The sequence below is a fragment of the Zeugodacus cucurbitae genome, chromosome 5 (assembly GCF_028554725.1).
Source record: "Zeugodacus cucurbitae isolate PBARC_wt_2022May chromosome 5, idZeuCucr1.2, whole genome shotgun sequence".
NCBI classification, from domain to species: domain Eukaryota; kingdom Metazoa; phylum Arthropoda; class Insecta; order Diptera; family Tephritidae; genus Zeugodacus; species Zeugodacus cucurbitae.
The window spans coordinates 17,819,885-17,870,905 of record NC_071670.1 but is presented as its reverse complement, the minus strand read 5'-3'; the positions used below and the strand labels follow the sequence as shown (position 1 = coordinate 17,870,905).

The following is a 51,021-nucleotide window of genomic DNA, read 5'->3' as shown; positions in this document are numbered from 1 at the left end:
ATAAGCCAAATGTTATGTAAAAAGTTTTGTTAAATTTGATGGAGTACTTCCTGAGATAGGGTTTTCAGCCCAAAGGGGCGGCATAACGCCTATTTTTCATTTTTTATAAGAAAGGGTGGGTGTGGTTATTATCTGATTACTCCCCTTTTCATGGTATACAATCATATACCATAGACATTACATAATCTTTGATGAGGTACGAAAGGTTAAATGTTCTAAGCAAGCACACGTAAAGCACACTTATGTACATATACTTTTTACATACACACATCAAATACTTTGGATAGTTCCAATTACAGAATCTGCTTATGCCCAAACTGGTAAATACACGTAGTAATGGCAACACTGTCTTTTCGATTTTTCTAAATTCCTTTCTCAGTACACCAACCGGCCGGTTATCGCATCTAAACTGCTTGCTTGGTAACGCCAAAACGAAAATAACCAACAATGCTGGAGTCACATGCTGCTTGGCATACTAATTAGGGCAAGCTACATAAATGGAACAAAAACGCAATGTCTGATACATAAGCTTGTGTGGCATGTATATATGTATGTATAGGCAACACTATTACATTTTATGCGCATATAACAAGCGTAATTGCGGCGCATAAGGACACCGACGTTGAAAATCGCTCAAATTGCCCGGCGGCTGTTGCAGCATGCCAGCATTCAAGGTCAACACGCATGAATATTTAACGATAAATAAAAGAAATTAAAAAAAAAAAAATATTTCGAAATAAAAAATTAAAAAAGAAATGCAAAAATCACCTTGTTGTATACTTGTGTTTGTGTAGTATGCTGTAGTCAACTCTATATACATATAAGCCAAGATTAAATAATATTTATTTAAGAAAAAATGAAATCATTATATGAATGAATATAATGAAGTGTCAAATAAATTATGAAATACGTAGATAACCTTTGCCACCTCACCAAATTATCAACTTGCAGCTAACCAATTTTTGGTGAATTGAAAATTGCAAGTGAACGCATTGTTGGTGGTTTTAAATAGAATCCGTTTTTATAGAAAAAACTGTACTTATCTGCAGTTATTTATTGAAATTACGAAAGGACTAGAATCAAATTGGAATAATAAATACTAATATGGTTAATTAATGTTTAGTTTGCGGAGCGTTGCCAGATGTTTTAATGAAATGTATCAAATAAAACATTTATTAAAAATTTTTTATCAAACTACATTTCTTAAGAAGGTATTTTCTTCAGAAGAAAAATATAAATTGAGAACGATTGCCATCTGTTCAAAATTCTTTATGTAATGAAATTAATTAATATTATAATATGGGTATCAAAACAGTTTTGAGAAACCATCTCATTTCTCTCTTCTATTTACTAAATTTGTCTCCAGAATCGAAATATTTCGATTCGAAGTTCGAAACTTACAGGATATAGTTACTAAAAAATCCAAAATACGTATATAATCTACATTTTCCTCTTAATTTCATGGTGCTTATATAACAGATTTTTTAACTGGTCCAGTATTTTTCGATATATAAAATTTTAATTTTTTTTTGAAGATCGAACTTATACCCTTCATAGAAACAAGCTTATAAGCATTTCAAAAAGTGCTTTTTGCTTTTACTTTATGCTTTTGTGTCAAATATTTATCCTTAACCCATAAAACATTTTTCCCTATCAGCATATATTTCGCCTTCAACCAAGATATACATAAATACTCGTATATGGCCTTCAAAGCAGTTCAGTACTTTATATGAATATCGACTTTTTGTTCTATCAATGCCTTGATACATGTACTACTATCTTTTTATTTCCAACAACAAATAGTTGAACCATGAGAGCGCATAAGATTGACGCCGCTTCCGTTGGATGTGCATAAATATTTTTTTATGCTTATCGCTTGCTGCGACCTCGATACCGGTCATACACCCAATTTCTCTTTCGCACAGATTTGCACTTATCTATGGCATAAGTATATATGCATGTACAAATGTGTTTGTATATGAGAGCATATTCAACTGTATCTAAGTCAATGTCAATTTTTATTTAATTTTTAGAGATTTTTTGTTTTCGAAACAATAGAAACAGGCGTTTTTGTTGTATTTTCAAACGAAAATATACTCATTAAAAATTTGCGTATTTTATGTTGTTGTCTTTTATTTGTTTAAAAATTGGGATACAAAACAACATAGAATTTAGTTGTATATGCTCATATGTGTGATTATATGTATAGTGATAATGTTGACTGGTACATTTTCTATTTGTGAGTGAAAAGTAGAAGTTCTTAGCAAACAAAGATTGTTGAGAGAAAATTTAATAAAAATGTAATAAATAAAAATTAGAAAATAAATTAAATAAAATTGAAAAGCGAGATTTTTCTGATTTTTTTATAATTTTTTATATTTTTTTCTTAGTTTATTGTATGGAGTTAGTGACGAAAAACCTGTAAGTTATATAAATTAAAATCATTTATGTTAAAGTGCATGTGCAATTATTTATTTATGTTCTAAATATATCATATTTCTATGCGAAAATCTCGTGCGTTTGACTTCTGTCAGAAGTAAACATTGCCATTAATCATGAGTGTTTTGTTTTTGAGTTCCCAAATATATGTAAGTAAACAGTTCAGTTCAAAAATAAATATATGCTCGGATGCAGCCATAGACATTTTGAACCCATTTTATTTTCTTTGTTTTCTCTCATTAAGTTCAATGATCAGAATTCTTATGAATTTAAAGAAAATGTGGAAAAAATATGCTGCCACTTTGTCTCTCTACAAATCAGAAAAAATAGGTATGTTATGAAAATTTTACTGATTTTAACATTAGAAATAAGTTGGAAAATAGAATTTGAAATAATAAAAATAATACATATATTTAATATTTTTAATTAATTTTTTCTTTTTTTATAATATGATCGAGGAAAATTTTGATTTATTAATAGTAAAACTGATTTGAAAAACTGGAGAGTAAAAAATTCTTTACCACATTTGAAATTATTATTGTTATATTTTCGTTAATAATTGTGAAAATAATAAAGAAAGAAAATATAAAAAATTATCAAAAAATATTTTTTCAAATTTTTTTTCCAAATTTTTGATTTGCAAATGAAAGTGTTCTGAAAAAAAAAAACAATCAACTAATAAATTTAAATGGTTATAATATTCCCACATATTATATATTTTTAGTATTTTTAAAGTCATTAAAAACGTGTTCAATAAGTTTATTAGAAATAGTTTTTTTTCTTAAATTATTTTTGATATTTACAATATTCAAAACCATTAAAATACTGCCAAATATTAATTTTTAATCTTTTATGAAAATACTTTAATTTATATAAAAATCTCAGAAGAAATCACTTAATAATCGAAACATTACTAGAATATTTCTGAACATTTTAGAATTTTTTTAAATAATTTCGAATTTCTTGTATTTTAGTTAATTCAAAAATGTATTATTTATAAAAAATATAAATTATAAATAATATAAATCACAAACATTTTTGTATCAAAAAACAATTTTAATTTTTTACTATTTTTTTATGGATAGAACTACCCAATTTAGTGACATCCTAATGTGCATACGCCGTTGCCAGCTTGCCTACCCTGCTCCACTTCGCTCGTAGCCAATTCTTCTTATCGTTTATACGTAAAAGCTGGCCGTCGAGGCAACGAACCGTTGTTTGGCGTCGTCTTCGTAAGCAAATGCTCGGCAAGTATCAAAGTGCGAAAAAGTGGTGTGATTATTGTTATTTATATTGTTGCTATTGTAATAAATACTTTTGTTGGGGCAATACGAGTTGTTGTAGTCATATTCTGTACGTACATATTTTTATATGCATTTATTCAATACATATATGTATTTATTTGCGTTTGTATGTTTGCGTTTGTATGTATGTATTTAAAAATTACTCTCGCGAACTGTTCCTAATTTTTTCCGTTGTATATGTCTAAACTTTTTCTCTTTGTGTAATCTTTAATAAAATAAATTTATGACAAGCTTTGAGCGCCTAATGAAATGAAATAAAAATGTATATTCTTTTGTATTTTATTCATAACCTATTGTTTATAAAAGTCGTTTTAACCGGCACGAACTCACAGTTTTACTTGATTTCCGGTTTTTGTTTGTGCTGTTTCGACGTTTAGTTAAGACACATACCTCCAGTAAGCTGAGTGACGCCAATTTTGAATCTATTACTACTTGTTGATTTCGTAATAGATGTTGTTTTTAACTTTCGACTGTGGGAACATGCTTCGTATTTGCATACGGAAATAAATGTATGAAGGCGATGCTAGAAAAAACTCTTGCAATTTTCAATAAGATGTCCATCGTTTAGTAGCACTTCAGGTCCATCTATTCCATTCTGGTCTTTCTGTATTTCATACTTTATATTTCTGTCTACAGTTGTTTTAAAACGTTTTTTTTAAGCTGGAAAAATATTTCCGACTCGGTAGGTTAAATCAAACTCAATCTGATATTTTCCAGTTCATGGTGGAACCAGAATTTCCTGACCGTGAATTCAAATTGATCCTCTTGCCTAATTCTTCTGACATTCTTAATATTAGTTGGTTACAAAATCGTTAATAACTACGCCTACTTCTCATGGCAATTTATTTTTCAGTCAAATGGTTAATTTTTCAACAGATATGTCGTGTGATGAGATAAGTCTTTAGAAAACGCAGTACACATTTAACCTTAGTTTTAAACAATTTTTGAACAGAAATAAAAAAGGCCTGTAAAGTCTAACGGTGTGATATTACATGATCTTGGTGGCCAATCGACAGTGTCAAAACGTGAAATTATCTACTCACTGCAGTGTTCTCTCAATAAATCCATTGATTGATGCGATGTGTGGGAAGTGGTGCCGTCTTGTTGAAACCAAATGTCGCCGAGATCATTAGTTTTAAGTTCAGGCATCAAATAGTCGGTTATGATGGCGCGATAACCGTGGCCATGGACGGTTACGTTCTCACCGGCATCAAGAAATATGGAACGATGATTCTACCGACCCACAATTTGAATATTCTGTAATCCCAAGAAAATCTAGTTTCGAATATTTCGCAGCAATCCTATATATAAACCCATTTGTAACTGTTCACATTGCAGGGTCTCTTCGAAGATAATGAAATAATGCCATGAGCTATTAGTAGTACTTGCTTTCTATTTTACGATAAGCCTGCCATGGGTTCCAGGACACAGCGATATTCCAGGTAACAAATAAGTCATAGAGTTGGCTGAGTCTCGGTGGAAACAATCCCTGACTTACTCAACAAGCAGACAAATTCCAGGTCGATTAGTGAAATTTAAAAGAACTCTGGTATGAATGCTAACAGGGCACTGTGGACTTTATAATGACGATGATGTCTCAGAAAATGCACATATAAAACACAGAAGTCTTGGGCATCAGTTCGGTATTTAATATTCTATTTATTGTCTTTCAAATTGACTTTTCTATAAGCTGGAAGCGAGTACATTTCCGAACATATAGTGGCTGACATCGATCGGTTTTCAGATACATTTTCCATTTACATACTTCGTATGATTTTCTCTTAACGCTCTCTCTAGTCAATAACTAATATGTAGTTCACTTGAACTAACCAACATCGGTTGTATCACTAAATCAAATATACTACTACTATGAAATTAGGTAGTAAATTTAAAGGCGATTTCTTATGTATCTGTCTTTGCGTCCTTTGAATAATATTATCTATATACTCATGTATATTTATTAGATTTTCTGAAATTTTCGAATGTCATTTATATCTGTATGAAATGACATTTGTGTTGTTGAAAGCGTTTTTTATACTCTCGCAACAAAGTTGCTACGAGAGTATTATAGTTTTGTCCACATATTGTCCGTTAGTCTGTTCGTCCGTCCGTGCAAGCTGTAACTTGAGTAAAAATTGAGATATCTTAATGAAACTTGGAACACGTATTTCTTGGCACCATAAGAAGGTTAAGTTCGAAAATGGGCGTAATCGGACCACTACCACGCCCACAAAATGGCGAAAACCGAAAACACATAAAGTGTCATAACTAAGCCATAAATAAAGCTCTTGAAATAAAATTTAGTATGAAGGATCTCACTATGAAGGGGCATATTTGGATGTAACTTTTTTGGGGAAGTGGGCGTGTCCCCGCCCCCAAATCGGTTATTTGTATATATCTCGCAAACCAATTAAGATATATAAACCAATCTTTCTGCAGTCGGTTCTCTTACGTACGTCACCATACATCATGAAAATAGTTGAAATCGGATAATAACCACGCCCACCTCCCATACAAAGGTTATTTTGAAAATTACTAAAAGTGGGTTATCTCACTAATGGAAAACGTCAGAAACACTAAATTTCACATAAGAAATGGCAGATGGAAGCTGCACTGAGATTTTTTTTACAAAATTGAAAATGGGCGTGGCGTCGCCCACTTATGGGTCAAAAACCATATCTCAGGAACTACTCGACCGATTTCAATGAAACTTGGTTTGTAATAGTTTCCTTATATCCCAATGATATGTTGTGAAAATAGGCCAAATCGCTTCACAACCACGTCTACTTCTTATATACCAGAACTTTGAAGACGATCTGAATCGTTTACTTTACAATATATAAAGTAAGCACTAGTGAAGATATCGGTGCAGAACTTTGCACAAATACTATGTTAATAGTGTGGCAGCCCCATTCTAAAAATCGCCGAAACCGCACCATAGGTTTTTAAGGCCCCATATATTGAACACGAGGACCTCGGTGCTTCTAACCTAATATTATGGTTTCCAACTTTCAATGGACTTTATACAATATATATGACGAATATGTGGGTCAAATTGTGTATTATATAATATAAATAAAGTTAAATAAATAAATTGCGATAGTATAAAATGTTCGGTTACACCCGAACTTAGCCCTTCCTTACTTGTTGAAATTATAATGATGGATTTAACTTTTCAAATATTTAATCCACATAATTTTATTTTATAAAATATGAATGACAGTTCCAAAATGGCTATCCACCGCAAATATGTTCGGAAGATTTACATCGACTTGAGTTCGTAAAAATCGCATAATTTCGAGTATCCGATAGTTTTATCATACTATAATATACCTTATTGGTAAGTTTTTTAGTTATTTTGTTAAGACAACTTTTGTCTGATGGAGATCTTGTTTGTTGCCACTTCCGGCGTATTCGGTAAAGTCTTACCAATAAGATAAAGTCATTTAAAAATTTAACTCTTAGCTATTATCTGAAAGGTTTATCAAATGATGATAGGAATGATTATTCACTCTGGAAGTGTACAAAAAACTTATCGCGACCAGTGATGCAGAATAATCCAATCTGAAAAACCAAAAACCAAAAAACCAAAAACGATATAGAGAAAGCAAACGTTTTTTCAGAATACCTTGAAAGTGTTTTTAAACCAGATAATACAACCAATGCAGATGAAATGGAACCTTATAATTATATCAACCACACAGAAATCCCTCTCGTAACTGACGATGATGTGTCTTCGGAAATAAAAAAATTGAAGCCAAAAAAATCACCTGGGTTTGACCTTAATACCAGTGAATTGTTAAAACAGCTACCACAAAATACTATAAGTAAAATTACTGATATAATGAACGCAACTTTTAATCTACAATACGTTTCTATTTACTGGAAAACCGCAGAGGTGATTATGTTCAACAAACCTGGAAAGCCAACACATGATGTAACTTCTCTACTACCAATGCTTTCAAAGCTTATGGAAAAATTATTTGCTATTCCTCTTAACAAAATAATCGAAGAGAGGAAGCTGATACCGGAGCATCAGTTCGGATTTCGGAAAAATCACTCCACTATCGACCAAGTGCATAGAATAACTCGAGTTATTGAAAATGCTTTTGAAGAAAGAGAAGTTTGTTCGCCCGTCTTTCTCGACGTTTCCAAAGCTTTTGATAAAGTTTGCCATGGCGGACTCCTAAACAAAATTAAGGTGCTTTTGCCAACAGAATATTACAATATTTTAAAATCATACATTTCGGACCGCTTTTTTCGAATTAAACATGGAGATATGTACTCTGACTTAAAGGAAATAAAAGCCGGTGTTCCTCGGGGTAGCGTGTTAGGTTCCATTCTCTACTTACTTTTTACGTGTGATCTACCTAACGATGACAATTGTACTACAGCAACATTTGCCGATGACACTGCTGCTTTGTCTGTCGGTAAAACACAGACTGAATCAATTATCAAACTACAACAACACTTAAACAAAATATATGAATGGAGAAATGGCGAATAAAATTAAACGAAACTAACAGCCCTATTCTGTGCACTTTACAAATTCAACAAATTTCTAATTTGTAAAAAATTGAAATTTATCAAGCATTTCGTATTCTGTGTCTAAAATAAAAAGCTCTTTACTTTATAAGTTGTTAAGAAGTAAAATGCTCTTGACAAATAAAATATCTCGCTGTGGATAGTTGTGAAAGTGAATTTGTTGCAATGGAGATATTTTACTTTTGTCGTTAGTTTTATACAAAGAGGAAAAATATAAACATGTGGATGGCTCGCGTTATTGAGCCGTTTTTATAATGTATTAAGAAGTTTATTTTTCCGTTTTTTGTATAAAAAAATGAGGATAATGAGGGTAACATTGACGAAATTGTTTTCTATATATTGCATGCTATTACAGCTTAGCAAATTTTTGCCAAAAAAGAACAAAGTTTAGATTTCGTAGTCCCCAAGGAACTTTTCTGAAGCTAAACATAACAACCAACTAAATCAAAATTGCATTCCAAACAGTTTTAAATATATTATAAAGGACATATGTATATGTATTATATTATGAAATATTCTACGGCTTTGCGGGGGAGCAAAAAACTATGGAGGATCTGGGTTGGAAAAGTGAATATATAGGCTCTGCCATTTGATTATCAATTAACTTTATTTAAGCGCGGTACTCCCTCTTTGGTTAGGTATAACCCTGTCATCTATATAGGGTAAATGGAGTTGTGAAACCAAACCAAATACTTTGCATCAGGTCTGAATGGCTTCAGTCGATATCTCGACATCAGAATCGGATAGGTAGGCTGATAACTCTTTGGTCAATCATAAACCAAACTAATCAACGAAGCCACACTGAAGAAGGCTCGGTTAAAACAAACACTCATCCAAATAACGGCGTTTTGCATGAAAAATAGTTCCAGCTTCGGAGCATGGAATATTTGCGCACCCTAAGAAAAGTATAGACCAAAAGCAATGAATTTATTGTGAAATTGAAGTTAAATTATTAACTATTTTGCAACAAATATTGAAATATATTTGAAAACTTACGTTAAAAAAATAATTCAAATCAATTTTTCAATTCAATTCGAATATAATTGGACAGAATCAGCTGTTTCTGTTTACATTATTTTGTTTCCCACTCATGTGGGGAAAAGCTATGCGTACTGAAGCTTTTTATTTTATCAAAATTGTCACAGAATACCAAGAAAGTTCTTACTTGATAAAAATCTGAAAAAATTGTAAACTTTTTTGTTATTTTGTCAAGTGCACAGAATAGGGCTGTAAATCAGTACATGTGGATTTCACCTACAATAATATCAGATATATGCCACTGTACATAAACGGTGTACAAATACCATATCACAACACTGCGAAACACCTTGGTATGACACTAGTTACTAAACTTAGATGGAGAGCACATGTTAAAAAGAAACAAGTAAGGAAGGGCTAAGTTCGGGTGTAACCGAACATTTTATACTCTCGCAATTTATTGATGTAATTTTATAAAGACAACACAATTCGACCCATATATTCGGCATAAAGTTCAATAGAATAACGAAAATCATCATAAATAGTATATGGGGACTAAGGTAATTCCTAAACCGATTTCACTCGTTTTCACCACCAAGATACAACGTATCGAAGACTATACGCTCACTTAATTTAATATTACTTATAATTAGGTATATGGGATCTGGGGGAAGTTATGACCCAATTTTTACCATTTCAGGTACAGAGAGAAACTGGTATAAGAAAAAAATTCAGAGGGAATGAATTACATTAAAATATCTGAGGGATTTACCTATATTTTCGGTGAAAAATTAACCTTAGGCACTGAGTTCTTCATGTTTGATATCAGGGGCCTTGAAAAGTCATGGTTCGATTTTGACAATTTTTCCACAAGTGATGTCACAGCTCAAATACAGTATTTGTGTAAAGTTTTATTCCGCTAGCTTCATTGGTTCCTTATGAATACATTATAAAGTGAACGAATCAGATGGAATTCAAAATTGGGTTATATGGGAAGTAGACGTAGTTGTGAACCGATTTCGCCCATATTCCACCCGTGTCATCAGGAAAGTGTTATGTACCGAATTTCATTGAAATCGGTCGAATAGTTCTTGAGATATGGTTTTTGACCCATAAGTGGGCGACGCCACGCCCATTTTCCATTTTGTAAAAAAATCTCAGTGCAGCTTTCTTCTGCCTTTTCTTATGTAAAATTTGGTGTTTCTGACGTTTTTCGTTAGGGAGTTAACCCACTTTTAGTAATTTTCAACCTAACCTTTGTATGGGAGGTGGGCGTGGTTATTATCCGATTCCAACTATTTTCATGATGTATGGTGACATACGTAAGAGAACCGACTGCAGAAAGATTGGTTTATATATCTTAATTGGTTTGCGAGTTATATACAAAAAACCTATTTGGGGGCGGGGTCACGCCCAATTTTTCCAAAAAAATTACATCCAAATGTGCCCCTCCCTAATGGGATCCTATGTTCCAAATTTCATTTTCATAACTTTATTTATGGCTTAGTTATGACACTGTATAGGTTTTCGGTTTCCTCCATTTTGTGGGCGTGGCAGTGGACCGATTTTGCCCATTTTCGAAAGCAACCTCCTCAGGGTGCCAAGGAACATGTGTTCCAAGTTTCATTAAGATATCTTAATTTTTACTCAAGTTATCGCTTGCACGGACAGACGGACAGACGGACGGACAGACATCCGGATTTCAAATCTACTCGTCACCCTGATCATTTATGTATATATAACCCCATATCTAACTCTTATATTTCTTGGTGACACAAATAACCGTTATGTGAACAAAACTATGATACTCTGTGCAACAGGTTGCGAGAGTATAAAAAGAAGAAATAGAAATAAAATTCAGAAATAAGTATTGGCTATTGGGCAGAAACTCTGTTCTATCCACATTTAACAAAGTTCTTATTTACAAGCAAATACTCAAACCAGTTTGGACTTATGGTATCCAACTTTGGGGCTGCTCAAGTCCCAGCACTGTCGCACAAATTCAGCGATTTCAAAACAAAATTCTAATATGCGCCGTCAATGCACTATGCTATATATTCGCAGCAAAGATCTTGAACGCTTAGTTGCCGCATCAATCCACAAATTTGCAAAATCTCACATGGAAAGACTTACTCACCATGTGAACACCGAAGCCTCTGCTCTTGTCGCTCAAAGCGAATGGAAAGAAAGACTTAAACGCAAAAAGCCGCACCACCTTATGCAGTAGCCAGACACTCCGCAATATACACGCAGAGTATACTTAATCTATTTGTATGATACAATAATCAAAACAAATTGTTCGTTAGTTTGTATTATATTAACTAGTTACAATGGTAAAATAAATAAAAAAAAATACGATAATATACTCAGAAGTTAGTATCGCTTGATGTGGGTCTACCGTTATTCAGAAAACATTTTGAAATATTTCACATTTGTTAACAGTCAAGATTTGAAGCCAAGTCCAACGCAATCGCCAACATACCAAGATCCATTATTCAATAATACATTAAAGTGTGAATTTCCGTACGTAAACGCAGCATATATAACACTATAGCTCAAGAAAGATATGTATAAATTAAACAGATATACACTCGCATGCATACTCAAAAAACACACAATTTGTTTGTGAATTACTTAAGAAAAAAGCAAATTTGTTGACCTAGGCTATTTGCTTCATCACCAGTGTTGACTTTAACGCCTGTTCTTCGAATTTACAACAGTAATTAGTCGCTTTTTTCCACCTTCAACATCGAGCGAGCGTCGTTTTATTTATTCTGCCAGACTGTGGCGTAGTCTCATCTGTACACAGGTACCTACACTTACACCTGTTGGTCTCCTTGCCTTTGGATGGACGTGTGCGCGCGCTTGCACACAATATATTGCCAAGATCGCCATCATCATCATCAGCGGCAGCAGCAGCACATTGCCAACACCAGCACTGACGAATTGGCCAATCCCACAGCACCTCCAGCGGAGTTGAGCTGCAGCATTTCACAGTGAACTTGAGCGCATGCGCTCTTACCAGCTTATACATATACAATGTGGCTGTGTGTGTGCGCTCATACATTGCCTTCTCGGCTTCAGCGCCGTTTTTTGCTCTTGCTTTTACTTTAGCTGCGGTTGGGGTTGCGGCTTTATCGCTTTGATCTTAGCGCTTTCAGAGTTAATTGCACGACTGCCGCATTTAATGTTTCGCGCGTTCACTACGAGTATAATGCGAGTATTGCCATTGGCATTGTGCTTGTCAATGTCGCTTTTGATTCTCACATTTTCCGCTCAATGCACAAATCCATGTATATTTAAGAGGGGATTTTGTAAACATATGTACATATATATATACTCGTAAGTATACAACGTTTTCAGCACATGTATCTTATACCGACAATAAGTTCTGGGTTCGATACCCATAACAAATGTTTCTTCGCAGACAGTTCTCCCAAAAACTGATTAGTTGAATAAAATTCATTAAAATTTAAGGAACACGATAATAATAATAACTGAACAGATATAATTAATCAGATTACCCTCCGATCTTAGCTATTCTATGAGCGTAACTTTTAGCTCTCTAGAAAAAATAAGTCTGCTGTTAATCTTTGAATTTTGAGGATCCTATAACTAATTTTAGCACAGCACTAATTATTTGGCATGTCCGATCTAAAGTTGATCTACGATAATCCTTCAAAGCCACTGTCCAAATCTCTTACATGTAAGAAGTAAGATTCGCGTGCACCAAAGTAGCTAAAGAAGTGGTTATTTGAAGCGAAATTAAGCGATTTTTATACTCTCGCAACAAAAGTTGCTAAGAGAGTATTATAGTTTTGTTCACATAACAGTTGTTTGTAAGTCAAATGATCAGGATGACGAGACGAGTTAAAATCCGGATGTCTGTCTGTCCGTGCAACGGATAACTTGAGTAAAAATTAAGCAATCTTGACGAAACTTGGTGCACATATTCCTTGGAACCTTGAGGAGGTATTGAAAATGGGAGAAATCGGACCACTGCCATGCCCATAAAATGGCGAAAACCGAAAAATGTCGAAAACATAAATAAAACTAGAAAGGTAAAAGTTGGTATAAATGATCGCACTAGGAAGGTCTTATCTGGATGAAATTTTGTTTAAAAAATGGGTGTGGCCCCGCCGATAAATAAGTTTTTTGTGAATATCTCGCTAACCAATACAGCTATATCAATCAAACTTTCTGCAGTCATTTCTCTTAGGTACCCTATTACACACCATAAAAATCGATGTCATGGGACCGTAGCCACGCCCATCGGTTCACAACCACGACTACTTTCCATGTAACTCAATTTTGAATTCCATCTGATTCCCTCACTTTATAATGTATACATAAGGAATAAAACTTTACACAAATACTGCATATCATCTGTGGCTTCACTTGTGGAAAAATTGTCGAAATTAGACTATAACTTTTCAAAGCCCCGGATATCGAACATGAAGAACTCAGTGCTTTTTTCACCGCAATTATCGGTATATCTCTCACATATCTCAATTTAATTCATAGGAAATCGTTTTCTTCTAATAATGTGTCTCTGTACCAGAAATGGTTTAAATCGTGTCATAACTTCAGCTAGCTCTCATATAGCTAATTATAGGATTTTCAAAAATACGATGGGCTTAATGGCTAATCGGTTAATATGTGAAATATATTAGCCAAATTAAGTGAGCATATACTATCAGATATAATGTATGTTGGTAATGAAAATGAGTGAAATCGGTTCAGGAGTTACTTCAGCCTATATACCTATATACGTTGATTTTCGTTTTTCTATTGGACTTTATGCCGAATATATGGGTATGGTGTATTTTGTTGGCACAATAAAATTGGGTTTGTTTACATAGACTGGATTATTAGCCTTGCTCCATATGGCTGAAAATTACTTTTATTTGAAGGGTAACCTAAGAGGATAACAAAATTGTTTTTGGGTGTATATTGAAGGAACCACCATTAAGTCCAATTTGATTTATGTACTATAGGAACATAAGTAATTATCGGCTGAGCAAATTATCGATGACACAGTCAGTTAATTAAAATTTAACTCATTCACATTAATCAGTTGATTTATTTTAGAAACTTTGATTGAAGTCGGCTATTATCTCTTAATTTGTCTCTAAAACTCTTTGTCTTAATACTGCATACTCTTGTTCAAAGGTTCAGAAAACGCTGTTCTTCCGACAATGCGTTTCGGAGTTGTTCGAACACACAGATATGCTATTTATGTAAAAGGAGTTTCAGGCATGCTTAATCCCACATTTATAATAGTTAATATTATGTAAAGGATACCAAAACCACGGCTAGTATATTACAAAATTGCCTTCCAACATTCTTTCGCTTTCTTTCATTGTAGATCACAATATAGGAAATCTATCACAGGTTTAGTATGTGTTCGGTGTTAATTTTCTTATTATACTGAAGGCTAATAAAAAACTATGTAAGAGATTTAGTTTTCAGAACTCCAATCTTCGGATTTATTAAGGTAAAATGTGATAAAGGTTGAACACTATGTAGAAGTTCACACCATAAGTTGAGGACCATAACGACGAATATACTCGTTTATAAAATTCTGCTCTAAAGTTAATTATGGAAAATTGCATTACTAATGGAATATTAAATTAATGTTGAATATAATATTTTATAGGATCAAATCGAACAGTTCATCAAAAATATACTTTATACTTTAATGTTCCATGGATGCAATTTTTTACCCCAAACACTATTTACTACAGTTAAAGAACACTGGTTTCCTACTAGGACCAGTAGCGTACTAAACGCTCATTCATATATTGTTGATATTTACTTACTTTGAATTCTTACCATTTTCTCATTTATTAAACACATGATTTTATTGTTTTAAAAAATATATTTTATTTAATAATTTAAATTTATATAAATATATTTATATTATTGATATACTAACAACAATTATATGTAGTAAAATATATGTATACATAGAGCTTCTTTAATACAAAAGAAATCGAAATTTCGATTTAATATATAAATAGGTTATATTTACAATTTAAAACTATTAACACATTTTCTTTTAAGATTTTAGAGTTTTTCAGCTGGCATTAGCACATTGTGTAAGAACTAAGTTGTGGAATACTAGCGACCATACAGTAAATATTAGGAGTCCGTAACATAGAAACTACAATAATTTTGAGAAATGAGATAGTGCATTCCGTACTATCAACGAACTGGTCCAAAAGAGAAAATTGGAATAGTAGTTCGTGGTATTCGTTAAACTGTTCGTGCAAAGTCGAAATCTATATCTTATTCACATGATACTGTGCCATAAGTAGATAGTTCTAAACAAGTCCATTTTACTGCATGGCGACTATTTACGTTCTTATACATTGGAAAAGAAGGATACAACAAAAATACTTTTTATTTATTTACAATTAAAACTATAGCATTTACAAAAATTTGAGGTTAAATATACGAACTACAGTTAAACAACGTAATATTCGAGCCTTTACAAGTTAAAAAGTTAGCTTATGTAAACTCCATTAAAGGTAATTGACTTAAAGATATAATCCCAAAGTATATACACCCTCCCTTGGACTGTGTTGTTGCTCAGCAGCAACACTGAAGCCGCGTACTCCCAGCATTGAGCGCTACACATGCGCTTGATTCGGATTATAGACCGGCACATTGTGGAAGTTGATGCCGCTATACAAAGCGCTACTGACCGATTTGCCATTCGTGTGTATGTGCTTCTTCGGCAACGATGAGATCGACTTAGTTGTTGACGAAGAAGTGGGCGTGGCCACCAGTCGACTGCGGTAGGACTCGCAGGTCTTACGTGACCATACCCACATGCCGGTGAGTGTGCCGCCCGCAAGTTGAAAGAATATTCTTATAAGCGTTGGCCAAGCTGTGCGTTGTTCTGGCGGCGCGCAATCTTCGTGTGTAGAGCAGGCGGGTACCGAGTCAATGTAGCGCTCAAAAAATGAAGTTATCACACCCGCTATTGTCGGCATGAAGAACAGCAACGAAAATATAAGAAAGCGCTTACGGATCTGCGAGAAGCGTTGGTGACCGAAAATTGGTTTGATTTGCTGTTGCAGCGAGTGTAGTGATCTGGAGGCCCGTACGGTAAAAAAAAGGCCGAGCAGGAGTAGTACCAAAGCGGGTATTTCCACAAAACCGAAAGCTGAACACATGCCAGTCAGTTCGTTGGGGCGCACCTGTTCCATTAAGAGCGCCGCAATTGGTGGCGCCAATGGTGGCACCCAGGCCAGCACATGAAATAGACCGGACTTTTTCTCGAGCGCCTCACTCGACCACTTCTGATGCGAAGAGAGGAAGAAGCATAGCGCAAAGATCAACCACCAGGTCGCGGCGCACAAACTCAGATAACTTGTGGTGATGTATGAGGCCAGGCAGGGTGGCGATATCGAGCAGGCTGCGCTAAGTTTACCTAGCGGATCTTCAAGCATGGCGAGTGTACGCGTGGAGTTGTGGAATACGATGCGTTCCAGATAGCAGACACTGAAGAGATTATAGCAGAGGCAGAGAAAAAGCACTGGGCGCTCGGGGTAACCAAAACGCGTCGGCTCAGCCCAAAATGTGACCAGCGAAAAGAGTGTTAACACGAAGCAAACGGCCGAAAGACCAAGGATAAGACCCTCCGCAATTTTCTTCTGTTGCGTTGAGTGAAAGGCATCGCGATTGCATTGCGGTACGCACAGCTCTGCATTCAGCGGATCGGCGGTGAAGTTGAGCGGACAGATGGCGGTGGGCGCAATTGGTTTACTCAAGTGTGGTGGCATCTTCCAGGCGGACCAAGGCCAGTAGAATTGCGTTGGCTGCTGAAATTGCGGTTGCGGTGAGGGCGGATGTGGCTGCAGCTGCGTGTGTTGCTTTTCGGACTCTTGTGGAATTTGCATGCACAGCTCGTGTTTCTCCGGTTGTGGCAGTGTGTCACAGTTTAGGAAGTCGGGCCACAGTTGCATGAGTTCGACATGAGTTTCGCACTCGCTTTTTACGGTCTCGCAAAGCTGCTTGCAAGCGGTGACTGGACGTGGTACATCGGGCGTGCAAAGCGGAAAGAGCGAAGAGCAAAGCAGGAAGCGTGCGCGATTCGAGCAGGACGATTCGATGAGTGGCAGCAGTTTCGTCATCTAGAATGAGGAGAGGAAACAGAAAATAAATTATTAGTTGGTTGCATAAATTCTATTTTTTTGCTGTAGTTTTTTGTAACAATTCCAACAAAAAACAAATTTAGAGACAAAATAAAAACGTTAATAACTTGGGTTTAAATGCTTTCAGTGAACGTCAAAAAACTACGTCGGTCAAAGACTCACTCGCATCAAATTAGTGCAGCAGACAACAATGCACAGCCAACAAATTCTAAAGAAAGGCAAGCAAAACAATTATTTTCTTATGGACTTTTGATTTTTTTACTGCCTGCGTGATTGACGTGGGCATGTGAGTGAAGTTGACATTTGACGAAATGTGCGTATATTGCAAAAAGATACTAAGAGAATGGTGTGTTGAGAAGGAAAACTAAAGAAGAGTCTTACTGAGAAAACGTTTTAGCAGAAATGTAAAGAAATATTTAAGAAACTTTTTTTTAGGTTTTTAAACACACTTATATTTATTTAAAAATTTTTATACATATATACATACTTTTAGGAAAAGCAATAGGAAATATTTGGAAGTCTCAACAGTTATCCATTCGAACAAAAGTGCGGTTGTTTGACTCCAACATAAAATCTGTTTTGCTGTATGGCTGTGAGACTTGGAATGTCATCACCAGGGATTCCCAACGACTACAAACCTTCGTCAACCGTTGCCTTCGAAGAATACTAGGCATTTACTGGCCGGATATAATCTCCAATGAAACGCTATGTAGACGCACGCAACAAACCCCACTGCGTCTCGAAATTCTCAAACGTAAGTGGGCGTGGATCGGGCACACATTGGGCAAATCTGTAAACGAACCCGCCTGGACAGAGGCGAGTTGGCAGACCTGCTCATACGTGGAGAAGACAGTTGGAGGCTGACTTCAGACCTACAGGAAAAAGTTGGGGCGAAATAAAGCGTATGGCATGTGACAGAAATGGTTGGAACTGTTTTACTGTGGCCCTATGCTCCTTGCAGGAGTAACAGGAACTATATATACATACTTTAACTAAAATATCTTTGTATGCCACATGCTGAGCCTAAGAAAGCTTGATTAAGTAACTCAATTGGTTTAATTTGCTTGGACCTACTTCGAGTCACTGAACATTACAGATTTAAGAGTTTATTTTTTATCATTTTGTTGATAATATTCGTTGAAATGTATGTATGTATAGTACCTAGTGAATCACTGTTAACCTTGACACTATTTATATTCATGATTCATGGTATAACTGACTGATATAATCGACTGGTATATTCAAATACGATATAGCGTCTAGCGAATCAGTCTTTATTTTCATGATTTTCTTGCCGAAGGTGTTATCGAATCGCAAGAACTTGGTTAGTGCCGAATCGAGGAAACAATTGGTATAACTAACACATATAATCGACTGGAATGCGGTGATCATTGCATTGTTGTTTTCATTCGACAGAGTGACCAGAGTAGAGGTGAATCGAACGCGGCTTGAGCAACTCCCTTATTCACAGCTAATTTAAACCAATTGTGCTTTTGGTAATGAAAAGAATATCCGATCATAAAAAAATTTACGTTAACCCCACTAGAACACTTTCTTATACAGGGTGCTTATATTATTTACATATCTCATACCAAATTGATGTCAGTCAATGAAATTAAAATATGCCGCTGTTAGGTGCGGTCTGTAGTAAATATTTATCGCATGAACGCTCATTCAGATCGCAATAATATCACACATCAAAGTACCGTAATTACTAATAACAACAACAAAAAAAAAACTAAAGCAAAATTTATACTAATTATAATTAATGCTTTAGAAATAATAGAAAGAAAAAAGCACCTGCACAAACACACCAACCACTCTACCGGATGTCCACGAAAGCGAGGCGCTTTGAACTGTGCCGCTCATGAAAAATAAATGTGTTGCTGCAATTAGCGCGCAAAACGCTGAGGCGACGCGGCTAAAACAAATGGGCCAACACAGGCAATAGCCAACTACAGCCAGCTACAAACGCTTTTGTGCTAATAAAATCACTTTTTATTTAATGCGTGAGAATGAAATTATGAAAAAGTGGCAATAAAAACACAATGAAATTAACACGTGTTGTTGTTGTTGCTATTAATGTTTTTTAGTTGTTTTTATTTTGGCTATTAGGTAGTAGCGCGGTAGCATTTCGAAAGGAAGTGACAAAGAGAAAGGCAGAAGTAGCAATTTGTTAAAGCGCCACACACGAGCATCTTCAAAGGACTGTGTGCAATCACACACATACACATTTAAATTTATACAGAACTATATAGCCGCACTCAAGCATAGTGTGTGGCGCGGAAAATTCAAAGTGCTGAAAATTTACCCATTATGTATACATATGAGTAATGATTATGAGTTCTTCGCTGCTGCTGCTGCGCTGCCGAGATCAAAGCGCACCGCCCGCCGTGCGCTCAGCTACATAAATAAACACATATTGACATTTATATCTGTATGTACACTTATGGCTTTCAGTTACCGGCAAGAGTGCATGCAGTCGCGCTAAGAATAAGACATCAAAGATTATCGACATCGTATACACATGTGTACTTAGCTCATACTTAGTGTAAACAAAGTTGTAATCATAACGCCGTCAGATCTGCCGGTGTGTACAAAGCGGCTAAAGTGTTTGCGTTTTTTAATTGTTTCATTAGAATTTGAATTTGATTGTCGATAAAAATAGTTGCTACACTTTGACTGTGGAGGTTTCATGCTCGAAGCGCTATAATTAGCTTCTTAGAATGACTTTTTTGATAAAAAAATATTTTTTTTTTTAATAAACTTCATATTTATAGATATGTATATGAAATTGGTTTTTAAATAAGTAAGAGTCGTTAATAATAATTTAAAAATTATTATAAAATATATATATGTATAAATTCAAGCTGCACTAATACCTATAGACGAGTTACAAAAATGTTAATTAAAAACAAATTTAATATATTACAAAAACAAAAAAATTAAATTTTGATATAAAATTTCAATATTTCAAAAACAAAAATTGTGATATAAAATTAAATAAAACTTCAATATTTTAAAAAGAAACGTTTTCAAAAAAATTTTTAATAAAAATTTTTAAATAAAGTTTCAAAAACAAAAATTTTGAATAAAAAATTCGAATATATGTATTTAAAAAAATGTGTACAAATACTTTATCTTAAATAATTTTAGAGTGATTTCATTGTAAATATACTCAAATATTTCTAAATTTTATAAATTAATTAATAAAAAATACTTTAACCCTAAGGCTACAAACATAGTGCCGCAAACATTAAAGCGACTACCCTCACTAATTCATTGACTCACAAAGACTGCATTGCACAGTTATCATAACCTCCATCACGCTTATTCGTATGCATAAGGTGTCAACGTAGAGATCTACCTGTATCATTAACTTAATTATATGTCTTCACACGCATTATGAAATTTTAAGCATTGATTGTGTTCGAAGACCGCAGACAACTCCATCGATGCGTGGGCATACATATGTACATAAGTACAAGTATATACATATGTATGCAGGTCCAGCACTGGCTGCTGCTCGTGCTGAGCTGTTGATTTGCTACATTACTGCCTTGCAGCGCAGGCATTGACTGACCAAAACGCGCAGATACAACTCAACATAATTTTCGGCTCCACATACACCATCGACTGCCAGCCAAAAATAAAAAAAAAAATAACAGAAAAAAGAAGAAAAGAAGCCGTGTCTTTTGTGCGCGCAGGCGATTTCGTTGAGCTTGGAAAACGTAACGAATGCAATCTGCAACGCTTCAAGCTCGATATTCGTAGCCTTTCAGACAGCTTGATGTTGATGGCTAGTGAGGCAGTCATGTACATACATATGTATGTGTGTCTGCTAAAGGGATTTGCTATGGCATAATGAAATTTTTTGCTTTTGCTCTTTTTTCTCCACTTAAGTTGCCTCCAAAAAGAACTGTTTGCTGGCGTTTTTTTCAACTTATAAATGCCACGGTGTATTAAAATGAAAAAAAAAGAACTGGTTTTTAGTAAGACGAAATTTCGTCTGGTCTCTTGGCATATAGTTATTTGCCGCAGCCGAATTCGTTACAGTTGAACTATCGCGCATGAGCAAAGCAATGCTTTATTTCAGCGCGCGAGTCAGTGCTGCTGCAGTAAAATTATTATTAATTTTGAATTATACGTGGTTTTTGTTGTTGTTGTTTGTGGTGTGCTATGTACAGACAACTCACGTAAAATGCACTGCACTGTTATTTCTAATTTCATGTTTATCAAAAGGCATGTATGCAGATATACCTCTTTAGATCTGTAAAACTATAAGATTTTAGTCATGCAGCAGCAATGTGGGTTGCAAGCGCTGCTGAGAATTCACTGTCGTTTAGTATGAATTAATTTAAGAATTTGTTGTTGTACTGAATATTTAAATTGCTTAAGCTAAATTAGCTGAACAATTACAAAATTATATTTAGAGACACGGTATAATAATATTGAAAAAAATATTCTTGTTTTTGTTGTTGTTATACAAAATTAATGTAATTCCATCAATTGAAATATATGCATGAAAGCAGTAGGCAATGGAATTTCAATAAATATAAGCTGAGTTTGTCGCTTAAGTCTTCTGTTTGATGCACATAAGTACACATTTAAGTATAGATGATGATTTGCAAACAATTTTGCATGCCAAAGTTCACATTGAAGAATTGCTTAGCTAATTATGTTATTAAATTTGCTATTTTTTTTAAATAGCAAAAGAGTAATATTATTCCTCACAGTATCAAAATTATTAAAAAATAATTATATTTCGAAATAAAAAATTCAGATTTTTTATAATTATAAATAAATTTTTTTTTGAATGTTAAAATTTTTAATAGAAAAAAATAAATTTTTTAATATATTTTTTTATTGTTTTTATATAACATTAGTTTTTAATTTAATACCTTTAGATATTTTTGATCTCTAATTTTCAAATATTTTGTTAAAATATTTTTATTATTTTTGTTTAATATTTAATAATTTATTAAAACTATTTTCTTCATAATTTTTTATGTTTGGTACCCCTTCATAGTTTCATAAATTCCGTTTAATTTTTTTTTTAATTCTTTTGATTTGATATCATATTATTTCATCAGATATGGCTTTTAAAAATGTTTTAAAACAAAATTTACTGTTGTTTTCAAATTAACTTTAAATATTTTCATCATAATTTTTTGTTTGTATTTCATTCTTAGTTTTACTTTAATTTTACTTTAATTTAATTTAAGTTTTTTAATTAGTTCAAATTGAATTTTTTAGATTTGCTATACTTATAATATTATTTCCTCAGATATTCTATTTTATTTTTTTTTAATTGTTCTAAATTCAATATTTTTTTAAATTAAATTTTTAATAATTTTCAATTATCATAATTTATTATATTATTAATGTTTTTAATGGAATTAAAACACAATAAATAACAAAAAAATTAAAATAATATATTAGTTATTTAAATAATGTATATTATAATTTTTTTTTATATTTCTTCGTTTCTTTCTAATTATTTAAAAAAAAATTTTAAAATTAAAAAATTAAATTTTTTCAGTTTTATACATATCTACATATATATTTTTGAACTAATAAAGGTTATGTTAATATCAAAAGCTCACCCCTAAAATTCTGTCATATGACAAAATACACACGCTCACACCAATGGCCTTTAGTGCGGCGTAACATGTATCATCGTGTGTGTCAATTTCAAAGTATTTGTGCTAATGCAGTGGACCATAGTACGTCAAGCTGTCGCATGACAGCGCAGTGCGGTGCTTTGAACTCTTACATGCTTCAGTTTTATACATTTTCCTTTCTGCTTTTCCTTTAATCTTATTTTTCTCACATACCGGCCGGTGTATGCCCTTTTATTCCGCCGCCCATTTTCACATTGACTTGCCATATTGGTAACGTGAGACCATAATGTTGGCGTTTAAGCGCTATTGCGTTGCATCTTCATCTTCATTGGCGGCGATCAACCGCAGTGCGGCATCTGCCATTCACAGCTGTCACTTCAACTTCGTAACGGCAAACAGATATATGTGTTTGCGCTACTCTATGGACATTTCTGCTGTTTGACTGGTATTAATGTGTGTGTGTGAGGCTGCGCAATTTTCCGCTTGTCAAGGCGGCAAGTGTAAATAAAACGCTGGCCGGCGTACGTTAGAGACGCGCTTAGTAAAGCATACGGTAAATGCATTAGTGAATTAGTGAGTTGCATCTACTATGTATGTTTGTCTTGTTGTTCTTTTCTTCCCGCTGTGTAATGAAATCAAACACATTGCCGCAACAAAAATTCGTAAAAAATAAAACCTTGCACGATTTTCACATTTGCCGCACGACTGTCGCAGCGGCATTTTATGACTCTAACAAATGACCGTTTTAGTAACATATACCATTGATGCGTACATACATACATACAACAATGCTTTTCATGTGATTGCCCAGCAAACGTCAGAAGTTACCAGCTTACTCATTGAGATCATATTGATGTTTAGTAAATTTTAGACTATTGAGAAATTCATTACTTTTATGTTGAGAAATTTGAAAATCTCAAGTTGAGATTTTTTGGTCTCCATTTTGCTTACAGTAAATACAAATGTTTTGTCACAACATAGTTGATTTTTCGCATTTGAAAAAAGAAAATATTTTCAAGTTGAGAAAAACCTTTTTTATCAAGTTGAAAAATTTATGTTTATTTTCAAATTACTATTTTTGATATCTAGCTAAAATATTTAATAAAGTTATCAATATTGAGCAATCAGTAATTCTCAAGTTGAGAATTTTTTAGTCTTACTTTTGGTTATAGTTAAATTTAGAATTTTTATATTATTTATACTTTATTGAGAAATGTATGATTCTCAAGTTGATATTTTTTGAATTCTCAAGATTTTAATACAATCGATATCTAGCTGAAGTCCACTTAATTTAAAGTTTTTGAAAAAATCATTATTTTCAAGTCGAGATATTTTTAATTACTTGTTTGATTTTACATTATTGAGAAATAAGTTATTCTCAAGTTGAGAATTTTTGAGAAGTAACTTTGCAAACCTCAAACCTAAATGCTCACTGGGTGTCTATTTATTGCCAAATAGATACATATTTAGCTAGCTTTCAGCCAGCAGCCGCACATCAAGCGTGCAGCGCAATGTAGTATCCATTTCCCCGATTGCCTGTGTCAGTTGGTTTGTCCAAATGACAATCAACGCGTAATGACAATTTTCAGTCATTTTATTTGATTATAGCAAATGAAAAAGTGCACAAAAAAAGACGCCGTGAATAATCAGACAAACCTTAATTCAAGCTGCCAGCTCGGCGCGCAACTCAACCAGTCGCTCCAAGGCGGCGCACATCAAAGCGCACACTTGCACTTCAACGTGCAAATTCATTGATTCTGCCGGAGCTTGCGATGTGATGATGGGAACGCTCAAGTGTACACGCTGTCCGCCTTGACAGCGCGTCTGTTAGATACGCGGCACTTTTGTATTTTCTAACTCACGCTGACAGCAAAAACTGAACTAACAGCTCTTCCGGCCAGCGAGCGCAAGTAGCCGCTTATATCGCGCGGTGAGTTGCTATTTACGCAGGCGCGTAAATATGTATCCAAACATATATATCCCAAGATATATATACAAATATGTATAGCGGCATGTAAGCAGCTTTAGAGCGCGGATTTCTAATGCGATTCAGCGTCAAGTGGCGATTTGTGATTTGCAATATTCAATTTGCAATTAGCATTTGGCAATTTAAGCACAATTAAAATTGTTGACTATTTGCGGCCGGAGGCTGCCACCTGCGCTGTCAATCTAATGCGCTACCCTTGCTCGGCGGCGCAATGTGCTTTGACAAGCGCGCAGCGGCGCGGCATAAAAACTTACTGAAAAATGCGCCAATTTCTATGCGGCCGCGCCGCCTAATGAGTGGGTAATTTAGCGGGGCATTTGATTAGAATTGTTAAGCAGTTTCAATCTTTAAAGTAAAATGGTTTGAATATTGAATGAAATTAGAGGTGAAATAAAAAGTTGATTTCGTTTGATAATCAAAACGCTTGAAAATTCATTGAAAGCAGCTTCGATGATCGCGGCAAGCAAATGCCAATCAAGCGTTCAGCCGCAACTTGTTTTAGTCCACACAATCACAATTTACGAGCAATTAAATATACACAGCGACAAAGCAGTAGTCAATAAAAAGCGCATAAATATAATAATTTAAAACGAAAATCGAATATCAAAGCGGCTGCGACTTTGCGTAGGTCGGCTAACCGGACCAAAGAAATATTTTATTAAATTTTATTATCACTTTATCGACTCGACGTCTGTGCGCTACTCAAATTAGTCGTCTATCAATTTGGTTGTTTTCTACTCTTTCCGCAGTTAACTTTATTTTGGTAGCAAATCGGGCGCAATTTGCATAATTAATACGATTTCCAAAGTATGATAAATTTGTGTATTCGATTATATTTACATTTTCGAACAAATTATTTAAAGGTGAAGTGTATAAGAGAGAGATAGAGAGAGACGTATCGGGAAAGAAGGAAGGGTAGGGTAGAGAAAGAGAAGAGCGAGTATGCGAGAGTAAGCGACATTAAACGATATGTAGCATCTCCGCTTAGCAAATGCTGCTCCCAATATTAACAGCGCTTGTAACATGAAGTTGGCTGCAGAAATGAGAAAACTGCTAGATGGAAGATAAATTTGTATATTCTCATTGAGACAGCTTCACTGTATGACTTACAAAAATTAAATTAAATTTCTAGGAAATGAGAAAAAAAATTGTTTGACAACGTGAAGAACTCGATTTTACTTGCTAAAATCTGACATTTTGTCTGTCAACACCCGCAACGTAAAATAAATGATATACATATCAAAAAGATATTTCAATATAAAAATCTTCAGCGTATCTTTCATTATTCTTCAAGTGCAGCATACTTTTCTGTACCACTGTATCAATATGTTTCTAAAAAAACAAATGCTAATGACATCATGCGTTTGAGCTGCTCTTTTCTATAAACGAAGACGTTGCGAAGGAGTAATACTCTTATTTATAACAGTAAAGTAGTTGAGCGTGTTGAGTGTGTGACTGTGATGTATTGAATTGATCCCCAATGCTAAGCTGATAATTTGCGATATTAATCTTTATTTGTCATTAAGCGCTTAAATATGCGTGCCACTATACATACATATATGTATATAGATGAATATATATGCCTGTGGGTGTGCATGAACCCGCTTATCAATTAGAGAAATGAATCAGCGATAGAATAATTTCAAAAGTTGTTATAAATTATTCGAATTAATTATGCAAATTAGGGCTTATAGACCTTTGAGTGAAGCTAAATAAATGTATTGCGCTTGAGTGCGCAAGCTGGAGTAGAAAAGAGAGAAAATAAAATAAAAAGATGGAATCTTATATTTTGAATTAAAAAATCTGAATTTTTTCTATCGAAGTGCTTTATAATGTTGAGAAAAATAAGTTTGAGATGTGTGGTGGTTTGCTTCAATAATGCCTTTGTTCATTATATGCATTAAAAATTAATTTAACTTTTTAAATTAGTATTATTAGTACCCAATGCAGCGTCTAAAATGATAGCTTAACAGCTCAACAATTATTTTATGTAAATATATATAAGTACCGGAAGGCTTGCATACATTTTAGCATTAGGGTCGTTCTATTATGGAAGAATTGTCTTGCAAAAAGAAAACCTTTGAGTGATGCTCTCACATTGAAAGCAGAATGTAATAAAATTTTATTTCTAGAAGCCAGTAAGTGATGAACACCCTTAATGTACACCTTAGTCAGAAAAAAGCGAAAGAAAACCCCATTGTAAGCTAGCATAAAACCAACAAACACATAAAGCTAGCACAAAATAATAATACCACGCATACAATAACAAATACCACTCGTATAAGCACTTCACAAGACCAACAACATGGCATGAACCAAGACAGCGAATCCCCCCAACCAATAGCTATAAATGCACGCGCTTAAGTCGTTCTAAGCGGTCGTGTATGGTTGTACTCGCCGCCACAGCAACAAGTTGCATGCAACATTTCCAACGTCAATTGCATTTATGCATTAAATGCGGTTTACCAGCACTGCCACCGCGGCGGCTGTCAAAGTCGTTGCCATTCAACCAACCATGTCAGCGGCAGGCGCTCAGGCCGTACAGCTGCTGCCTGAAATCCACTTCAACTTTTCGTAAAAAGCAAAATAAAGAAATCGTTGTAAGCGCGGCTCAAAGTAGTTTCGTTCGCTTTTGTCATTCATTCTCCAGAGACGTAGCGTTGCTTCAGCTTTGCCATGCCGTGCATTCATTTATCGATCATTTGCTGATTTACTTTACTTTGCTGCAGCGATTTTCTCTCGAAGATCGCAGATTATCTTATTGTCGATTATTTATAGTTTATTGCTGGTCAAAGGCGTGCGGGTTCGCTATACAGGGTGTTCTTAAATATTTGAAAAACAGCAATATTTGAATATTTTATACTGAAATGGAAAAAAAGTATCCCAAAAAATATCTTGAAGAAATGGAAAAAATCTCCAAAAACTATCTTGGAGAAATGGATAAAAGTCTCCAAAAAGCTGTAGTGCAAAAAGCTGTTTAAGAAAATTGAAAAATAATCCTAATAAATGTAGTGGGAAAATATAATTTTGGAGAGATTGGCCGCAAAAAGTCTAGGTGAAATTGGAAAAAGCCTCCAAAGTACTGTAAAGAAGTATCGATGAAATAGAAAAGAGTCTCAAAAACTAACTTTGTAAATTTAAAAATCTCCAAAAGGCTTTAATAGAAAAGATTTTTTGGAGAAATGAGAAAAAATTAAAAAAAACTGTAGTTCAAAAATACAGTGTAGGAGAATTTCGAAAAGTCTCCAAAAACTGTAGTGCCTAACTGGTATATTAATATTTTAATGGAACCAAAAAACTGTGATGCGAAAATACAATTCTGGAGAGATTGAAAAGTCTCCAAATACAGCAATATCTAACTGGTATATTAATATATTGATTGAATACTGTATTTAAGTATTTCAGTATCGTTTGCATGAATCATACATTTAAATTCGTAGGTGAGGATTATGTGCCCCCCTGTATATTGAATATCATACAAATTTACACGAATCAAATAGCATTTCATTGATTTGCGGCTTTGGCTCGCGCATTGCGACTTTACTCATTTCCACTTTTCAGCTTCCACTTCAGCTTCAACTTTGACTATGTAACTTTTCAACATTGCAACATTTCGGCTTTGAATGACAGCCAACAGGCTCTCTTGCGTTCGTGTGGATGAAAAGAGCAACAAAGTTTTCAGACACTACCTTTATGTGAATGTCGCTAGCTGGATCTGCGTTTATGGACTTGTCGCTAACTCGATTATTTGCTGCAGCTTTTGCAAATTTTTGTTACAACACTGTATACATACATGCATATTATGTGTGTTTGTGCGGTTGAGCAACAGCTTGTCGGCTGTAAGTACAACGTGTTGTCGCTTGTATGCCGTGTGCTGACGGCTGCGGCTATTGGCACGCTGACAGTAAATGTCAATTAAATGTGGATATATGCGAGCGGAGAATTCTACTGGGACATCAGTTGTCAGCGAAAATCGCATGTAGATCTCTGTGAGCATCAATAAAAGCGCGATATGTTGCGGTTTGAGCTGCAGTATATGCTTGTAGTTGTTATATGAAATATACATATGTATATATCCAGAAGTGCTGGCCGCCAAAAATAAACGCTTTAACCTTCTTGAGACTGCATGAATTTATGAAATTTCTTAAAATTGTACATTCCACTCCGCCATTATGCGCCGCAATTACCCCGTAAATGTGTCTAATTTTACACATAAGTCCGCATATGCAATGCGCGATTTTAATTTCTTATGCTTCTATATAATTTTTTCTTAATAAATGCAACACCACAAACACCTGCATGCGCACCACTCACGGTAGCACGAATGCACCGCTGCGCAAGATGCTACGTAGCTTTGGAAAATTATGGCTAAAAATGCTTTATCATTCAAAAGGCGTACTTGGAAATTCACGCGAAGGCGCGCAGGCTCAATTAACTTAATTGCCATGTAATTATGGTTGTACATTTGCGCTCGACGCTGTGATTGTATGTGTGGCTGGCTGGCTGGCTGGCTGGCTGGCGCATCAGTTGCCTTCGGTTGTTGGCTTATTTCATTGTCTGAGTTTTGCGGTTGTTTCAGTGCTTGGGGTGTTCAAAATGTAGGGTAAGTTAAAGTATGAAAATATCCAAAGGCAATAAGGCAGTTCATGAAAACAAAAGACTTAAGCAACGAACTTGCAAGTGAATTTGAAACTAATTGCTTCTAGATAAACAATAAGAAGCCAAAGTTTATATTTTTTCGAATAAAATATGTGGAAATACGCGACATTTTTAATTCCCAGCGTGTTGAAATGTCATAATTTTACATAATTTTGAATTCAAATATAATGATTCAGCTTCCGGAAAGGATAGCTGTATATGATAAATCATTTTGAGATCAATTTCACTACATTTTGAAATTGTAATGGAATGGAATGTCAAATATTCAGCATTTTATCCAGAACTAATTCAGCTTAATAGAATGATTACTAAATAAGACCGCGTGTTGAAATACCCTAATACTTTAAAATTAAAATAAAACCTTTGACATTCAGCACTTCATTTAAATTTATTCATCTTAACAGAAGTATAGCTAAATAAAGTGCTGAATATGATACATCATTTTGAAAGCTAAATTTCACACTTTTACTAATTAAATATAACGTTTGCTATTAAGTACTTTATTCAAAACTAATTCAGCATAAAAGAATGATTGCTGAATAAGGCGCTGAATGCCAAAGCGTGTTGAAATCACATTTCACAATATTTCGAAAATAAAATAAAGCGTTGGGAATTTAGCGCTAATTCTGCTTTTGTAGAAGGATATCTAAATAAAGTGCTGAACTCCAGAAGGACACTGGTAATTACACAACGTTTTCAAAAAGTCAGCTTTAAATTTTTTTAAGAATCATTTCATTAAAAAAATACGAAAACAAACCCCATCTCAGCTATTTCACTTTCACAATTCCCTGACTTAAACCCTTTTTGGCAATTACTCGGCTTAAGTCAGCCTGGTGCTGCGCTGCTGCAAGTATTTCGGTTGCCACTATCTTGTGTGGCATGACGCGCATTCCTTATGTAATGATGAGTTGCTTTTGTTTATCGCATTTCCGCTTCACTTTGTACTATGTGCAGTCGAACGTGCGATTTGCAGCGTATTTTTGCCTTCGTTCGCTTTTGGCGGCAGTCGCTTGGTTGACATGCTGAGTTATTGTTGACTGAACGCCATAGCTTTGGCAGTGCAGCAGATAAACTCTACATTTTTGTAACTGTGGCGGATTCGTGTATTATTGCTGACCGTATTGAACTGTAGCCTTTGTAGGCACTTGGCAGCAGTCATCAGAGCAACCAACCGTACATCCAGCGTTATCCGTAAGCCCAGCTCAGTCGCATCCCGCTTTTTATTGGAGTTCAAAGAATGACTTGAGTCTTTTGGTTTTCTTTCTACCTGCCAATTTGCCCTTTGCTTCAGTGCGGCTCGATTGTTGCTTCTTCGCTTACTTCGTCTTGGCAGTGCCACAGCATGACTCCTTTTTTTGTGTTTCGCTCCGCGCATTTTCACATTTTTGCTTGAAGTTTAGCTATTCGCTTGGAAGCATTCGTCAATTTGAGTTACGCTGAAATTCAAACTGAAATGACGATCGGCAATCATTGTGAAGTACTGCCACCAAGCCTGCTGTTGACGGCTAAGCACAGTGACAGTTTTTATTTTTAAAATTTTCAAAAATTTTTGTAATTTTTATACACTTTAATTTCTTGAAATATAAAAAAGTCATAATACTATATGACTCTATAATTATTTCTGGTGGCGCCGAGATCGAGGTAATGAGAAATATATTATATATCAGCCGATTTTCTTTATTTTCGCGATATATTTGTCGTACTGCTACCAAAAACATGGTTATTGGAGACGCGGATGTTTGGGTCTTGATATCCTATCAACTCGCCAAAATTCCTAAAAACTATTAAGTGAAAATTTTTTCCGCTACAATAATTTTATTTTTTTTTTCTTTCGAAAATAAAATTCTAAATTCTTTTTGTCTGTCTTCTAATATCGAATAAGACCACTGTTCTCGGTAAATTTTTGCTTCTCAAAAGTATTTGCACAATCGCCAACGTCATCGTCAAGCTTATTGTCAGTGGCAAGCCATCATCAACTTCATTGTTGTGTTTTTTTGCCTTCTGATTGCTACAACAAAATGTTGGCAGTTACGGCAGCTGTGTTTGCAACAAAACCAGCATCAACTGAGGATTTGGCTGTGCTGAAGAATTCCATTCATTTTGTGTTGTTTGTTTACTCATTGCCTTCTTTATGTCTTACACATTTCGCAATTTCGCTTTTAGCTCAAATACTTTTATATTAATTTATAGAAGTTGCAAGAAATGCGATGGCAAATACTTGAGGTAGAAGAAAATAACGCTTTGGAATTTTGTTCAACTTCAAAAGGGGTTATAAATATTTATTATTGTGTAATTGTTATTAATCTGTATGCGCTATAAGAACTATAAGGACCGCTTGTCGAAATATAACTTTCATTAAATATATTTTCTCTTAAATTAATCAAACGAAACCAACCGCATATTGACTTTTCTAGCAAGAAATTTGCATTCCAACACTCAGATCACTTTACAACACCTCAACCCACTAACTTGGTGAGTCTTCACTCACTATCTCACTTTAACCTACGCACCAAAATCTACACTGCGCATGTTGACTTGCAAACAAATGCAATGTGCGTGGCTTAAGAAAACTTCTCCGACCAAGTATTTCATTGCGGAACGTGATGTGAATATAACACGCAAGACAACATGGCACACGCAGCAAAATATATGCAGAGTCAAGTACCGAATAGCTTAGCATGTAGCCAACAGCTGTCAAAGACACGCATTTAGCAAAACAAATATAGAAGAAGTACAAAATCTCTGCATTATGTGAACCAAATGTTGCTGACAAATCACAAGTGTGTGTACTTTGTAACTGGGTTAACATGCTACCAAATCAGCGTGCGCGAAAATATCCAACTACAACATAGCGCTCGTGTATAAGTATATATGTATGTACTTATACGTATACTGATCGGTTTCAGTGGTGCTTTAAGATTGAAATAAGTGAAGTCATAGAGACTACTAAAACTATTTAGAAAACAACATAAGACAAAGCAGAGAACTGGCGTTAATTTAAAACGTTTAGTACTGTTTGTAATTTCTTCAATAAATAATGAGTACTATTTCTGAAAGGCGAAATACATGATTACAAATTATTAATTCCATTTAACCAAAATTGTAAAAACATTGTAGTCATACTGTTAAACTTAATATCAGTTATATTTGCTATAATAATAACATAATGTAATTAAAATTAATTTTGTTTACTGTAATTTAAAACGTATACATACGAGTATTCATGATTATAATTACCGACATAACAATTCCAAAAATTGTTTAAGATTAACATTAGCGTATTTGTATTTAATTTTAATTACAACTACAATAATCGTATTTCCAAGTAGTCAATATGTAATTAATTACAGTTATAGTAATCGTAATTCCAAGCAATCAATAAGTAATTTATTACAGTTACAGCAATTGTCATCTCAAGTAATCAATATGTAATTGATAACATTTACAGTAATCGTAATCCCAAGTAATCAATCTGTAATTACAGTTAAAGTAATCGTAAATCCAAGTAGTCCATATGTAATTAATTACAGTTACAGTAATCGTAAATCCAAGTAGTCAATATGTAATTAATTACAGTTACAGTACTCATAACTCCAAATAAACTACATGTAATTAATTTTTTTTAAATAGCAAAATACTATTCTTGTTATTTCAGATAATTTGTCATATAGTAATCGTAATTTCAAGTAATTAATATATAATTGAAGTTATCTTTTTTTTCAAAATAGTTAAATTCTATCTTTGTTGTTTTAGACATTTTGTTGTGGATTACAGTTTCAGTAGTCGTCATTCCAAGTAATCAAAATCTATTTTCAAAACTTAATATTTAAAAACTTGATTCAACGTCATAAATATTTGTTTGATATAAACGTCTAATATTTACTGTGGTTGAAATAAATTGTGTCTACTTACATTGGCAACTCTACCTAGCATGGTGACTATGCGCTTCTCCTTACTGTCGGCACGATAACAACTCATTACAACAAAATAACATGATATTATCGCTTTTAAGCTGCCGCATTAATTGCTGTTCTTACTACATACATATTTTGTACGAATTGTATGTGAATAGTAGCTGAGTACTTAATGATAGGTGTCTACGTTCTTGGAACAAAGGCATGTGTAGCGTGAACAATTTTGGGAAGAAAATTATTTTTTTACAAAATAATTTAAAATTTGTTTTAATATATGTATTGTAAATAAAATTTTAACGATTTTTTTATGGTGGTTTTTTCACCACTGAAGTCGAAAATCGGCAAAATTAATAACAATAAAAACAATTTAACTTTCGTATACCGCGCTGCACCACTTGAGAATTAAATAAACATTGACACGCTGTCGTTCATTTCATTAACAGCTGAGCGCTTTTGGGTGCTATCGGGCAGCATGTTTGCCTTATCGCTAGCCGGCGCTAATGCCGATATCAGTGCGCTTTTGCCGCCAACAGTGCTCGCCGGATTAATGGAGGATAAAAGCACGGGGTGATAACAGAGTACAACTCACGGGAGAGGTATTTGTTTAGTAATATTATTTAAGAAATATAATGGTACCGCTATACTTTATTTTGAGTAGAACATTCATAAAAAATATGTTTTTAATTATTATAAAAAAAAATTATTTACGTAGGCATTGACATGGTCAAATACTTTCTTCTATACCTATAAGTATATATATCCCCACCATCGATGCATTTCCGGCACGCTTTTCTGTGTGGCCCTGCTTCTAATCCTTCAATCACAGTCACATCGTGTTTTATAGCAATTTATGTTTGTAAACATGTACATTTCCGGTGTCATTGCTTCGTAAGCGTTTTGTACACATAATGATAATAAATATTTGAAAGGCGTTTTCAATAATTTTAACAACTTAATGGCACTTTTGTCGCCACTAACCAAACACATAAATATGAAGAACATTTTCGGGCGTGTCGGTTCGTTTATATTCCCTTTGTGATTGTGACTCTGATTTAACTATGCCGCAATATAATTGGCTCATAAAAATATTACAACCATAAAACTATACATTTTTTTTGATAAAGTTGCTTGTTTTAAATTGGTGCGACAAAAGTTATAAATTTTAATAATTTTATTCAAATTTTTAATATAATATGCATAAAAACATTGATATATAATGGCTAAAAATCATTTGTTAACATTATTAGGCTTTGAACTCATAAGCTATAACTACCTGTAGCGTCTTAGAATTGTGTATAAGTTTCAAGAGGTCTTAATTGCTAATATCTTATTCGCTCAGATATACTTTAACCTTGTAGTGTTCAAAGGTCCTTTTTAACAATTATTGAAAAACTGCCACAAATTTCATTTAGAAGAAAATTAAGGTTAAAAAGACCACTGGAATAAAATTACTTTGTAACAGAGGAGTATTTTTGAGAAATAAATTTGAAGAAACATCGATATTTGACACCAAAACTGCGAACCCAGAAACCACAATAGCTTCCACAGTCGGGTTAAAAGAACTATGTAAATCTATATATTCAGGGCTATAAACGTCCAATTAGTTTGGTAAGGCTGCAGTCTATAGCTGATTCATCACTAACAACAAAAAACATACATGTTTGTCCACCTTAAGAGGTTTCAGATTAAGAAAGGTATGTCTATATATTCAGGGCTTTCTACTATGGAATTCTTGAAAAGTAGTCTAGAAGATCCATCTCTAGCAACAAAATACATACATATTTGCAGATCTTAGCAGGTTCCAACAACAACTAGTATACACTAGCAACAGATTATTTGTAATAGCTTTACCAAGATCAGTCGAGTTGTTAACTCTTCATAAATATATACTAACATATCTAGCTCCACGGCATTAAAAGCGCCGCATTGCAACCAAACAAATGAAAACAAAAAAATTATCTATGCAATAAAAAATCAGGCTATCCGTCATATTTAAAAAATCATAATGCCATAAGACTGACAAATGTGCTGGCCAAATGTGCGACTATGCCTACAACGATGACTACAGCGCTTCTACGTTATATGTATATGTATGTATGTATATATGTTCGTTTGTCTGTATGTATGTAACAGCGGTTTGGCTGGCTAGTTTAGCTTTTTTATCAACATTTTACGTTTCTGTTTTGTAATGCCGTCGATATGACAGAGTTTGACAAGCGCTTTATCGTTGTTGTTGTTGCTGTTGTTTGCGCACACTTTGTGCTTGCGCTGGGGCCTATTGGAGCGTTCTTTTTTAACTTTTTTATTAATTAATGTTTTGTTGTTGCCATTTTCTAGCTAGTATTTGCTGTTTTTTTTCGTCTTTTATTATCATGCTTACAGTTCATTTTCATTGTTGTTGTTATGTTTGTGTTATTGTTATGCTATATTCATGTCTATGTTAAGTGTGTGTACGTTTGTGCTGGTGGCGGCAAAATTGTTTGACAATTTTCATGTGAAATGACAATATGTAGACAAATAAAGCTAGCAAGAATCGACGGCCGCCCGCACAACAAAGTCGAAAAGCAACAACAACATTAAAAGCGGCACAAATGCGCGTAATCGTTTTATGACCGCAAATATTATGAAGTACGTTCACATTTTTAGTATCTATGTGTTCGAGTATATATGTATGTATATACATATGTATATAAGTATGCATTTAAATAGTTATTTACCCATGATTATATTATCCATGGTAAAATAATTGCTCGAGTTGTTGTTGAACACTTTCTACAAACGATTTTTGCTAAGAAGAATCGTCTGCTGCATTAGTTTTTCTCTACTCTACAGTAATAACACTATACGGCAAAATCTATTTTTTTTCTGGGTGTTGGACCAAACTAAATATTTCCAGAAGATTGAGTCATAAGTCGATATATACATTTTTTATTTCTTTCGAAGATCAAACATTGACACTTCATAGCTGCTGCCATATAAGCTTGACGAAAAAGTATTATGTACCATTGAATAAAGAAGAATATTCCGATTTTATCTATAATTTGGATTTTTAGTATTTATATGATGTAGTTAATAATTATTTAAAAAAAAGTGCTTTTTTCGCACTTCAATTTTTTAACCCAGCCTAGTGTTATACAGTGTAATCATTTCTTGAAGTCAAACTCCTTCGGAGTCTATATTCTCGAAGAGTGTGCATCTAAAGTGCGTTGTTAGCCAAGTTATTGGAAAATTTTAAGGTGGATTCCGTGTTAGTCACTCGAGTATTAAACATCAAAATATCCAATAAACTCATGTTCTGAAACCTAAAGGTTTTTAGTACCAATATATTCATATTTCTATATTGTTTTTACACTGAGCCATTATTTTTACAAATATTGTTTTAAAGATTTGAGTACACTTTATAGCAAACACAAAATTCTCCAACCATTCAATCCATCGCATTATAGAATTTCTTAAAAACCTGGACAGAGTCTTGATAAATAATAAACAAAATGTATTTGAGGCGAGTTAAAGAAAATTCTTCATCGTAAGCTCCCTGTAAGTATTATGGAATGCTAAATACCAAAATGATTACTAAACTCGAGCACAATCTGTTTGTGGTTATGCGCGCAAAATAATCTACCAGACAATATAGTAAGAAGCAAAGATATAAGTACCCTTCGCATTAGAAGCATAAAGATAGCGATGCAACGACAGGTTAACTGCTTTAAAAAGGCTAGGATAGCTCAGCAGCGGCTAATACCACTTGATCTTAAGTAATAATCTCGTACAAATACCGAACGACCTTATTTGATCTGAGTCAGCTTATTAGTCACAGAAAACGCTGAGAAAGGAAGGACGAAATCTACTTAGACATGACATGCTGGTAACGAAGCAACTGCAGTACTTTGACAAGCCTACTGCCTACATATACATACATACATATAGTATTTATATGTGTGTGTTTGTATTATTGTATATCCCTGGTTGTGTCAGTACCCAGTGAAATTACTCCAGAAAAAGTCTGTATATATGTATGCTGTCTAATGCATCAATAAAGTGCTGCACAACAAAAACTTCAATCGCATAGCATAATAAAATTTATAATACATAAAGAAACAACAACAAAACAACAAAAGATCAAAAAGCATGATAGGGCTTACATAATAGCACGAAAATTCGTCTAAATGAAGGCAAGATGAGCTACGCATGATCGTTCTTTTTTCCCTACATTTCCAATCTATCTTTTATTTCCTTTTTTAGTTTTTATGCGCTTGCTTTCATTTGTGATCTGCTAACGTTCGAAATGCCATTTATACTCGTACACTTAGACCCGGCTGCTACCGCGCTGGTGCGTAACGCATAGGCATTTGTAGATATTCATATTTATGAATGTATGCGTGTGAGAGACTTTATGTATGTGAGTACAATGGGATTTGTAATGAAACCATTGAGGTTTCTGTTCATCAACAACTGTTTGTAGATTATTATGAAATACGCGGCATAATGCAGCACATCCACATACATATACCTCAACACCAACAATACGCTAAATGTTGTTGTAATTAATGTTATTATGGAAAATGCCATCTGCTTTGATCTTCGCTGATATTACGCTTTTATTATTTTTATTTTCCTCCGGCATACCTATTCAAAGCGCCATTGATTGCCTGTTCGACAGTTCGCCTTTGCGTTTTTATCGTTTATCTTCACTTCAAAGTCGGAAATAAAAATTGAGTGTGGGTAGAGCGCATAGAATTAATGCAGCTGATCGGTTATTACTTGTTGTAATATTAATAATAAACTTTGGAAATATGTTTTGTTTCGCGTTTTCTTTTAATTAGCTTGCTTTGATCTTTTGTGCTTTGTGTTTCTTTAGTTTCCGCTCAATAAAAGTAACTATAATTCGAAAATTTCCTTTGAACTGCGTTGGAACATATTTTTAGGAGCATATTTTTTCGAAATATACATATAATTATATAAACAACCATTCAGATAGTCTCTTCTAATCAATCTTTCGAACATACTCATTTTATACATTCTTCGTTTTCGGTAAATAAAATATTTTTTGGTCACCCTACATCGGACTGTACCAGAAAGAGGTAGTCGTCTACTCGAGAACAGTTTCGAACTTCAGTTCGAATCTAAAGATCTTTTCTTCAGTAATAATAAATAAATATGAAATTTCGAACTTTTGAAAGTAATGTTTCGACATAAGTTCGAATTTTATAAAAATGAGTTTAGTGCTCCAGTTCGCTGTCGGTCCTACTATTTGCATATCTATACTTAGTATTATCATATAGCGCAACTTAGTATTATATTACTATTCGAATCTTAAGATTTTTCTTCAGTAATAAGAATATAATGTGAAATTAAAAATCAAACAGTTCGAAAATTCTAAATATTCAAAAATTATGTTTCGGACATAAGTTCAAAATAAAAGGTTTAGTGCTCCAACGAACATTGCGAAATTTCTAAAATTGTGTTTCGAATATTCAAAAAGTATTTTTCGAACATAAGTTCGAATTTTATAAAACATAGTTTAGCGCTCCAGTTCGCTGTAGGTGTGTCTATTGGCATGTTCCAAGTATTATATTACATAATTTTTGTTCGAATCAAACAACATTTTGAAATTTTGAAAATTATGTTTCGAAAATAAGTACAACTTTTATAAAAAGAATTAAATAATTATTCAAAAGCTTTATTGCTTTCCTACAGGGCAATACATTAATAGTAGTTAAACTACTAAAACGGTTGAATTTCTCATACTCCCAATATGACGCACTAATTATAGGTCATTAATATATCTGTGTTGTTGTCGTTTCCTATTACACTAACATTCAATTCCACAGAATTTCAAATTAAAAACCAATTTTGAGAAATAATATCGAAATTCCAAATGGAAGAAAAAAGTGAAAAAGAAAAGGAAAGAACTGTTAAAGCCTTAATGCGCCATGAAGGGTTGCACCGAACGCTGCAGTTTAATCATTATGCAGCGAAAAATGCTAATTTACGGAAATTTAAACACTCAAACAACAACAACAACAACAATAGCGCATAGCCACAACAATGCAGCAGGCCGAGCAATTATACGAAATGAGTGGAAAGGAAAATCAAGAGAAAATAAAAGAAATCATGTTCACAGCAGCAGACGTCCAGCAAATATGAAAAAGAGGCGGACACCAAAGACGTTGGGCAATCCAAAGGTGCACTACACAAGCCGCAAGTGAAAAGAAATAAACAAAAGCAACAACAACACTGCTGTGCGGAAGAAAAAAAGGTTAATTTAAAGAAGTGGAGCGTACGTTGCTGCTCGAGCTGCAGATGCGTCTCGCAGAACGAGGAAATTCTTTTATGGATTGGAACAATTTTCGATTACAGCGGCCAGCAGGCCTGCAATCACACACACACAGGCATACGCGCAAGTAAAACTGCATTTTGTTTGAAGTGCATTGAGCAGCGGCGCAAACACTGGCAGACGCCTGCACCGACCGAACAGACGAAACGTCATGCGGACAATTTGAAAGGCCAGCGCACGAAAAGGAGAAGCCGACAAGTAGAAAAAATAAAACACCGAAAGCAATTGAACAAAAAGGCATTGAATGCATGAGAAACACATGCAGTCACTTGCATGATACTTTAACGGCAGCAGACCAGTGGCCGTGTCTGCCGCAACGGAAGGTGCTAATGGACTTTTAGGACTGGCAGCAACTGCGACGCCTCGGCTGCGTTGTGCCGCTTATGAGCGGAACTGCAACCTTTCATACTTTCTTAATTTTTCTGTTTTTTTTTTGTTTTGTTCAAATTTTATACACCCTTTTCTTGAGTTTTACACAAAGAATGCGCCAAAGAAGAGGCGTTTATTAGTTGGAAAAGGAGACTATCACTTTTTCATGCTTTTGGTTGCTGCATTATACTCGGTTATGTAAGTATGCTTGTATGTACACGCTTGTAACAGCATCCACAATCGGTAAAAGTAGAAGATAAAAGTAATTTACAGCATCGAGCGGAGGAAAAATTGAAATTTTCATGGTGCATTAGAGGTCAGTCATTTCATCAGCAGGCATACATACACACACTTGCATATGTTCAGATACATATGAATGAGTAGAAATACAGTTGATAAGACGAGTAGATAATATAATGAGTGGATCAGTCGAATATGCTTAGATGTACTGTAAATATTAGTACGTATGTATGTATGAATAGTGTTCGAAACCATTAAGCAAATTGAAGAAGATTACAATAAACAATAACAATAACAATAAAGTATTCAATTGAAAAACTACTATTAATTTTAAAAAAGTTGGTTTTTCGAGCATCAATTTTAACTGTTAGAAATAAAGGTTTTTTGGTTAAAAACATCATATTCAATAAAAATTACAGATAGCTATAATAGTTGTAAATCAGTTTTTCGAACTTATGTTCAAAACTGAAAAAACAAACATTTTGCTGCGTTAATATCAATATGATGTACTGTTTAAACAAATTAAAAAAAAAAATCTTAACTGTTTCGAACTTAAGTTCGAAAATAAAAAAAATCGTCAGTAACACAAATATATAAAAATAGTGACTACGACTTAAATGTGGTCCATTCGATATTATTAATTTGATATTCACTGCAAATCGAAAATGATTGTGAAGCTTTAAAAAACAGATGAAAGAGACGAAGTTAAATTCGATTTTAATAAAAATTAAAATCAATATTATCCGTAGACTAATATGAGATATTGTTTGAAATATAAGTATTTTTTCGAAATTTATAGAAATTTAATGAAATTCTATTTTTGTAACAAATAGAAATTTTCCATTGCTCAAAAAACGACGTTTCGAACTTATATTGGAATTTTATAAAATATTTTTTCCTATATAATATTATTAAGCCTTATTTTAAATTCAACAGAAAAATCAGTGGTTTGAAAAAAGAGATTTCTAAGCTAAGTTCGAATTTGATGAACTTACTATCTTTAATAATTTTAATAATAATTAAACCATATTCTCTTTTGAACTACTTAAACCAAGTTGGAAAAGTCAATTACTTCAAAGTGGCTGTTTCGAAAATTTGTTCGAATCTGATGATTTTTCGTTTTATTATAAAAATAAAAAAATCATATAATTTTAGATTTCAATTGGGATTTTTAGAAAATATCTACAAAACATTTACAGTAGTTTTCCGAAATAACGAACACATTAATTGTCAGGCCTGTTCGTTACATCGAATTTTTCGTTAATTCGAGTACTCACTTAGTAGTATGTTTTTCAATAAAAATGAGTTAAATATCCGTAAATTGCAGTTTAATAAATTGTTTTATTAATTATTTGTGACAAAACAATTCAAATTCAATTAATTCTTCCAAATTGGACCAATATTTTTTTTTAAATTTAGTTTAAATCAATTTTATTTGCTATAAGTTATTAATAGTAATAAAAAAATAATACGAGTATATATTTATAATTTTCGGTTATAAGAAAACAAATAAAGATTTTCACTTTTCGAAAAATATGAAATTCGAACTCAAGTTCGAAACTAAGATTTCTTTACTAAAAATATAATATTATATATCATAAAATGCTATTTAGAAAACAAAAAGAAACTTGTTGTTCGTAAGAATAATTGTACACATAACACATTCGAAACTAACAAGGTAATAATATTATGTTATCCTTCATGGTAAGTATTTTAAATGCTCTTACATTTTTCCGCGGTTGTGAGTAATTGTGCTACATGGAATAAGTATATTAGCCGTATGATTGTTATTGTAATTACCGTAATTACTGCCATGTATACGTTATTGTTCACAAATACTTGCTGTATACACAGAATATTTATTTAAACATCTCAGGATTCTTAACAAAGTGCGGTCTACTACCTCGCATGTTGCTTTGCAACCATGTGCCAAAAGGTAAATATGTATATACCTCTGAATATATACTTACATATATGTACATTGGTATAATACTTATGTGTGGCAACGCTTAAGTGTTGTTTACTCGCATAATAATTGACGCACCTTCTTCAAAATCACACTTTTTGTTTGCTTATGCCAACTTAGCGCACACTAAAGCATATACATAGGTATATAGAGGCACTCTGTATGTGCCGCGCAATAGAATTTACAATAACAATATCGGCATTATTTTCATCTTCACGGCACGGCTAACAATCACCTGTGGGAGCGCAATTTGTTTGCATTGGAAGTGGCCGAAACAAAGAAAAAAATGTGGCTGGCAGCAAAGCAAATAAACAAATAGTATTTCAGACGAACAATTGGGCAGACATAATATCGGAAATACAAACCTACACACCTATGTGAGTATTTATAGCCATAGTTTGAGGCGGTTGGTTACAAAGCAAGTGCTTGGTACGTACATACATATATACAGACAAACAAATCAAAGTGCAACATGTCGGAGTTAGACGCTTAGAAAAGTCTTATATATATAAATATGTATGTATGTAAACACTTTTGAAGAACTTCTCTTGACTGATTAATCCTGATTGAGCAGTGAAGAAATGTCTACATACATATACATATACATATGAGAGCATTAGAAAGGTAAACAGTGTAAACACTTAATCCGACAGCAGCGACAAAAAGGTGGCGCTTTAAATTCAAAAATAAATAATTAAAAGCAAGCAAAGCGCTGGGGTACAGGTAAATATCCATATGTATGGTTAAGACATTTTTCGTTAGCACTTAAGTTATGTTTAAATAGACAAGAAATCTTTCAAGCTTTTTCGTAACTTAAACGCAAGTTAGTAAGTAAGTCGTCATTTATATAGGTATATACTTATATACAAATATATGTGTGTATCTTTATATGCACATATTCACCTGCAAGTCTATATAAGTTGCATATTTTTTATCAATAACTGTAAACACTAAAAGCAATCGATGCTAGCTGCAATAAAGTTTCTCAATCAACAAACATACACACAAGCAAATATATATATATGTGTATATATCAACATACATACAAGCATGTCATGTATGTAAATGTGTTGGCCAACTATTGTACGCCAGACCACTTAATGAAATTGTCTTTTAATTTGACAGCAACAACTTGAACAAATAACTTATAAGAAATACAGCAAAAAGAATTGCGATAACATTACAACAACAGCAATGCAATTACACGGACATATATAAATGTAAAGAACTCGATTCTTTACTTCCATCCAACTCAAAGCACACTCACAAACACATGCCTTCGTACATATAAAATGATATTTATACTGATAAGAGGCATGATATATTATATCTTTTATACCCAAAGCGTAGACATCTAGTTTGTATTTTTAATTTAGTATAAATTAAATAGAAATGTTTTATATAGAATGCCAAATTAATTTCAATTTTTTTAATTTTTTATTAAATTAATTTAGAGAAAAATATTGAAATTGAAATTTTTGGTTTTGCATGGAAATTATTAAACATATTTTTATTAAAGTTATTTCAATTTTAATAATATTGCTTTAGAAAAAATTGTCGAAATAATAATGTGTTATTTTGTATAAAAAATTATTATTTATTATATTTATTTATTATTTTTTTTTACTTTATTAAAAATGTTATTAAAAACAATGAAATTATTTAAATTTGAGATCCATTTTTTTCAAATATATTATTTTTTATAAAAGTTATTAAATACGAAATATAATTCAATTTAATTCACTTGTAATTTATAAATTATTTTTAATATTTTTTGTTATTTTTAAAATTTGTATAAAATTTTTATTGAGAATAAAAAATAATTTTAAAAAAAAATTTATTTGAATTATTTGAAATTAATATTTTATTTGTCAGTCGTACAGTTTTGTATAAAAATTATTACAATTCAAAATGATAATGATTTGTCTTTAATTTATAAACTATTATTTTTTTAATTTTATTTGGAATGATTTTTTTTTTTATTTATAAAAATTTGTTAAATTTTGGTTCTTTCAACAAAATTAAAAACAAAAAAATATAGAAAATGTTTCTATTTCAATTTTAAATTAAAAAAAAAAAATATTTTTAACATTTGAACTATTATTTTTATATTTTTATAATTTTATTATGATTTATTTTTATTTTATTATGTATTTTATTATATATTTATTTTTAGTTATTATTATTTTTTTTAACTCTAAAAATCTTTTTGGACCCCTTACTTTTTTTATGCGTTGGGTATAGAAATAATTTACTTTTAACATTTGTTGCTTCATTGTTGTCATTTTCATTGCCTTCGAATACGCTAAGTTACACTTGATTCGTAATAATTCGTGAGTATTCGTGTTATTTTTTTTTTCTTGCTGCCTTGTTAGCATTTTACTTTACTTTGTTTAACTGTTTTCGGTTTGGTAGATAACTTTATCACTCTTATCTTTTACATTCCTTACTTCTACTCCCCAACCAACTATTGTTTCATTCACTAAGAATGTCGTCAGCACCATTATTATGTTGGACTTTTAGCATTTCGTCAATAAGATATGCTAGTTTTATATAAATATGTAAAGTGACAAAAACTAAAGCACTTTAAAATTAGAGTTTCTTACATTAGGAACTGAACTGAACATTTTTGAGAAAACAAAAGACTTCATTGGGTTCTGTTTCTGGAGGAGCCTAAGTTATCTAGGAACCATAACTGTTTACTACTACTTTTCATTTATTGTCTAATATCAGTCTACTTAACGTAAAGGTTCAAATTTAGGGCGATCTACATAAGTATACACTGTAATCTCAATGTATGTAGATACATATATAGTATACACATTAAAAAGTCAAGAATTCACTACTTTGCATTCGCACACTATTTCCAACTACAACTGTTGTTGTTATCAAAGAAAATTTCACAAAACACGTATAAACGAAACTTCTGGGAATTTTGTTTACGACCGATAAAGTCAGTATCACACACTTAGTGACCGACCGCACAAACACACACACACACACATAAATGCTTGCCAGTCTACAGCGCGTACGACCACAGGCGGCCGATCGGACGCGCTGTTGTCATTCACTACTTGAGCTGTCATTCAACGGTTGTGCGTGCTTATCTAAAGTGTCTGATCTTTATATGCGAGTGCTGGCGTGTAAGCAAGTGGTTTTTCCATTTGTATTTGGCCGCGCGAAACGCAAAGGAACGCATCTCAACACAGCACTCCACCGAACTCATCAAAGCGTTGCGGCGACACAACAACACAACAGTTAGACAGATGTGCGGAGCTCTAAGAAACTCGCTCTACAATTATATGGATACGAGTATAGCTATAGGTAGGGGGCCTCAGTGGCGGCTGGATGAGGTGTTGCGGTGTAAATCAATTAAATGCGAGTATAAATTTTCTAGGTTTATAGAAATCGTTGAATAAAACATGGCGTGTACTAGGTTGTGGTAGGGACGTTAGAACTGAGATTAAAGCACTAAATGAAAAAGTAATTAGCTAAGAAAGTGTGAAAATAGATAATACTATTTCGATCTTTTTAAAAGCACTCTTATAATAATATGAGAAACAGCTTTAACATACAAATTAACTTTATAAAAACGGTCATTCAATATCCCCGAAAGTTTGAAACCACTTTCGAACGGCTGTTAAGTTATTTAACGTTATTCACAGAGTGATCAAAATGGGCAATTCTCTTCATTTTACAAGTCTATAACACCTCTAAATTACGAAATAGATGATATATTGAAATAAATTTAGTAATCAGTATATTTAAACTCAGAAATCTGTAGAGGAAATCCAAGACCTTTCTTTCTTCTCGGCTCAGCTTTTGCCGATCTCGACAATTAGATACTAAAAATTAGTTGAAATTTTTGTCTACTATTGGAACAACAAGTTTTCCCTCTCTAAAATATTTTTGAATCATCGCTTCTAAACTGCATAATATATATTTGGTATTGAAAAACTATTTTATAAGATTGAGTTTTTGAGTGTTCTTGAAAGGATCGAATAAGAAATTTTTTATCAGTAAGAATAAATCTTATTTTCAGACCATGTATAACATGATCTTGACATCATTTTTATACCAAATAATAAATGTTTAAAAGAATTATTCGAAGTAATATAAAACTCATATTATCTAGTAGTTATTCAATATCCAATATTCAAGATGTGAGACAAGTCTTCAAAAACTTTATTTGCTTCTACTTGATCTTGGAAACAACAACAATGTTATCCATTTAAATACAATATGAAAGAGTACGCACACTCTCCTTATAGTTGCAATTCTTTCTATTTAATTTATTCGATTATTTCGATTTAAGCCAGTTTTCTGTTCGATACACCATTCTCTAAATTTTTGTCAGTTACAGTAAACTAAATTGATTAGCCACACAATAATGCTACAAACACTTTTCGCAGAGCAAATCATAGTTTCTCAACTTAAGCGTGAAATAGTAACAAATCCGGCACTAATGTGTCATAACTCAATACACGCTCAGCGGGTTGAACGGTTTTTGTAAAACTTTAGTTAACACATGATTGCCTTTCTTTCTTTTCTTTGAAATTATTATTATTTTTTGTACCCACCCGCAGTTCGGCTTCCAACTGGTTGGTGTGTCCGGCCAAATTCGGCATTGCTGTCATGTTGTAGCCCAGGCCCTGGCAAGCCGGCACCGTGATGCGTTGACACTGTAATCCATTGTTGCCATTGGCAATGCCGCTGCTGCTGCTGCCACTGACAAGCCCGCTGCTGGACATGTGTTGATTCGTTGCCGAGCCGGTGTTCGCAGCGTGAGCTGCTGCAACTAATTGCAGGATAATGCAATAGATTACAGAGCGCATGCGCGCGTAGGGATGGCTCATTTTGTGATAGCGCATTGTTTTTAACTACAAGAAGTTGTCGTTGTGATTTATTTATATGTTTATTTATTTTTTAAATAATTTTTGTTAGTTTTATTAAAGGCACACTAATTTATATAACTTTTCTTTTCTTTTTTAGCGCTCAAGTAAACAATTTGTGTTGTTTTTCAGCATTATTATAGCACTTTTCATTTAACTGCTGTCTTGCTTATTGTATTCTTATTGTTTTTGGGGCTGCTTTTTCTGCCGTTTATTCAACTTCTTTGTGTTGTTTCCTTTTACTACACATTCACTACCGTAACAAATAAATACCCGCTACACACGATTTTATGGAGCACTGACTATACTATCTTGCCACTTTTCTTGTAGCGCTTGCTTGTTGTTGCTGTTGCTGTCGGACCACATGAAAATAACATCAAAGCGCATGGAATTCCCTCAAGCGCATCAAATACACAACACAAAAGGTAAAAATCGAAAAAAATAAAGAATCAACGCACAAAGCGGCCAACCGCCAATGTAACTGAGTCAAGCGGCGGTGCCTCAGGTAGTCAACGAGTCACACCAACACACAGACGCGCGTACACGTACTCAATCAGCGCGTAGACTAATTATGAGTTTTTCGTTGATTTTTGGTGTGTTTTCTTCAAAAAGTGTATAAGAAATCTCGCACGCGCACTTCAGCGCAAACACATATACACCCGCACGTTATAGACGCGTTTACGTTTCACTTTGTTGTTGTTACACTGTATCTTTTCAACAATTCATGTACGGAGCGCGCTCTCGTAGATACGTACGTTTCACTCGATATCCGTTTGAAGAATTCTTCAAATTTCCACTAGGCAGCTGTTATATAGCTCTGCCGTCAAATGCTCGCGCTTCAAACCGGTTCGAGCGCCATCAAACATGTTGCATGCGTTTACCAATCAGACTGGCAAGTTGCAAGTGTTGTTGTTGTTGATTTTGTACGCTACGCGGCAAATTTGCTTTCATCTGCCCTGCTCGTAGTTTATCTTTTTGCTTGTGTGCCGGTTTTGTTTATTTTCCCGGCAATAATGTCGATACCGCTCGGAACGTGTTCGCTGCTTCGATTTGTGTGGCTTCGAATAGAATTCTCATTTTTGTTGTGTTGATTTTGTTCGTTGGAACTTCTAATGGGAGTACGTACTTGTGGTGTTTACTCGCGGCTAAGTACACTCAGCGCAGGTGGAAGAGGTTTACGGTTGATGGAAACGTAATTTTTATGAATTTGAGTTCGGAGTTTTAACTTTATTATTCTTTCTTAAGTAAGATTCACTAATAGCAGCACCGTAAAATCAATAAGAACGGTTATATAAGTATCTATGATAATCTTGCGTATGAAACTTGGCTGAAAGAAACATGATAGTGCCTCCAAGGCTGTTAGAATACAAGACTAGTGCAAGTGCTTCGAAATTAGGACTCCACCACTGGTGGTTCAATGGTTTTAGAGAAGTCGTAATGTCCATCTCTAGTAGTAGGCACATAGATTTGTAAATATTCTCAGTTCAATAAGAACTACATCTGTAAGTTAAATATGAAGTTGCACTAACTTCAGGTCAAACCCGGTAATCCTGTATAACAGGAATATTTAGCACATTTACAAGCACTAAATATAGACAATCTGAAAGATGTAACTCGTCATGTAACGAAGGTAATTGAAGAAAGATCGAGAAACCGCTGTTACTAATGCTCACATCGACAACGTGGGATAAAAGTACGCAATATGTCCAAGGAATAATGTTCTTCTCTGATCATCTTCGTACAGAAGTTAATTTCAAATGTATCAACTTATTTGCCTTCTGTACGGAACGATGAGCATTAAGGAGGACACTAGTTGCCTTCCTTATAGTCAAGTTAATTTCGTTCCATGTGGACAGTAAAGCAGCGGTGATCTACATCATTTGAGTCAATACTAAGTAAAAATTGTTCAAACCATGAAAATAATAATAAATCACGCCACATACTACGTACGAATGGAGTCAAAAGAAACTGCAGACGTTGTCATGACCTACTGTCCCGGATACTTCAGCGAACTCCAATGAAGTTTATATAAAGGAATCATTTATTTTAATAAAAGGAATGAAAGAATTTGGATTAGCAAGACATCATCAGAGTCAGATATATGATATCTAAATCGCAACTCGGCTAACAACTTTGCCATTATCTTTGAAAGGCCTTATATATAATGATTTGGTTTGAATATTTATTAGACTGGTTACTGTTACTAAGTGCAATAAATGCATAGTGTCCGATCGATTCCCAATTTGGCCGATGCCGATGTCGACTAATCGGCCAGTTTGCAAAGAGTCGACCTATGCCTGAGGAGTTTACGTCATATACCCAATTTCCATCTGCCAATCGCTGCTGAATTGCAACAAAATCGGATGGTTACTTTTGAAGAAAAGTAGTTCTATTACGAAAACGTCAAACAGAAAATCTATCAAAAAATTCCCAAGCAAGATCATCAGATCAGGAAGGTTTTTCTATATGTTTGTTGAATTGGACAGCGAATAATTTATTTTGAGCTAATCCTATACGGGTAAATTTAATGGCAATATGAAAGTATCTTAAAAATCGGAACAAGTTGTTGAACAAAACGAAATCGAATTATTCTAAATGACTGCTGAATAAAACTTTGAATGTAAAGCAAAAATAATGGATTTCCTTACACCATCAATCAAATCAATCACATCAGTCAAATATGAATCAAACGATGTTTTAGAAGGAGCAGAAGAATTTATATTTCAATTTTTAAAGAAATCAAAAAGTAAAAGATAAAACCATGTGTTAAGTGATATGTGAAAGCAGTATGAGAAATCGACTAAAAAGGGAATTTTTTAACCAATATTGGCCGATGTCGGACTATAAATGCACTATAACACTGCACAACACTCAGCTGGGTATTGGAACAAACAAATTTTTGATGGGAGATTGAGTCCTTTGTAACAAAAATATATATTTTCCATTTTACGAAGATAGCCTCCAAAATCGAAATACTTGCCCTCGAATTAAGGATGAAATATGTATGCAAAGATAAAAAGGAAAGCAAAAAAAAATATATGTTAATTAATTTTTTTAATATAAAATGTTTAATATTGTTCAAAGATCCAACTCTGGCCCATTATATAATCTGTAATATAATCTCGATTGACAGATGTTATACCTCTTTGGCTACTTACACACTGTAATTAATAAATGCGTATACTGCAAAATTCTGAAATTTCGAAATTCGAAATATAAGTGTACATATGTACTATATAAAATTTTACTTATAACTCACTCTCTCGGAATTTGTCAAATACCCCAAAAAAAATCGATTTTGCCGCATATTGTAATTATTGTTCTTAATAAATAAATAATTTTGTGAAATTTTATTTTGTCTAAAATATTCAGTAAATCGGTACAAATGTTAAACTGGATAATATATATGTATTTCTTAAGGCCCATAAGGGCAATGTACATTACTTACAGATCGAAAGCACACCCTTGCCCGGAAATATAAGAGTCAATTCCGGTACCGAAAAACCGGCCATCGTGGGATTGTACAATGTATCCTGTATCAAATCAATTAAAATTTATAAAAAAAAAATCATAATAATAAAAATAGTAACACTACATGAACT

At 33.6% G+C, this 51,021-nt stretch overlaps 1 protein-coding gene across 1 annotated transcript; it reads right to left on the bottom strand.

Annotated features, from left to right (window-relative positions):
• Window positions 1–15,135: 15,135 nt before the first annotated feature.
• On the bottom strand, window positions 15,136–48,211 carry LOC105218078 (frizzled-3). Its single transcript, XM_011193429.3, has 2 exons — window positions 47,108–48,211; window positions 15,136–17,410 (listed from the first exon to the last, which is right to left on the bottom strand). Exons 1-2 carry the CDS (start codon window positions 47,396–47,398, stop codon window positions 15,902–15,904), a joined length of 1,800 nt encoding a protein of 599 aa, XP_011191731.2. The 5' UTR covers window positions 47,399–48,211; the 3' UTR covers window positions 15,136–15,901.
• Between the last annotated feature and the right edge of the window lie 2,810 nt (window positions 48,212–51,021).

Bases quoted from the DNA above. Each gene is read 5' to 3' on its own strand.
- LOC105218078 (XM_011193429.3), bottom strand. From the start codon at position 47,398: ATGCGCTATCACAAAATGAGCCATCCCTACGCGCGCATGCGCTCTGTA. The intron at 17,411-47,107 runs GTGGGTACAAAA...TCCTCATTCTAG, and splicing joins AGTTGGAAGCCGAACTGCGG to ATGACGAAACTGCTGCCACT.